The following is a 72,089-nucleotide window of genomic DNA, read 5'->3' as shown; positions in this document are numbered from 1 at the left end:
TTTGTTAAGTGGCAGATTGAGCATTATTATTTAAAGATAGTTTTTCAATACAAAAAAATAAGAGCATGATTTTCCATATATCAACCTCCTTTCAATATACATGAACTAAATTTAGAGATTCTTCTCTGAGTTGAAATGAGCAGTGAATTTTAGGGGATTGTAGAGTTGGGGTATGAGGAAAGCAAAGACTAAGAAATTTTATTTCACAATTTAAAAATAACTAAGTATTATTGTGCATGACTGACCACTGAGATGGATCTTGGAGAAAGAAAAAAACAAAATGCCTCAAAATCAATATTTTTGGAAGATTTTCTAAATAAGGTATCTGTGTCTGATATTGTTATTTACAGATACTGAAATGACAGCCTAGTTAATCTAATTCACAGCAATTTCAGGAAACAGAAATGTATAACTACAATGCACACAGTTATGTAATTTATGCTCATTGAGGTTATAATTTGCATATATTCACCTGCATCGGTTTAAAGTGTACAGTATGGTAACCTGTACTGTTTATGTACATCTGTGACACCATCTCCATAACTCAGAGAGTTCAGGTACAAAAATACCCATAGGTTACCTTGTGTCCCTTTGAGGTCTCTAACCCCACTTCCCAAGATTTTATCCCAACTATGTAACTATAGTTTAGTTTGATTCTTAAGAGATTTTTATGTATAGAATTGTAGAGGAAATACTCATTTTTCTGACTTTTGCACTCCACATAATCATTTTGTGATTATTTGTGCTGTTGCATGCATCATTCGTTCATTCCCTTAATTGATAAGAAGCATTCTGTTATGGAATATAACATATTTTTGGCTTTTTCTTCATTTGCTGGTGAATCTTTGATTTATTTTCTGTTTTTTTTGCTATCAAAAATCAAGCTTTCACAGACAGTCATTATATTGTACAAAATTTCAATTAAACATTTTGATCTTTATTTACACTTTTAGTTTTTCACACCAGAAAAACTGTTCAGTAATTACACGTGTGTCCTATTTATTTCACTTAAAAGTATGGCCTCGATGTGCATCCACTTAGTTATAAATGTCTCTAGTTTCTTTATCGCTGAGTAGTACCCCATTTTATAGAAAAACCACCTCTTCTTTATCCAATCTCCAGTTGATGGGTATTTGGGCTGTTTCCAAATTTTAGCTATTACAAATTGTGCTGCTATAAACATGGGTGAGCACATATCATTGCTTTTTATCTTGCTTTAGGAGTTGGAAAAATTCTTGGAAAAGTCAGACATAAAATGTTAGTCTGGTGTGTTCACTCCCTATGATGGATTTAGGACATACTCATGACCCTACACAATACCCAAGAACTGTAGCTGTTACCTTTATCAGTTCTGAGTCCAGGGAAATAATGATTTTCTCAGTTTTGGGAGATTCCTCAAATATGTGGTAATTAAAAATCTGCTGAATATTCCAGAGGAAGTTCATCAGAATCTATAGTCTTTTCTGTGTATTTCTGTTCCCGCCAGTGTTCTGTCTGCAAACTTGAGCTGCGTTAGCATTTCTTGAATTCAGTTTCATCTTCTCAGTCTTAGGAGTCTGCTGGTGTTTGCCTGGGTGTTCCCTGCAACCTATTGAGAAAATTCGCTGAAGACAGTATGCTGGGAACATCACGTGGCTTTTTTTCCCTGTTCATTTGATATCATTATCTTTTATAGATGTGTAGCATTTTGAAAAACATGGTTTCAGTCTCATATATTCCTTTTCTGGTTTATATATTTATTGTGACATGGATGAGATTAAATATAGTCTCTGTTACTTTATTTTGGCCATAAGGAGTTGTCTTCTACATTCTTTTCCTTATTTTTCCAAACCAGAAATTGCTATATTCAAATAGCAATTATTAACTCTCCACATTACAATCACTAAAATCACCATATATGTTGTCCTCTGCAATCAATATTCTTTGTGCACAAAATGACTTCATTGGTTATCTCATGTTGAATGTGATGAGTCCCAAAGCAGGTAGATTCTGAGAGACATCTTGATCAGTTATTTTAATAACAAACTCACTGAGATCGGAGCTTGCCCAGGAGATAGAGGCACGGGCAAAACACGTGATTGAGGATGGGCAAGTACCCTGGAGAGGAAAAAAGTTGGGGAGAGAAAGAACAGAAACAGAAGAAAGCACAGGCACAGAAATAAAAGAAATGGAGAGATAACGAGGAGGCAAAACACAATCTCAGTTGATGGGCATTATAGATACTTCTCATTCAAATTATGAAGCATCCTACTGATCATTTTGTAGTCCCGATATTTTAAGTTTGCGTGTTACTTTTCCATTTCAATTATTTCTTTAAAAATATATAGTAATAAAAGTAAATAAAAGAAACAAATTTAAAAGGGAAATTAGATGGATTTTATACAATACAAACTAAAAGGTTTATTTTAAATCATGTGTTTTGGTAGCATGTGTTTGGTAGCACTGGTTTAAATATATATATATATACATATATATATATAATATACATATATATGTATATATATACGTATATATATATATGTATATATATATATACACATATAATATATACTCTGTACTCTGTCCTGGCTCATATTGTTTTAAATGTAAATTTAATTTCTTCTCAGTTGATACTCAAGGACTAGCTCAAATCAAATGGTTACTTTTTCTTTTACAAACCAATTAGAAACATCATCGTAGAAGTCCTGGGAACATTCAAAGCCTAGAAAATTATAACGATGCATGCTTTCAATAGTTATTATCAATTAAAATGAAGTTAAAATATTTCAAACTTATTGAGCTCCCACATGACTCATTTTATGCAATAATCCTCCAGGAGAAAGCTTTAAAATCCTACTCATTTGACCTCAAAATTCAATTATTATAAGTTGAAGTAGCATTGTCAAAATAATTATAGTTTTGAAATGAGCTGAAATCTATTAAGAAATCATAGAACTTGATAGTTCCATTTCAAAATAGACAGTAGAAACATAAGATTGGAAAGACAATAGGATAAGGTAAAGGGGTCCTTCTATTGGCTTCTACAGTACCTGACTTAAGATAGGCTTTCTTCCTATTGAAGAAGTTTAAGGAATGGATTCTAGAGAGATAAGTATCTCTAATTCTGCAAAATTCCCACATCAAGGTCTCTCAGTTCTGCCTCTTGAGAAAATCAATTTCCATTCCAAGAGTGAAATTCATCATCAAATTGTATCACTAAATAAAGACATTACAGATCAAAAAATCATTGGTTGACTTAGTTATTTTTTTTTTTAACTTGGTGAGAAGTTCCCTTGTTAAAGACATTTAAGATATTGGTATACCAGTCATTCACCCTCAAGACACTAAGAATAACTGAAAAGTATTAAAAATCATAAACAATAAAATCATGTCATTGCCAGAAAATGGTTGGAACTACAGACCATTAAGTAAGTGAAATTAGCAGGACCCAGAAAGTTAAATGTCACATGATTTCGCTTATATGAAAAACCAAAACAAAAAGTTTTAAAAAATGAATTTTTTTTTAAAAGGAGAGAATACAAGAAACAAGGAGGTAGACTTCTGGAGATGGAGAAGGGGATAAGTAGAAGGTGGAAGGCAAGAGAGAGGTGGGTAATGGGATTGAAATTGAATAAATATGTTAAATACTTGTACCATCTTTTCAAAATATACTTCACTATCATGTAATACTAGCATGAACAAACAAAAAGTTTAAAAATACTGTCCCTAAAATGTTGTGACATGGGTTAAAAATTCCTAATATCTTGCAGAGACTGTGTTTGGAGCACTCTTCTTTGCTCATGGTGGAATTATATTAAGTACATACTCCATTTAACAGAAACTAGGAAAAAAACTCTTAAAACATGAGATCTTGGGGTAAAAACAAGAGCAACTGTCCAAAAGATTCAGAATACATGTTTTACAAAAAGCAGAAAATTTCAGGCCATCTAAATCAGTCAGGTGTGGTGGTACACTCATGTAATCCCAGCACTCGGAGAGCCTGAGGCAGAAAGATTGCTATGAGTTGGAGATCATCCTGGGCTACATAGTGAGTTCAAGACCAACTTGAACTATATAGCAAGATCCTGTCTCAAAAAACAACAGCAAAAGCCAACCTCTAATTTAATTAGCAACAAATACTCAGCTATTAGCAGAAAAGGACTATAATTTTGAATACTTCATATAAAAAGTGTTACTTAAAATAAGACTTAAAATAAGACAAAAGGAAAATAAAATGTTATTTTGTATCACACTGCTTTAATATTTTGCACAAAACTGATAAAATAAACATAAAACACAAATCTCTATTCAGGCTGCCTCCAGTCTCAGCCGCAATCCAATCCATCCTCCAGACCAGTAACAGTGTGGTTTGTGTGTATTTCTATAGAAAGACATTCACAGCTTTGTACTCCTGATACAGATACATAGTGAAGTCTTAGAACATTGCAGACATGCAGCAAAGTTTATCCTTATTTGTTGATTAGGATCATAAATTTTAGAAAACATTATCAAATCAAAGAATACCACAGAAAAAATGTCCAGAAAATTATCCCTTAAACTTAGGACTATCTATTGGGCCACAAATTAAAAATTAAAAGTGAATAAGTAGTCTTCCTGTCTAGTCAGATATATAAAAGTATAGACATGGATCGTTTTCAACATAATTTTAAATATGTAGTAATGCATGGAACCTATCATTCCTTTAAATTTATAAATAATAAAATTTTAAAAAATAATGTGTGTATTCAAAATTATACATCCTTCTGGGAAGAAATGAATATATTCTCCCCTGTGTAAGTCTGTAGGATAAAGAGAATCCAAAGGCAATTGCACCTCTAGGGCTTTAATTAAAATACAGCTGAATAGAACAATAAAGGTATCACTGATAACTGTAAATCCTCTGCTCCTCCCTTCCTAGTGAATTTCTGTGGAAAGTTGAATTTTATTATGGCTCCCATGTGTCACTAATTTACCTTATTTTACTAAACTGGCTTTTTTAATTCACAATTTCAGTTAAAACCCCCTCCCATTTAAAAAAATCCATCTTTTTAAAAAATAATTTTATAAACTTAAATAAAAAGCAGGTATTATACATTGGAAATAAGTAGATAATGAAGAAAGAAGGTCTAATCTTAAGATAGGAGGAAAAAGGGAGATGTAGGTTAGAGGATTCCAAATAACATATATGTAGGCTTGATAAGTGTAGATTTAATGTACAACATGAGAACTTTGGATAATAAAATTTTACTGTATTTAAGACTCATGTCAAATTAGTAAATTTAAGCTGTTTCTAGCCTAAAAACAAAGCAAAAATGTATAAATATATAACGTGATGAATATGTTAATTTATCCCAATATATAGCCTTTTTTTACTCTCTACATATATAACATAACATCATGTTGTATACCTTAAATAGGGAAAACTACACATTTAAAAAAAATATTTTCAAAGTGAATATAACTGTCATGGAGGGTATCTAATGAGACCATGACCAAACACAATGTTTAATTATTTCAGTAGGTGAAAATATTTCAAGAGATTAATTAACTGAATTTACTTAAAAATTCAAAATTTAAACACTCATTTATATTTCATTAAATGTCCAAATTATATATAAAAATTATGTTCATATATATGTGTGTGTGTGTGTGTGTGTATATATATATATATATATATATATATATATATATATATATATATGACACTTTGTCACTGTCTTTCAATTTTGAAACTGCTTGGTGAAACCAAAAGGATTACTACATTTTCTGTACAACATTCTAGCTTTCACATAGATATATAAGTCACTTTTTCATCTCATTGTAGTAAAGAGAATTGAGATTCAGGCTTTGTATCTTTGACTTGGAAATGCCATGGATGCTGCTCTGCCCTGCACTGAAGATAAGACATGCTGAATTGATTTTTCAGTCATCCGAATATTAAAAGCAAAAGATCAGTGTTTGATCCATTTTCATTGCCTACGAAGTTCACATTTATAGTTTCTCTGCTATCTACAACCTACATCAAGATTTAGACGTGTTTCAGTGAATAAAAGTTTTAAAAGATGACTAAGAATGGTTTATAATTTCTAGAGGTGAGCAATATTGTCCCAGAAGGAAAGTAGTTTAGAAGCAGACAAATGCACATCATGACTCTGAACATGGAAATATACAAATGAGATCTATGCATCCTAGAGGATTCGCTGGTTCACAATTCCCCAGGATGCGTTCGGAGGTAATCAGAGGAATCTTCTGTCTGTTGATACAAAGGCTGATTCTCATGGAGAAGTTCACAAAGATATGGCTACTGGTCAGATTTTACTTAGACACAAACTATATAGAGACATAAATATCCTCTGATGCATTTCTCTATTTCATCATGATGCACACAACCTGGCTTGATCATAGAATTTACATACGTGTAGTTTATTTTATCTTGCATTAAAGATAGTGTGAATTTGATCTTTGAATTGTAACTGAACCACTGTCATTCTGTATTGTTTTTAAAAATACTTTTCATGTTTAGGTTCTCATTACTGATATTCTCTGATCTTTAGTATGAATCCTTCACAGTTGGACAAGTTTTTATTTTTTCTATTTTGGTTTTAGCCATATTAAATGAATTTATGAACTTCAGGTTGAAATTAATCCAAATTGCCTTGGCTTTAAGCTTAGAACATCTCTTTTCTATTTCTGTATGAAGAGCATTAATATGCAGATTCTTCCAACATACTGCATCCAGTATCAAAAAGATAAGTTTATATTTTTTATTTCTTTTATTCCTTTGTGGCATATTCTACAGCAAAATAATCAAATAAGCCTGGCATTTTTTTTTTTTGCAAACTCTATTATTGTCACACACAGCCTCCTTCTAATATATAATCACTTTTAAACTTTGAATTTATTTTGACACAATAGAGATATCTTGGAGGGAAACCATGGCAAAAAGTTGAGGAAAGTTAATGTGACACACGTTCAGGTTCTGAATATAAGCGTGTCTTATACATTTGAATTAACTAAAAAATAATTTTGAATAAAAGGAAAAAAGGTACTTAAACAGTTTTATATATTCTATGGAAAATAGTTATAAATTGTAATCTTACCTTGTACATTCAATGAGAATAGATGCAATTATAAGTAATGTTTTCTGTATAATTGATATTACTTAAAATTTTTTCTAAAAATTTGAAAAACTTTTGGGAACCATTTATGCTTGTTTAAATAAGAATCATTCTGTGGTAATGATGGGCCAACAATGTTAATCTTGAAATTTTTTTTTCATGTTGAAGCAAAAAAAAATGGTGAAAAAAATATTACAAATTCAGGACTTTTCTTTTCCTTTTTTTTTTTTGGAAAGTACATGGAAATAACAAGATAGTTTTGCAGAGAAAAGCATGGAACTTCATCAAGTGGGAACCCAGGGAGAGTTCTCGACCATTGGAAGGAATTGGGAGGTCCAGTCAAGCACCCTGGCATTTTTACCTCAGACCAGGAGGCTCCTTTACAACCCCAACTGCTCTTTGATGGAGCAGATGGTATTAGTATCTGTGATTACTTAAGTGAGCTACTTCCCTTATTCATTAAAATCTCTACCTTGTCCACTTTAACACTCCAATATTACTCTTACTTTATAAAACATTTGGACAGCGAACAAAATTCCAAGGACAAACATTTTTTTTCCATGCCATTGTCCTAAAGTGTGTTTACAATAATGGGACAACTGGCAAAACATCTGTGAAATGACAATGCACTAATACAGGCACCAAACTTATTTACATATATAGCTGGATTCATGTTAAGAATATTTTTATTACACTTGATGATGTACAGAATAAATTTCAGAGACTGATTTTACATATCCAGCTCTGACTTATATTGTACGCAAAACATATCAGCAGGCAAAGTGTCTTCTCTAAGTACTGGTGCCCTTGTTCCCTGTGAACATTTTATTATTTGTCTACTCATTCTGTTCAGTAAAATAGTTAATATTTTATACAAACAACAACAATTTCCTGGGAGAAAATGAAAATTGTGTGTGTTCTTTCATACATGTGTGTATAGATATAAAATATTAAATTAAAAGCTGTGATATTAGAAGATCTTTGGTATATCTCATGAGTGATATCATCTGCCATCAGACACAATAGCCTTGGAGAAGTTTTGATGAACAAATCCATACATAATGACTTTTATAATACTTTAATGCTCCTTTGATCTTTTACATATGAAGACAAACAATTAAACTAAAATAAATTTTTGAAAAAAACAGAATGAATAGAATTAAATGGTGCAAAAATGATTCTTATGTTTTTGTTAAATAATACATCAAATACACATCTGACGTTGTATAATTTTTCAAAGCTTTAAAAAAATCTACTGATTTGATTACATATGCATCTACTTAATGTATTGCTAACATTGTTTATATAATTCTACTGTGTAGAATCTTCTTATTTTATAGTCAGGTATATTTTTAAATATATCCTAATACTGGGCTGGGGATTTAGCTCAGTGGTTCCACCACCTAATACTGAAATTCTAATAATTAACTAAGAGTTTTGTGTCCATATCAATAGGGAGATACTTACATTACTTCAGCATATATAATATACAGTATCTTTTTCTCTGTTATCAGTTACACAATCATATTGATAAATATGTATCTATTTTAACTATTTATGTACATTTATACCACATATACATATAATTCTATATACACACAAATATGAACATATGTAAATGTAGTTGTTCAAACATGTTATGCATGCAGGCACAAGCATATTTATATATCTCATTTTTTATATGCTAAGAAAATATTAAATACTTAGCTTGCTCAAATAATTAGCTCTTTCATGAAGATCTGAAAGTACTTTCATTGTAAAAATCAATTGGATATATTTTATATGAATGCTTGGTCATATTTGTTTGAATTAGTTGATTTCAATAATCTATTTTTATACTCAGTTGTTGAAAATAATTAATTTTGAAAATCAAGCTTAAGGTTTAGGTAGCTATTTTCTCACTGATATTTACAATTTTGCTAAATACAATTATTGATAGTATTTATTTATAATTACTAATTTCACTCATATTTTCTTTCATCTAATATTTAGAATTCCTTTCTTACATTCCAATACAAAAATCCAAATACAAAATATTTTATTTGGAATTTTGTATTTTAGATTTTGGAATAGGATGAATTAAAATATTTAAAATTGCAAATATTTTCCACCTGGAAGATGATCTTCAATCCAATCTTTGTCAGATAATTATCTTTCTCCCCACATATTTTATAAGTATATGTTTGTAATATATAGTGTTTACTTTCCTTGTTGGGAGTTAGTACTTTGCATAATTCATCTTAATCTCTTTTTTCATCTCCTTTCCCTTTCCCACCAACTCTATCCATCTCTTGATCCCTTTCTTTTGTTTTGGTACATATTTGCAGTAAAGAAGCCAGTAAATATTTCTGTCTTGCTTTCAATCATTTCTCTTTTGCCTAGGTACATAGTGTGTGTTGATACACATTTCCTGATTGAAGAAACAAAAGGAAATATAATATAGAGAAGATAGCAGTCATAGATATCAGACAGAAAATCACTTTCTACCTGAAAACTTAGTCAAAACAACAGGGCAGGTAATTGGCAGTATTTAGATACATCTGTCTCCTGATTGTCAACATAGTGCTCTATAAATTGCTACCTACATGTACAATACACAGTCATTTCCTTTCTGGATATTTCCTGAAAGAGTTAAAGATATACTAGGGTCATACATGTATGCCATGCTTATATCAGTAGCATAATGAATAAAAAATAAAAGGTGAAAGAGACGAATATGTCCATCAACAAATGAATGGAAAAAGAAAAAAAAAATATATATATATCACATATATATCACATATATGTGAGATATATATATATATATATGTGATTACTACTAAGCCATAAAGAAGGATACATTTGAATTATTTGTAGGAAAATAGATGTGACTTGTGATCAGTACAGGTCCCAGACCTATGTAATGTTTTCATTCCTGAATTTGTACAATGGATCTGAAACCCAACACATCAACACATTATTGTCACTCAAATTTTGTATGAAGTAAAATGGGCTCATGAGTTATTCATCACCACATTAGAAATGACAGAAAGTAAAAAGCAATTTTAGCAGCTTTTTTCAAAGTATTTCATCTTTCACAAAAAGATAAATTGAATCAATTGTCATAGTGACCAGATGTTTATCATAGCACCTAACAGTTTATAATATATGTAGTTTTAAACACTTTATCACTGCAACAAATGCACATTATTTTTAAAAAATGAAAATGTATTCTCTCTCTTGATTCTTCTTTTTCTCTTAATCTCCTGTCTATGGCAGGCTTATATTCATGTTTGTGATACCAAATATAAAGATTTGATCATCCTGGTTTTAAATTGCTATGTTCTTAAGTAATATTTGTATGTTGTTTAACATTAGACAATATAAATCACATACCTCTGTATTGAGTATTCAGCTGCACACATTCTCCCCTACCCAAATTTTAGTATTTTATTAAGTGCATAGTTATTTCTTCTTCCATTATCCATAGATTCTGTTGGCTCATATTTTGTTTGGTGACATTATTAATACCCACTAGTTGATAAGTTTATGAAAATAACTAGAAAAACCACAGATAAATCTAGAAGGAAATAACAATATATTACTGATGGAAACCAAAAGAACACTTTTAATTAAGGTGACTTTTTCTATTTTGCCATATCTAAATAACAAGAATTTCTGATATTTTTAAAACTTATATACAAAACAACTATGTGTCATTATTATTATTGTGGTGAAACATCTTCAACTACTACACTCTATCAGAAGAATAAGTAGAATTTAAATTAAGAGCTATTTCCAAAAACTCCTATTTTTGTCTCTATTTTCATTTTTCCAACCCCTCCTGCTGAACAGTTCTTTGTATATTAAAAACTAGGCTATCAAAATATAATAACAATTTAAGGTGCAACAATTATTTATATTAGTGTTACTGGAATGAAAAAATACGATGTAGTAAATTAATCTTTGTGCAGCAAAGTACTCCTTAAAATAGGTTTTCAGCTTGCATGGTAATGAACTATTGCTATCTCTACTGAACAGACATCTTGAAATAACTATGTCTGAAGTTCTTTAAAATCCTTCCAGAAAATTTCAGTTTCAGCAATGCAAGGGAGACTGATTTCTCACTTATAATACTGAACAACACAAGCCTGCTTCCCTCACATACTCCCACAAAATCCTTTGCCAATATAGGGAGCCCCTGAATCAGTTGTGACTTTTACATGTTTCCCTTTGACCTTCCCAGTGATAATCATGATGGTGCTTGCCTGTTGGGGATCAATCAGCTTTCATAAAGGCAGCAGCCTTTAGATTAATCTCATATTATTAATTTTACAAGTTAAAAAGACAAGCCAGATATGCATGACAGATTCCAGTGCTATTTGCTCCCATAAAAATATTTCCTGTGGACAATAAACAACAAATTTCCAATTTGGTGAAGTTATAAATGTGCAGGTTTCATAAAAATTAATTTGAATGGATGTGACTGTGAGTTTGGGATTGTGAAGATTAGAGGAGATGCCTGTCGTTATAATTGCCTGCTTGGTGGCTCTGTCACTCAAGACTGACACAGCTGCATTAGCAACTCTCATCAGAATCTAATTCTCAGATCAAATTCCCATCTTCAATATATCCTTTAATAAGGCTTCCATTCTCCATCTTTTAGCCTTAATTATTGCTCCCTGTCTCCCTTGACAACCAAATTAAAAGGTACATGCTACAACTCCATAATGATGATGATCATCATAATACTTTAAAAATCACAAACCGCTCTACAGCAAATCCAAGCTAACCTTGTCAAGGTTGGATGTCTTCTGATAACTAGATTTTCTATGGATAGCTTCAGCACTGGAAGATAAGAAATACAATTATATAATCTTTTATTGATTTTTTTTTCTTTTTCTTTTTTCTCCTTCATCGTGTGTACAATTACCTGGGCAGTTTTCAGATTGTTGAAGTTGGAAGTGGAAAATTCACACTCATCCAAAATAAATTATTTTAACTCTTTGTTATATGCAGGCAGTTTCCTTTGACAAAATAAAACCATATCACTTTGTTAGGTGAAAGGACTTTAGATTTTAGCAGTGGGGTGGTTGTGTGGGCTGATTATAGTTTGGTATTGTGACGTTGTGAAGGTCATATGATCCGTTGAGCCTAAGAATCTTTACCTGTGAATATAAACAGTTAAAATAAGTACCTTTGTGATTGTTTTCCACTCTACTGTTATTCCATAGTAAAAACAGGCTACTTATGTTTTTAGTGTGTCATTTCCTACATGGTCATACTATTTCCCATGATGCTGTTTTGATAGTATTTTTGTTTTCAAGAGATATACCTACAACCACATGTCTTCTCTAAAAGGTTCTTGAGCATTATCTTCACAGTTTGATCACCTTAACAGCAATGGAACTTATCTCTGGTTGTTAAAATTTGGAACTTCCCTCCATTGCCTGATTTCTCACCTTTTGGCTTTCTGTCTTCTGACTTCCTGTCTACCATCATCCAGTTTTCTGATTTCTGTCTTTACTGTCACATGATTTTCTCTTAAGCAGCACTACCTTCCATTAGTTGCTGCATTTTATGTTAATGGTAGTTAGTTGTGATGGCTGTTATTGTTGGTGGTGATATTTAGCAGCAGTGAGTGGTGATGGTTGATGGTGTGGGATGATTGTTGAAAATGCTGTTGCTGAGTCAAATTTGATGTCTTTGTTTGGTCGCATGATGGCCTAAAATCTTCCCTTTCACTGCTCTGGTTTCTCTTTCCAGTTATGTACATCATTTTCTCCTTAAAGTCTTCTCCCTACTTATCCTGCCTGTGGCTTTTACACCAGAACCTGTGCAAAGATTTCATGAAAAGAGCACCTGGGCTTCTGAAAAATGCAGTCAAATTTTATGCCATCTAACACAATTTATACAAATCTCCCAGCCTCAGTGAGTTGAGGTATCTGAGAAAATATGTCCCAAGTATTTTTCAGTTTCTTACACGGCTTCATAAATCAGAGGTCTTCTCATCTCAGTGCAACTATAGAGTTGTGGTTAGCCACCAGATGCAAAGTAAGATGGCTTTTTTTTTTTTAACACACTGGGATATACGTAATATCACATATTCATATATTTGTAGTTATGCTTCCACATAACTGAGATTTTTTGTTTTTTGTGTAGATTTTATGTCCAAGGTGGAGTTAAAGTAGAAGTTCTGAACCTGGAAAGGGTGTTTTCCAGACTCACTTTGTGAGAATGCTAAAAAACAATAATAATTCAATAAGAATGCATTTATTTATCCAGAAAAGATTTTAATGAGTTGAGGAGAATTTAGTACTAAGATAAGAAATACAAATCAAATGGCACTGTCCAATATTATCAGGATGGGTCACAGCAATGCTTGTAAGAGCAAAGATTATTTAAATAGTGCACTTGACAGAGCAGTCAATTTGAAATTAAAAAAAAAAAACAATGCCACAGAATTGTGGATTGCAGCAGGAGAAGTCAAGGACAGCTGCAGCAAAAGTAAAAGGCAGTGCTTTTGCAGATAAGGAGAGCCTGCAAGAAGGCCAAAACTCAACCTGGAAGCCTTTAATTACTCAGATACCAGTATTGATTAGGATAACAACTGTGCAGAAATGAAGGCCAGAGATCGGCTTGTAAGAGAAGGGCAGGATTGTTTTTTTAAGCAGTTTATTGAACTATCTACATGGTCTCAGGCGATGCTAGCTCTAATCCTAGGAAATAGGAGGAATCTTGGGGGAGTGAAAATGCAATGAGCCCTTGACTGATGAGTGCCTTCTCATAGATGGAGATGATTTATGAAGAGAAAACACAAACATAGGCAGGGTCAAAAAATGTCAAAAAAGATTAAAAGTTAAAGGAATCCTCACAAGTCACTGACTGGGAAACAATTGAAAAGTGATGGGGCATTTAAAAATAGCACTATAATGACTTGAGACACCACAACCATAATTCTGTGATGAGTGATGGCAATACTGGAAATGAATATTAAGGATGACTATTATACACTGTCATCTACCATAACACAGGTCCCTTTTTGAAAACATTTATGCGTTAGGTCATTTAATCTCCCTAACAATTTCTGAAATGTTTTCTATTTTCTACATGCTTAGAATTACAGTAACTGATGTTCAGAGAGAACAGGAAATTGCTCCAAAGCATAGTTAGTATTAAAGATGGACAAGACTTATGTTGATTTTTCAAAGTACAAACCAACACAATATTCAAAAAGCTGACTTCTTTTTTGTGCTTTTTCAATCCAGACATTTATTTTCCATGTAATAAAAAAGTTTATTTTACAATTTGAAATTCACTTTGTGTTTTTTAAATTAAAAGAATTGAGTTGAGCATGGATGGTTATATTATAAAATTATTTATTAGGTCTACCTATCATGACATATCTTCTATGATATTAGAGAATGAATGAAATATATAGTTTTTAACTTTAAATATTTAATTTTAATATTCTAAAAATTCTTATCTCTGACAATTCCCAATGAAATCCTCCAATGATTTAAGTGAAATAAAGGATAATAATTTTAAGAATATAATTTTAAGTGGAGAAATTACTTTGCCAACACCTGAAAATTTACCAGTGTCTCAACACCTGCTCTCAGACACATGTACATTTTCCCTATAAGTAAATTTCTTCATTACCTTTGAAAATAGAGAAGAAGTACAGCCAAAACTGTGCTCTTGGTTATTACATGGCTTAATTTTATTTGTATCAAAATGTTTGAATTAGTCTGGCTTTCTGACAGAGACTGCTTTTATTGTTCATTGATATTATGGTTAGAAATGGACTGTAAAACAACCCTGCCATCAAAGGTAGAGTGGCATAGATGAGAGAGAAAAGTGTTTCCTTATGATGTGGAAGTTTGGTGCAATGAAAGCAATACTTGGCTAGATGTGGTGGAGGATGATTGCAATCCTAAATACTCAGGAGGGTAAAGCAGGAGGATCCCATGTTTGGGCCCAGTCTAGGAAATTTAGTAATACTTTAACAAAAAGAAAAGAAAAGAAAAGAACGAATCAATATTTCCCCAAAGTCATCTCTTTCCAGTCATAGGACAAAGACTATTGTTACTTATGGAGGCCACAACTGGCACTGGATTTCACTCCTAGAACTGTAATGAAGCTGATGGTTTTCATATGCTTTTATCGTAACCATATCTGTGTGTCATGAATCTTTGAATGTGAGATTCTAATATACCTGAGGAGTTTGCTGAAGGATGCAATACCCTCAAAAGGAAAGGAAATAATCATGAGTAAAGAAAAGAGAGGTCTCTGGGCTCTTTTCTTTGGGAGCGGTCTCTGGGCTCTGAGTTACAATCACAATTTTTTCATGTGAGATTAATGTCTACTTATTTCTGACTCTGACTTCATCAAATCCACAACAAAACCATCTCCTTACTTTGAGAATGAGGTAAAACGAAGCAATATGGCAACTGCAAGTACTGGGGAAAGCTGTAAAAACTATATTGAAATATAAATGGAGGTAAGGATTTTTTCAATAAAAGCTACAAAAATGTTTGATAGTGATCATATAAATAGTGGTAAAATAGAAGATAGCTTGGCATAGATAGTAGTATTATGTAATTATAAAATTAAACATTTGTAAAAAATTTAAAAAGAAACAAAACATATTAGAAGTTAAAGTATTTTATTTCATCTCCCCCCACCCACCAGTTTGTAGGTGTTATTTTTCCACATTGTATTGACATGGAATGCTTCACTTTTCTTATCTCCAAGAGCAGCTTTGGACCCTGAAGCCAGTAAAATATTGATTAGCCATTGCCAAAGCCTCAGTATTACTAATCTAAATGTATTCCACATAAAGCTCCCTATTGTACACCATTGAGGACTGCTTTTTATGACTCTGACTAGGATCTAGAATATATTTATTTGCTTCTGCAAAAAATAATATGGAAAGTTGACCAGAAATGAAAATCAGACGCTACTATTTTATGTCTCCTAGCTATTATCAATTACTTTACTCACCATTAGCTCTTAAGTACTGACTGTGCACGAATTTATGGTAAAAGAACAAACATATATCCTTATATAACAGGAATAACACTACAAATAACACCAATAAAAACAAGAACTATTATTTATTATTCTTTGCACTGTATGAAGAACAATTATGAGCAGATTTTGTACATTAATCTATTCAAACTGTTTACCAACACCTTCTGCCTTTGGAACTATTTCCTTCCAATTATGAATAAAGAAAAGGAAGTACAGAGGTCTACCTTTCATGTTCACATATCTGAATATATGAAAGTAGGAAATAGCTTTCAGATACATTTTAAAAATAGAATTGTTGTTTTCTCTTAATCCTCCAAGAAATCTAATCTCATTCCAAAATTATAGGAAGAATCGAACTCTAATAGCATGTCAATGAATCAATTTTTCCAAGACCAACTTGCCCACTTTGTCCTTTGAGTAACTTATTCAACACTATCAAATTTTTATACCGGTATCAAATGTATTTTCACCAAAACTCTAATATTTATCATCAAATCACTGAGTACCCTGGATTTATATTTCTTTTAAAAAATGGTTAAGTATTTTTATTATGAGGCACAATTAAACATGAGGTGAGGGAATATGGAATCCATCTCAGGATATCCATATCCTATGCTATTCTTTTCCACTTTCTTCCTTTCTTCACTCTCTCTTTGACACTGCTCCCCAGTCCCACCCCCCTGATCTCGGAAGACATTGTCCTCTTCCTGTCCCCATCCCATCTAAGCTCGCCCAGGTTTCAGGGTCCTGTTCCTCCCTCTCACACTGTTTCTGTGGTTCCTTCTCCCTCAATGGCTTTTCTTAACACAGTTTGTTCTCCGAAACCTCTTTCCCCTGAACCTGAAAATCTATACTGTCAACACGCTACACCTTGGAGTCAGAGGCTTATGTATTGGACACAAATTTTAAAATCTGCTACTTTTTTCTCTAATATGTTTATGAAAAAATTTTAGAATCTTGATTTATTGTCTTATCTTTATTACATCTACAATGCTTCTTGTGCTTGGTATAATGTGAAATAAGAGGGTATTTTATTGGAGACATATCTATCTATATCCCAATAGACAGATGTAGATTTAATATAACTATACAAGCCAGTTTTTATTTAGCAAAAAGGTCATACTTTCTGCATTTATTATAGTATCAGTTATGTCAAGTCTAGAGTATTTATTTGTGTGGGTATGACTTGGGCTCCTTTATTCTAGTGCTATAGCATTTTTTACAATGCCATCATTCTTTCAAAGTTTGCATTTATTAAGTAGTAAAAAAATAACATTAAGAGGATAAAAATTAACGGTGGGTATTCTGGGGACTAGTATTATGGAGAAATTTTGTTCTTTTTTCAAGTTAACATATTATTTTTATTGGTACATGTTTGGAGTATATCATGATTACTTTCTTTGTGGGGAGTTGGTACATGTACATAACACATCATAATTCTTTTTTTATCCAATTCACCTATCCTGACTCCCCACTCCCTTCATCTCTTGCTCCCCTTCCCATTTATAAAAGGTCTGTCTCCCTGTTTCTGATTATCTATCTTTAATTTTCTCTTCAATTATGTATGTTTTGGGTTTCTCATGTAAGAGAAATCACACAATATAAAAACTTTGGTATCTGATTTAATTCACTTTACATTATGGTCTCAAAGTGCATCAATTTTCCTGCAAATGACTCAAATTTTTCCTTCTTTATGACAGAGTAGTATTCTATTGTGTATAAATGCCACATTTTCTTTATTCATTCCTATATTGATGGACAATAGATTACATTCAAGAGTTAACTATTATGAACTCTGTTGCACTACACATAGGTATGCATGTATCACTATAATATGTTTTTGGGAAGATACCTAGAAAGAGAAAGGTGGGTCAAATGGAATTCCTAGTTAGGTTTTTGTTGTTGTTGTTGTTGTTTTTGGTACTGGGGATCGAACTCAGGTCCTTGCACTTCCGAGGCAGGCAGTGGAACCACTGAGCTAAATCCCTGGTCCTCTAGTTAGTTTATAAAAGAATCTTTATACTGATTTCCATGGTGGTTTTAGTAATTTATATTCCCATCAACTATGTAGAAGGGTACCTTTTTTTCTGCAGCCTTGTCAGCATTTGTTATTATTTGATTTCTTGATGGTAGCCATTATTTCTGGAGAATCTCAGTTTTCTTTTAATTTGCATTTCTCTAATGGCCAGAGATGTTGAATATTTTTTCATATGTTTATTGGCCATTTGTTCTTCTTCTGAGAAGTGTCTATTCATTTCAATTGCCGATTTTTTTGATTGGGTCTTTTATTTTGGATGCTCTAATTTTTTTATTCTTTATATATTCCAAGTATTAGATCTTTATCTGAGAAAATGCTGGAAAAAAATTTCCCATTCAATAGATTGTCTCTTCACTCTGTTGATTTTTTTTTTTTTTAGTATACAGAAGCTTTTTAATTGAAGGTGATCTCATTTGTTGATTCTTGGTATTATTTCTTGTTCAACTGGAATTTTGCTCAGAAAAAAAAACTACACATATGTCTTCAAATGTGTCTAGCAGATTGTTTCTGTTTTAACATTTAGTTCTTTCATCCATTTTGATTTTACTTTAGTACATGGTGAGAGACAAATGTCTAGATTCAATCTTCTGCATATTGATAGCCAGTTTTTGCAGCACCATTTGTCAAAAAGGCAATCTTTTCTCCAGTTTATGTTTTTGGCTACTTTGTCAAAGATGAGATAGCTGAATGTTCCTGGAGTTTTTTCTGAATCCTTTGTTCTCTTTTATTGACACACATTGCTCTTTTTGTGCCCTTGCTTTCTTTTTAATCACTGGGGACAGGGATTTAGCTTAGTGGCACCATGCCTACCTTGCCAGCACAAGGTCCTGAGTTCGATCCCTGGTACTGGAAAAAAAATGTAGAATTCTTTTTAATCACTGTAACTTTTTAATATGCCCTGAAATCCAGGATTGTAATGCTTCATGCTTTGTTTCTGTGGCACAAAATATTTTTCCAATTCTGAGTTTCTTCTGGTTCCATATATATTTTAGAATAAGTTTTCCCTTGTTCCGTGAGGGATGCTGCTGGTATTTTGATTGTGATTACATTAAATCTGAATAACAGGTTTGGAAGTATTGCCATTTTGACAATATTGATTCTGCTCATCCAGAGACATTTCCAGTTCTTTTTTTTTTTTTTTTTTGGTACCAGGTATCGAACTCGATACCTTGCACTTGCGAGGCAGGAAGCAACACCATTGAGCTAGATCCCCCACCATTTCCAGTTCTGATGTCTTCTTCGAGTTCCTATTTTAGAGTATGGTAGGGTTTTTTGGGGGTTTTTTAGTAAAAGTCTTTTATTTCCTTGGTTATGTTAACACCTATGTGTTTAATTTTTCTTTATATTATTGTGATTAGTATTGTTTTCCTAATTTCTTTGCTGAGTTCATTATTGTTATACAGGAATTCTATTAATTCTTGTGTGTGTTGATTTTGTATCCCACTACATTACAAGGTTTGGTTACTAATGGTAGAATTTTTTGGGTCTTCTATGAGATAGACTATGTCATCTGAAAATGACACTTTGACTTCTTTCTTCTGTCATATCTGTATCTGTGTCTGTATCTATATCTATATCATTTCCCTTTTATTTTCTTCTTTTGGCTGACCAGACTGTTTTATTTCCAGTATTATATTGCACAAGAGAAGCAAAAAGCTTTTAACTTTTTCCTGTGCAATCTGTTGTTGGCAGAATGTTTGTCATGAATGGCTCTTGACAGATTGTGATAAGGTCCTTTTATAGTTCTTTTTTTTTCATGAATGGATGTTGGATTTTGTCAAAGGCTTTTTTGTGTGTCTGTTGAGACAATCATGTGATTTTTGTCATTTGTTTTGTTCGTGTGAAGTATAACATTCATTGATTTACATATGTTGAACCATCCCTGCATTGCTGAGATGAAGGCTACTTGGACATGTTGTGTGATCTTTTTTTTATTATTTGTTGCATTCTGTTTGCCTATGTCTTGTTAAATATTCTTGCATCTGTTCATTAAAGCAATTAAACTGTAGTTATCTTGTTAGGAACAATCCAAGTCCAAAGCTAGTACACAGAAAGAAATTATAAAGAACAGAGCAAAAAGTAATAAAATCGAGACTAAAAAACAATATAAAAATTTAATGGATCAAAGAGCTTGTTCTTTAAACAAATAAACAATGTTGGTAAACTTTTAACCAATTTTACCAGAAAAAGGAAAGAAAAGATCCTAATCAATGCCATTAGAAATGAAAAAGGTGAAATCACAAAGACCATTACCCAAATTCAGAAGATTATTAATAACTACTTTGAGAACTGGTACTCACTCCAATAAATTAGAAAATTCAGAAAATAAGGGATAAATTTCTAGGTACATACAAACTACCAAAACCGAAACTAGAAGATATAAAAACCCCAATAAATCCAACGACAGGCTATGAAATTGAAGCAATAGTAATAATAACAATAAAAGAAAACTACCAACTATGAAAAGCCCAGTACTCAATGGGTTCATCACTGAATTCTATGTAAACTTCAGGAGAGATCTAACATCAATATTCCTCAAATTCTTTAACAAATTTGGAAGGGCAGAAGTAACCCCAAAGTCATTCCTAGAAGCTAGTATTACCCTGATTCCATTACCATACTATCTAATTACCTTTATAAACATATTGGTAATTTCTAGAGCAAATTTTCCCACAATTTTTTCATTGTTCAAAATGTTGCATTTTTGACCTGTGTATATTCATGGAAATATTAGAATTTGTTTGTCAACGTGCCCAGGGTAATTGTTGAGCTTTTCATTAATGTTGCCAGTAATCTACTTTGGGGTAACAATCACCACTTTTATAATCCCATCTTATTTATCTGGTTTTCACATGTAGGTAAGCCTGGTCTCATACAATTGACAGTGTTCTTTTTTAGCAGTGAGAAGAGTTTTATAAATTTTGAATTATTTGATATTTAACATTTCATACACTATGCTGAAATATAGCTCTTGGTATTTCTTCATTGGAGTGTATTCAATTTACAGTTTAAATTTCACAGTTTTAAATCTTTCAGACTTTCCATTTTTTTCAGCCTTATGGATGTTACATTCTTCTAGATATTTGCACCTTTCAAACACACTTAATATAATTGACATAGCATCAATCAAGATATCTTCATATATTATTTTTGTCTAGTCTGACTTTATATTTGCAGCAAATTTTGAAAAAAAACATGTCAGCCTCCCAACAGTATTCTTTTTTTTTTAAGAATGTTTTTGTTATTCTAAGTCCCTTGAAATGCCTTATGAATTTTAGGACCATCCTGTCACTTTGTACAAAAATAGAAACTGGGATTTTGATAAGAATTTACCTGTATCTATAGATCAATTTGGAGAATATTATCATGGAAAATGTATGAAAATTATAATTAATGAACAAAAATACATTGCATTCATCTAGGTCTTTAATTTTTTATATAGTGCATTATAGCTTTCAGTGTACAAGTCCATTGTTATATATACTGATAAATATTTTATTTTTGATACTATTGTTAATGCAATTTCTTCCTTAACTTCAGTTTTAGATTTATTTCATTTTTCAACATTTTAAAATTTTATCATTTTTTTACATTTTTAACTTTATGAGTGTAGTCTTTTATTTTTGAAGATTTTATCTATTTGTTGTAACATTTTGTGTGTCATCTGCAAATAAGGTAAATTTTATTTCTCTGTAGTCTGGATGCTTTCTTTTCGCTTCATTGCCTGACTGTCCTTGCCAGAAATCAAGTACAATTTACAGAGAAGATATCCTTCTGTTATGCAAGACAAGGACACCCCTGTCTTATTCATCTCAAAGGAGAAGCTTTTCATTTTTTCCATTAAGACAGATATTAGATGTGTATAAAGAAGTTTCCTTCTCTTCTGAGTTGTTGAGTGTTTTCATCATGAATGAGTGTGGTGGATTTTAACAAATGAATTTTTATGTCTTTTGAGATGATCATGTCATTTACTTTTCCATTGATATGATGCATTACTTTAACGATTTTCCAACCTTGAATCCCTCAGAAGACATGATTTGGTCATAGTTCATAGTCCTTAAAAATACTGTACATTTCTGGTTCTGTTTGTCAGTGTTTTGTTGGGAGTATTTTTGTCCATCTTGAGAAGTTTCTTTTACTTTCCTTTTCCTTTTTCTGATTTGTACACAACCTACATATTCTTAAATTCTGTACTTATTGATACAGTTTTATGATTATTGCTTTTCCTGGTTATTTTAAGTTAAATGGGAGAACAGTTTTCATTGACAAAAATACTTTATATTTAATTCTGTACTTTATCAATGCCCTTTATTTTTTCATGTAGATTTGAGTTACTCTCTAGTTTCCTTTTATATCTACCTGAAGGATCATGTCCTCTATATCTTGCAAAGTAGATATATTGAATATGTTTTAGTTTTTTTAAATTGTGAAATGTATCTCTGTCCATATACACACAAAAATAAAATCTTACGTTTTGCAACAACCTGGATTGAAATGAAGATCATTATGTTAAATGAAATAAGTTACACAATAAAAGACAAATATGGCATGATCTCTTTAATTTTAAGGATAGTTCTGCTGTAAATAAATTTACTGATTTTCATTCTGTACTTAGAATGTATCATTTCACTGACTTATGGTCATAATTTCTGAAGAGAACTAAGATCTGTTCCAAATGAAGCGTACTTACATACAGTGAATTGCTTTTCTCTTGCTATTTTCCATATTTTTTTCTTCAACTTTTGACAAATTCATTGTAATGTGTCCAGGTGCTAAAATCTTTTCCATTCCACTCCATCTTTCATGCCAAATTTGAACTGAGCATCAGGTTCCACCAGAAGTGAGAGCATGCATCTTCCTTGGTTTTTCCCTGAGCGTTCGCACAGCATTGCACTTGTACAGATCCCCAAGAATGCACATGGTTTTACAGATTCCAAAAATAATCTCCCTTTGCACATCTTATTCCCTATATTTTACTTTGGCATATACCTAGCCTTGTTTTTCCAAGTCTCAGCCAGCTACATTATTAAATAATTAGCAGTGCTTTCTTGATTGTTTGTTTGTAGTTTTTTTTACTTATGTATTAATTGGTACATTTTAGGTATATAATACATTTACATTTATCATTGGGTGTTTGTACCTGAACATGATGTATCTTAGTTCTTATTTTTTTCCCCATTACCTGTGCGCCCTTCACCTCTACTACCCTTCCCTATTTACATAGACTTTGTTTCCATTTTTATTTCTTTCACATAATTTTTCCTTTCCTTTCTTCCCTTTCCCCTTCCCCTCCCATTACCCCTCCACCTTTGGACCTTTTCCTATTTCAAATTATGGTTTGTTTGTAGTTTTGATAAATGTTCTTTGAGAAAAGGCTATGCCACTCTGGTCAACATCTGACTGGGTGTAAGAAAGACAAGGCTCACAAATGGTATTTTCCAAGAATCTCCAAATAGGTCAAATGATGACTCTGCTCTGAAAACAGAACTTTGAAAGAGTTACATCCCCACTGGAACCATTCAAAGCCTCCTAAGATGCTATGTCTTTGTTTTTGAAGGTACCATGGAATGGGGAGGGAGAGTATTGAAACATAGTAAGTTAAAATGACACATAGCTTGCTGCTCTAGATGTTCAAGGCGCAGCTATTTTCTTCATCAAATGCTTCTAAATAATTGAAAGATTTTAGTTATTTTCTGTAATTCTTAAAAATTTTATTTAGATAATTGTTGGAAATATTCTCATTGTTTATTATAGAACAGAATATTATGGAGGACCTTATTCAACTATTCTTGTTGATCACTAGTCCTAACTTTAAATCAAAGACCAATATCTATGTCTCATAATAGTGTGTTTTTGTTTTGTTGAATACTGTAATTCCATTTAGTTTTTACAATTTTAAAACCTCTTTTGAGTTTCTCAATTTTGCCTTTTATCTTATTTAATATATAAGAAGAGTTGAAGAAAACATTTTACAACACATATCAAAACAGTTAAATCTAAAGCAGAAAACTACCAACATCCAACCATTTAAACATGATCAAAGACATAAAAAGTAAATGATATAATATTTGAGGATATAGCTTGTAATAAAGATTTTAAAAAGAACAAAGGATAAAAAGAACAAAAACCAGGAGAGTGCAGGTCTTTCTAGGTAAGGCCAGAGAATGAGATATGGAAGGTGTACGTGACTAATTTACAGGTATCACCAATATTTTACTAATTTACATGGTAAGCTCATGAGTATGTACTCAGTGCTTCATAACTTACGCAATTTGTATCACCACACATACATTAACACTGCACATTATACATTTATGAACTAAACCCCAATTTATCAATAATAAATATAACTATAAGTAATTGCATTATTTATCCTTCACCATCTGCTTGTAAAAATTAATTGGAGGGAAATCAGTTATCAAAAGTAGCATGTCTGAGAATTTTAATATGAGATGGAAAGTGGTAACAACAATATAGTCATTAAAACATAAAGTTTTGGTATATTAGTCTTCATGTTCATGATCTGAAAGGTCAAGATTCTAAGGAACACTCTCATTATAGAAAGAAAATCTTCAAAGTGAACTAATCAAGACTTCTCGAATTATGACAGGGATTGAAACCTTGACACAAATATGTTTTGACAGTAGTCAAGGGATTCAGAATAAGAGTCTGTAATTTAATCAGCTACATCCAAAAAAGGATATGCAACCAGAAATAGTTTTGCAGAAGAAGGCATGAATAAGGTGGCCAGCACAAATAGAATAAAACAAAGCAATGGGCACACTTAAGGACATCCAGATTTGATTCTGGTAAAGAAAATCATTGGAAATTAGTGATATGTTCCAATGACCCTCTAGAAGCAAAGTCTATATGTGCTTATGTAAGATTTTTAACCTTTTAATTTGCAAACAACTTTGGAAGCATAAGCACAGAAAATAATAGTAGGGTTTATCAATTCAAATTATTTAAAAGCACAAAATATAAAACGTTTACTAAAACACATGAGTAGGACACTCAAGCACTTTTCACACAAACTGTAAAACCACAATTTCACAGGCTTGCTATCTATTATTATACTCAAGGCACGAACATGTTTATTACACACCAGGATAACTTATAAATTTGCTTAGTCTTCTAATTAGTTAAATTTATTTTAACTGTTACATAAAAACATAAAAATTGTATCAACACATGATATTTCAATATGTGTAAACATGTAATATTTAAATAGTTACATATATCTACCTTCAAACATTTATTATTTATTTATGGTAAAAATTTTTGAAGTATTTTCTTGCTTTATGAAATATCCAGGATATTATAGCTATCTATAATCAGCCTACTGTGCAATAGCACCCTAGGATTTTTCATTTCTAAGGGTAACTTAGTACCTTTTGACAATCTTTCCCCTCCTTTCCTTTCCCACTACTCTTTTAGCCTTCAGCCTTCCAAGGAAATGATGGTAAGAATCATTAACAATTTACATAAATGAATTGTATCATGTATTACACATATGAGTTGTCACAGAGAAATATGAATTTTTAAATTTAAGAAAAAATTTTTACAGTAAAAGACATACTGCTGTTAACCCCCCTCAAAAATATTTCCTGTCTTTGCAATCACTTGCCCCATTGTTCTTGCCACTTTCTGAATCAGTTCTGAAAATCTTTTGTGAATGTCTTTAGTTGACATAGCTGCCTCAATGTCATGAGTCCATACAAAACATTTATATTTCATGGTCATTTTGACTTTGGGTAAGAGTCAGGAGTCACACAGTGCCAGATCCAGTAAATGAGGCAGATGAGGACACCCAGGAATGTTTGTATGAGCCTGCTTTTCCTTTGGATGGCACTCAACAACTAAATTCACTGTATTTTTTATCACATCTTTAAACTCACAAAAGATAACTTCCCAAACTGCTGCAAAAAGTGGAAAGAAAAAGAGAATAAGCATGTTCAAAGTGAAGGGGAGTATTTTAAGGGTATTAATGGTCATATGTTTCACTGTAATAATTTTTAAAAATGTAAATCTTCAACATACATTTTGACCAAACTTTTTATATCCTAATACATTAATATTTACATATAGATGAATATACATAGCTCATATGTATTTGGGTTAATGAATTTATGCACATATACACAAAATTGCATTAATCAGATATATATAAATATATAGATAGATAGAGCGCTCAGGATATTACAAGATCAGTTAATACTGAGAATAAGCAACTTACAAAGAAAGAACACTTCTGAGAAAAGAAACCCTTTTTCCAAATCCTTAGTACTAAAATTAAAAAAATATATATATATATAAACCTGCAAAGATGAGAACAGGGGAGCAGAAACCTAAAATAATATTATAATCTTGAAAGAACACAGGTGAGTAGAAATTCAAAATCAGGAAATAAAATCAATTTTTAATTGTGTAGTCATTAGGATTGGGGATTTATTTAGCTCAGTGGTTCTGCCACCTGTCTAACAAGCACAAGGTTCCGAGTTCGATCTCTGGTACCAAAAAAAAAAAAAAATGGTACCATTAAAGTTAGAGATTGTTTAAATTTAAAGAAATAAAATCTGGTGTTATTTAAAGGAATAGGAATTAGAATATCTTTAAATATTTCAATAAGGACATTAGAAGTTAGAAAACACTAATACATGATTTCATAAAGCTGAAGAAAGTTGATTTCTTCTTTAGGATTTTACAAAGAGACAAATTACTAATAAAAAGTAGGTCAGGTACCATTACTTATGATGATGATGATGATGTTGATGTCATATATTACATTTATTGACATATATGTTGAACCACCTTTGCATCTCTGGGATGAAACCAACTTGATTATGATAAATCATTTTTTGATAATGTGTGCATTTTATGTGCTAATATCTTGTTGAGGATTTTTGCATCTCTGTTCATCAAAGAGATTGGCCTATAGTTTTCTTTTTCTGTTGGGTCTTTTTCCTATTTGGAGATAAGGGTGATACTGGGTTCCATAAATGAATTTGGGAGCCCTCTATCTCTTTCAATTCTGTTGAATTGCTTGAGGAGTACAGATAATACAATATCCTTAAAAGTTTTGTAGAATTCAGCAGTGTCCTGGGAGTTTTTGTTGGTAGAGGGTTTATTACTGTGTCAATTTTATTGCTTGTTACTGGGTTGTTAAGCATATTTATGTCTTCTTGAGTTAATTTTGATTATGTGTCCAGAAATCTGTCCAATTTTTCAAAAATTGCTAATTTGTTGGAATATAATTTTTAGGTAGTTATCTTCTGGATTTTGAGAGTTCTGTTGTGATTTCATCTTTTTCCATTTTAATTCCATTGATGTACAGTTTTTCTTTCTTTTGGTGAGTCTTGCTAAGGGATTATCTATATTATTTATTTTTTCAAAGAACCAGTTCTTCTATTCATTGATTGTTTTACAGTTGTTTTAGTCTTGATTTCATTGATTTCTGCTCTCATCTATAGTGTCCCTCCTTGGGGCTGAGGATTTAGCTCAGTGGTTCCACCCCCTGCCTCAAGAGCGGAAGTCCCAAGTTCAATCCCCAGTACCAAAAAAACTCAAAAAACAAAAGAATGATATAATTTCCCTCCTTAATTTCAGTTAGGGACTGACTTCTTGTTGCTCCAGTATCTTAAGATTTCTCATAAAGTTATTCATTTGAGCTTGCTCTGTTCTCCTAACATGAGCACTGATTATAATGAATTTTCTTGTTAAAACTGCATTCATAATGTCCAGGCATTTTGTTGAGTTGTACAGTCACTGTCATGAACTTCCAGAAAATTTTTAATTTTTTCTGGGACTCATTGTTTGTTTAGAAGTATGTTATTAATTTTCCAGGAGCTTTTGTCTTTTCCAAAATTTCTTCTGTCATTGATTTCTATTTTCAATGGACAGTTCTGTCTGATTGTATACACAGGGCAATTTCAATTCTTTCATATCTACTTAAGCTAGTTTTGTGGAGTAGTATGTGATCTATTATGAAAAATCTACAATGTGCTGCTGAAAATAATGTATACTCTGCTGTAGAGGGGTGTAATACTCTCTATGTATCTATTAAGTCCATGTGTTCAAGGTTGTTCATCTCTGATATTACTTTATTGGGTGTTTTTGTTTAGTTGTTCTATCTCTTTGTGAAAACAGGATGTTAAAATCTCCAACAATATCTATTTTAGTGTTCATTTCACCTATTATTTTTGGTAGTTTTTGTTTTATTAAGATAGGTGCTCCAGGATTTGGTGCATATATATTTATTGATGCTATCTCTTCTCATTGGATTGTTCCCTTTACTAGTATGTAGTGATCTTCTTTGTCTCTCACAATCAGTTTTAGCTTGAAATTTGCCATGCATAATATTAAAATCGCTACCCCTGCATATTTTGGGGTCCTGGTGCATGAAATGGTTTTTATCATCATTTACTTTTTAATCTATGAATACCTTTAGGGATTAGATGAATTCCTTGAATGCAATAGACTATAGAATGCTGTTTCTTTTATCCAGTCTGCCAATCTGCATCTTTTAATTGGAAGGTTGAGGCTGGTGAGAGATATTACTGAGATGTGTTATTTACCATCATTGCTTTCTTTATCTGTTGGTGAATCCTGTTTTTCTTTTCTTGATTTTTTTTTTTTTTGGTTGCTGTTTATCCATTGACCTCACTAATTTCCTCTGAGTTTTTAGCTGTTTTGTGATTTCTGTTGAGAACACTCTTAAGTATTTTCTCAAGAGCTAGTTTATTACTCATATATCTCTTAAGCTAGTCTTTTTCATAAAAATACCTATTTCTCTGTCTCTTTTGAAGCATAGCTTTTCTGGATAAGTTAAACTGGGTTGGAAGTTATTTGTTTGTAAAGCTTGCAATACTTCACTCCAAACTCTCCTGGCCTTTAGGGTTTATGTTGAGAAAGTCTACTGTGATTTTAATGGCTTTCTCTGGCTGCATTTAAAATTCTGTTTTTTGGCTGTATATTTGACAATTTAATAAGAATATGCCTTGGTGAGCTTCTCTTCTCATCATAATTGTTTGTTGTTCTATAAGCATTTGCATTTTAACCTCTTTTCTTTTATTTGGAAAATTTTCTTCTCTGATTTCTGTAAACATGTTCTTAAATCCATCTGGGTAATTTTCTAGTTTTTCTCTAACTCCAATTAGCCTTAGATTAGTCTTTGTTTGTCTCTTTGTTGTTTTTTGTTTTTTGAGACAGACTCTTTCTATGTAGTTCTGGTTGGCTCATTATGTCGCCCAGGGTGGCCTCAAACTCACAGTGATCTAGCTTCTGTCTCCAAAGTGCTGAGATTACAGGGATGCTCCACCATACCTGGAAAGATTGGTCTTGTTATTGTCATTTAGTAGTTGCTGGAAAATCCTCTCTTGCTCTCTAAGCTTCTTTTTGGCTTCTTTGATCTTTACATCATAATTCACTATTTTATCCTCAATCAGACACTCTGTCTTCATATTGGCTGTTTCTGCAATTTATGTATTCTATACATTTTTTTAAATTTCAGGCATTTGTATATGATATTTTTTGAGGATTTCATATCCTTGTTGAATCTGTCATTCAAAGTCTGAACTGTTTTGGTTAGCTCATACAGTTTATTACCTGTTTCTCTAAAATTCACCATGACCATATTGAGTGAAATTGCTGTAAACTTTTGGTTCATTTCCTCTTTGAGCTCTATTTTCTTCATTCCTTCTGTGATCTTTTCATAGATTTCTGCTACCTTGCATTTGTTTTCTTTTTCTTTTAAGACCCCTTGCTCTGCCTTGGGAGAGTTAGATGACTTCAGTAATATTCTGTTGCCTTTCTTCCCCACCTATGCTCATATGTGCATATGTATGTATGCATGTATGTATGTATGTATGTATGTATGTATGTATCTACCTATCTATCTATCCTCTCTTTTTTCCTCTCCTTTTTTGGGGTGTTCTGCAGATTGAGGACTAGAAAAGTGAGTAAAGTTTGTTGTTTATATGGAGATTTTTAGTCGAATTTTGCCTCCCTGAGTATAATTTTCAGCTTTGTATGTCCAGTGCAAGTATTTATTCCTTCTGTTATAGACTTTAAGTAATGTGGACTGTTACTATATTTTGCTAAAAGAATTGAATTACTTCTAGTTAAAACAGCATCAACAGATTCAGTCATAAAACACTTTTATATGATAGTTCTTGCAGTTATACTTCTCCCACTTGTCTATCCTTTATGCACACTCTGACTGTTTATTACTTGTGATTGTTCTCCAACAAAGTAGGTGAAATAGAGGGAAGAGAATGAAAAGTGATTGGATGAAGAGTGTAAGACACTGAGGGAGAGACTTGTAAGGGGCATAGTGACAAATGAGAAGAAAAGTTTGACATGGAGTCTGATTCTATTGGAATACTTTTAGTTGAATTGAATGGTTAGTATTGAGTTTTCAGAGAATATTCATGGTCAAAATTTATTTTGTGATTGAGGGAAGATATGTGGTTGTCTGAACCTGCTGATTGAGAGGACAATATACTAAGTATGATATGGAAGAGCCAAAGGTATAGGATGGGGAGGATCCAGGTTTAATATAAAGAAGAAAAGAATGACTGTGGGGAGCTAATTATGGGGAAAAAACTGGGGAGGAGGAGTTTCTCTATTTGGAAAAAGAATAAACAAATATGGTAATAGTATTACTTTGGGGGTTTGAAGTGAAGAAAGTAGGTAGAGAGCTGAAACTAGGGAGAGAAACTACATACTTATTAAATCAGACCCAATAGAAGAAAAAGAATACACAGAAGTAAAAACTTAACATTAACACAAAAAACTATAAAAGAACATAACATAACCCCACACTACTAAATAAATCAAGAAACAAACAAAAACTTAAACTCATATGATATCTGATGGGAACACAGATCAAATATTTCAATGAGAGACAATATATATGTAATTTACTTGTAGCTTCTTTACCAGAGAATCTGAGTACTCCCATTACTCCTCCGAATCTTCCACTACAATACTGAAGCTAACTCATACTTATGGATCCTTTCCACCAGGTTGCAAGGATTCTTACAGAGTCTGATCCAGTCGGAGTTCTTAGGTTAAGAACCCTTGCTATCTCTCTTCCTGGATGTGATGGTGGAATCAGCAGACTAATTCACTAGCATGAAATTGTGCACAAGTCAGGAGTATTCCTATCCAATCAAATCAGCTGCAGTTGCAACAAGCTACTCAGTTACAGAGGCGTCTATCGGGGCAAGTTAAAAATGTACCATGAGACCAACTTTTGTATCTCTTTTTAGTCTAGAGAAGAAAACCACAGTTATAGTGTAAGCATCATAACAGCTGAAGCAATGAAACCACAGGTAATATACACTAAATGCAGTAACCATAAAAAGCATTCTAAAGTAATTTCATAGAATCAATTATCTAAAGCCCAGAGGGTGGGGGACAAGGTAATGCAGAGCAAGGGAAAGAAAAGAAAAAAAAAGTCTTTTTGGGGGGGTCTTTTTTTTCTTTCAAATCTTCTGCTAAGTGGTATGGGAAAGAGGAAATAGGAGGGGGACAAAGGATACTAATGGTGGTAGAGGTATGTTATGTATTTAGATGGGATAATAAAGAAAACGATAATAGGCAGTGAGAAATAGGGATGAGAAAGGACTTTATGGCTAATAGGGAGACAAATGAAGAGGGAGAGAAGAAAAAAATAAAAATAGAAATAAGAAACAGGAGAAAGAAGTCAGGAAGAAAATATGAAAAGAGCAGAAAGAATAACAAGAGACAAAGGAGAATCTCCTTACCCTCTATAAACTATTGGAAAAAGAGGGAAAGGGAATAGAACACACACTATTAAGAGAAAAAAATCAAATTATGGAATAAAAGTAAGGGGAAAATGAACAGAAAGAGAAAAACCAAAAAAAAAAAAAAGATATAAAAGGAAAATTTTCCTTTTTTTTGATACGTGACTTTTTCCCACAGCTTAGAAATAAGGAGCAGAGCTAAAACCAAGACATGATTCTTCTCATACTGGAAGTCTAAGGTGGCTGACTGCCCCCACAATGGTGCTGGATGCAGACACCCACATACAATGGGGACGGGGTGCCTATGTGACCTTCTAATCCTGTGTAACGCAGACTGAACCTGGCCTCCCACTGCACAAGCCAGTCCATGTTCACCAGCTCCAGCCCCTCAGCAGGACTCCTGCCACCCTGCTCTACAACCATCAGCTGTCTCCCGTGGCTGTCCTTCCCTCTTCTTGCCTGGAAACTTGACAGTACGGAGCATGGCTTGGACACAAAAGGCTTCTCTGGACCTTGGTTCAAACACTGAGCTCTTCCCTACAATTGTGTTCCCACCAGCTCTCGTTCCACAATTGTGGCAGCTGGACTGAGGTCACTCACCATTTACTATGGAAGGCCACTCAGGGAGCAGAATCCCATGTTTTCCTTGCAGGTTCTAACTGCTGCTGATTTTCTCAGTCCCCGTGTGATTCACTCTTCCTTGTGAAATATTCTATAGTTGTCTCTAAATAGTGTTATTTTGGTTGGACTCTTCAAAGCAATATTCAGACATGGTCACCACATTGTTTGGTTAATCCATCTCTTATGTCTCTTTTCTTTTATGATAGATTCTCTTCCTCTCTGTTTCTTCTTATGTCCTCTGAGTCTCTCCAACATGGCTCCTCTTCTCACCCATGCTGAATCTTCCAGATCATTCCTTCTCAGTAGATCTTTCCTCAACTCCTATGATGTGACCAGAGAGTTCAGTAAGCCAGTTGAATCCACTATTTCAGACATTTGCCTTGGAAGATGATCTTGTCCAAGATCAGGTCCATTATTGGCTGGTATTTCTGATGTCCCATGCAGAGGGGAAACAAGGAGAGCTAGCACCTAGTTGGCAGTGCCTGAGACAAGGCATGGAATCCACAGTTGTGGAGTTGGTTGGGGACTATTCTGCCTGGGTGGCAGGTCTGGGCATTCTGCTGGAGCTGGCTGTTTGGCTGTTTTGGGGTTTTTTTCTTATTTTTGTTTTTGAGACAGAATCTTGCTAAATTTCCCTGATGGGACTTGCAATCTTTTTGCCTCAGCCCACCCTCCCACCCCCGGGAACAAGGGATTATACCACAGTTCCCTGGTAAGAAAGATCTATGGACAAAGACAAATAATTATAGTGGATTTGAAGAGTACTACATTATACATATGCATAAAATGAGTCAGAGCAGGTATTTATGCTAAAAATAACAAAATGTTTTTGGTCTTCTGTCAAAATGTGTATATAAGCTACCATAAAATAAATTTCTAGAGATGATCTGAAGACATCTCTTGAAGTCATTCACATGCCATCCTTCAAATAAGCTGTATCAATTTCTGTATGTGTTATGTTTCAAAACAGGATCCTCTCATTCCAGCATTCTCATATGTAACTTCATCATGCATACACTGAAGAACATACAATTGATGCTCCTATGTTCAACAAAAGATAAGAAACAAAAATAAATCCCTTCTAAAATGTAAAAAGCACATAAAAGAGAAAGCAGAGAAAATAGAGGGATAATCTAATGAGAAAATAACATGGTGACTTAAAACTGTGGTCATTAATGACCCAGGAGAATCTAATCCAGCTACTTTTGATTAAGGATGGTGGAACCCACATTATGCTGATGACCTAGTTTGTTTTACTTTATTATATATTATTTTCCACATTTAGCTTATTTTATCACAAAGCCTGAACTCTGAATACCAACAAAATAAGCTAGCATTAAGAGGATTATTCTTACATGAAAATTCATTATTTTCAGCTCAATTGTTATCACCAACTCAGATTCATCTAGTCTTCAAAATATATGATTAACACTAAAGTGTAATAAACAAATATTTGTAAAAAGACCTTATTACCTTAAATAAGATTTTAGTAATATGTAACTTTCAAAATAAATTTAATTTGAACAAGTGAAATAATACCCTACACAAATTTATTTGGATGTGTGAGAGAGAAAAGATAAAGATTTTACTTAATTATTATGAATTTATGATGATTACATTATTTAGAAGTCTCTATATGTGTATATATGTCTATATACATATATATGATCAATTTTAAACACCATGCCCTTAGAGATGTACTATATTAGAGAACAATTCAGTGGGAGAGAAATCCTGCAGTATAACATTATTCAACACATGAATTTGATTATTTTACAATGATGATTACTAAATCTTCAATTGTGGGAGAACAATATTAGAAATGGTAAAAAAAAATGCAATATATAATAAGTGGAAAACTTATGCTCTGCTCCAGAAGAAAAGCTGCATTTAAATTATGCTCTCATTCCAAAATGCACATCTCTTCTTGTCACTGCCAATTAGTAAATAAGACCCTCCATGATTTAAAAAATATTGGCCATGCACTGAACCACACAGTGATGTTTGAATAGGATTGGATTCGATCACAGGAGATCAGCTCTCATCAGTAATATGCTTATTCTCCCTCAGTCTTCATCACAATACAGAGCAAGTAGAAATCTTGTTAGCATGTGTTTTTTCTGGCCTTTCCTGGAAGCTGTCAGATTTGTACTTATGTAGCAGCCAACAGCACATTATTGTTTCCAAGGAAAGTAGATGGCATATCTCTTTGACATTGCAAGATCTGACCCACTGCTTTAATTAGCATTTTTTACAGAAAGGAATCTAAAATGACAACCAATTTTCCCTACTTCTTTTCTACATCTTGCTTTTTGAGCAGGATTCAAAATCAGTTGTGGATCCAATCAAAATGAACTATGAAATATTACCTTAGATGCTCCAATATGACTTTTAAGGATCTCTATACATGAAAAATAATTCAGTTATTTGATATGATTTTAAGGCATAAAATTAAATTTCTCCAGAGGCTATATATGAGTTAAAAGACTCACATCTTTTATGTCATAAGGAGATGTAGCTAAAAACTATATGTTCATAATTTGCTGAAATTTAAGTAGCTTTTAAAATTGTCACTTCACATCATTAACTACACTGCATATAGAACTAGTACGGTTGAGATGGCGGGGTCCACTAAACGTACATTTTGACATTTGGTTGCAGTCCTATGTCTACAAAATCTGGCATTGACATTGTTATCCCGCTCTTCCGTAGAAGAAAATGTCAAATTGCTTTGACTTTGAGAGAGTTGATCATTTATATTCCTCCATCTGCTAAAATAGCAGTGATCTGGCATGGCAGAGAGATTTCTCCATTCCTTGTAGGCAAATTTTGAACAATCAGCTTTTCCTCCCTTTGCATCAATTGTAAATCCACAAAAGGCCTAAATTTAGGGAAATCTTTTTATTTATCTCATTATCAAGATTCTTTTAATTTGCAAAGAGTTTCTTATAGTAAACAAATACCTCTTACCCCCCATTTCAGAGGATGTGAGAACAGATGAAGGAAAAGTGTAATGGTTTTGATCTCCTTAGGACATCGACATTAGTAGGGGAGCAATTATAAAAGTAATTGACTCTACTTTCCCAGGCATCAGGAGGGGGTTATTCTGAAGGCCCATCGTGCTCTGAGGTCGGAGTTGTTATCATTCATCTTCTGCTGTGTGCCCATGTGTTAAGTTTTCATACCTCAGAGGCATTTTGAATTTCTCAGGGATTCAAAATGCAACATAAGAAATATCTTGGAGTGTTGGTTACTGTTGCCTACAATTTAGCATTTGGACTTCATTCCCTCAGGAAAGCCAAATACATGTTTCTCCCACCTTGACATTTTTGTTTTTCTGTATCTGGGAATCTCATATGACAAAGGAATTTTCCCCTCCTCTGGTAATCTGTAACTTAGTGAGCTCAGTGTGCCCATTAAAGTTTTTATTGTGTTATATAGACTAATTGATAAGACAGAGTCTGACTTAGTTTTGCTTAGCCTTTTTACTTGGTCTACTGTGAGTTCATTAGTGGAGATAATAAATACAGTGAATTTTAAAAAATTTTTTAAAAATTATTATCGTAAAAAACACATTGCTTCTAATCCCCCTAAAATACTCCCTCTCACTTGAAACACACTGATCCCATTGTTTTTACCACTTTGTAAAGCAGTTCTTAAAGTCCTCTTTCATGAGTGTCTTCATGGTTGCCTCAATCTTGTGGATCAATTCAGATGTTTACTGCAATTTCTTTCAAATAAAAACATTATGTTGTGTCCTTGTCCATCCCATTCACCTGGCCTGGTACCATGTGATTTCTCTTCTTCAAAGTCAAAATGATTTTGAAATGTAAAAGTTTTGAATTGATTCACAACATTGCAGCCCCACCACACAATTAAAGACACAAAAGAAGGCTTCTGGAATTACTTCAGAAAGTGGAAAGAAGGATAAAATAAGATTGTTCAAAGTGAAGTGAATTATTTTGAAGGGGATTAATGGCAATATATCTTTTACTGTAATTTTTTAACTTAAACATCTATTGTACATTTCAATCACACTTTGTATAAGACACATAGTTTTCAATAAACTTATTTTAAAAGTTTTAAAGTTACAAAAAATGAAAATATTAGAATTTCCATGTTCTCCATATCTAGTCTTTGTTATTGATAATGTATTATTATATTTGTCACAACTAGGAAACCAATATTGATCTACTATTCTTTCCAAAAGTCTATCTTTTATTTACATTTTTTCATTTTCCCTGATGTCTCTTTTCTATTCCAGGATCCTATGAAGCATACCACATTACATTTTGTTGGCATGTCTCTTTAGGCTGCTCTTGGTTGTGACAGTTTTTCTGACTTCTCATGTTTTTTTATGACCTTGACAGCTATAGGAAGACTGCTCAGGTACCTGGTAGACTGTCACTCAGATGGAGTTATTCTGATGCTTTTTCCATGATTAGACTAGGAGAAAGCCATTTAGGAGAAAGATCAGAGGTAAAGTGACCTTCTCATCACATCATATCAACAGTAGGAATTATCAACATGATTAGCACCTTGATGTTGACCTTGCTGTCCTCCCTGGGGTCATTTGTATCATGTTTCTCCAAGTAAAGTGATTTTAATTGTTTTTTCTTTTTTTATTTATATATTAATTGGTACATTTTAGGTATACAATACATTTACATTTATCATTGGGTGTTTGTACCTGTACATGATGCATCTTGGTTCTTATTTTTTCCCCATTACCTGTGTACCCTTCACCCACACCACCCTTCCCTATTTACATAGATTTTGTGTCCATTTTTTTTCTTTCTCATAATGTTTTCTTTCCTTGCTTGCCTTTCCCCTTCCCCTCCCGGCACCCCTCCGCCTTTGGACCTTTTACTATTTCAAATTATCAATTATTCTTTTTAATCATTTTCATTCTTATTTACACTTTCAGTTTCTCACACTAGAGATACTATTTGGTATTTACACATGTGTGTCCTATTTATTTCACTTAAGAGTATGGCCTCAATATGCATCCATTTAGCTATAAATGACTCTAGTTTCTCATTCTTTATGGCTGAGTAGTACTCTATTTTATAAAAAAAAAACCCACATCTTCTTTATCCAGTTTCCAGTTGATGGGCATTTGGGCTGTTTCCAAACCTTAGCTATTACAAACTGTGCCGCTATAAACATAGGTGCACATATATCTCTGTGGTATGATTCTTTTAATTCTTTGGGGAAGATACCTAGTAGGAGGATAGCTGGGTCAAATGGGACCTCCAGCCCTAGTTCTTTGAGGTATCTCCATACTGATTTCCACAGTGGTTTCACCAGTTTGCACTCCCACCAACAGTGGAGAAGGGTTCCTTTCTCCCCACACCCCTGCCAGCATTTGTTATTGGTTGATTTCTTGATAGCAGCCATTCTCTTTTTTTCTTTTCTCTACTCTACTTTTTAAAAGGAAGTCAATGTAACCAGTCTAGTTATGGGGTGGACAGTTATCCTCCATGTCCTTGGGGGAGGAGTATTTACACAAGTTACTTAGAATTCTTCCTCTTGGGAGATATATTTTTCCCATTTATTTGTATATTTAACTTTTATCTGTATACTCTCATGAATATTTATGTTATTCTTTGTGTTGCACTCTAATATTACTTTATCCTTATTTTACGGTCTAAATTATTCTAGGTTTGTCTGCTGAGAATTTTCATAGCTGACTTCTGTCCCTGTGAAATATTCTCATTGTTGTTTTGTGTTATTTTGTGTTTTTTTCACTGCTTTCTTTCTTTTTGGTACTACAAGATGTTCCAGACTCATTTTGTTTATCCCCTCCCCCAGTTCTAGGATCAGCGATAATTCTTAGGATCCCTAATTCCTTTATTAGCAAATAGTATAAAAATCCATAACCTGGGCATTGAAGTCTTACTCTTCAAGTAAAGTGAAAAAATATATATGTGGATTCTAATCCTCATAAATACAAATATCTATCAATATATTATTAGTTTCCATTTATATCTATATTATGGAAATCTGCTGTTGTCTCCAGTTCTAATCCATTACCGCATGGATCATCAAGTGCTCTTCCTTTGTTGGTCTGAAATTTCCCATTCTGGAGCACAGCAACTGCTGCTCATTCATTAATTGTCTTTTAATTTTCCTGCTCCTATATAAATGCTCAGTATCAGAACTGTTAACTGGGGTCCCTGGTGGGTACAACTTTATCAACCAGAGTATGATGTTAGTTATGTGCAACTTCTTTAGCCTGTAGCATTACAAATTCCACTCATTTCCAAAGTACTGAAGTACTCACCTTTTTAAATGTTTTAGTGAAGTTCTTGCTCAAGGTGTTTTTAGAAAGTAGCATTTCTCCCACCTCCTATCTTATTGTTAATAATTTTCAAACATTAAGGGACAATCTTTGCACTATAAATTCTTCAGGCTTTGACAAAGGCATACTTATGCATCCACTACCTCAGTAACATTAAGCATCACAGGCCAAAATCTAAAAACACTATTTCTTATGCCTATGTTGCAAGTTTAATTTGTTTGGAGAGGGACCTTTGGCATAAAGTATGAAGCAAACAGCAATTCTGAAAATCTCTAATAATCGCTGAAATTCAGAAAGTTTCATTTAAAAAAAAACTATTTTACTCTGAGATTCTTGGTAAAGGAAGTTAAACAAATGTAATAAATTCTGGGAATCTACTCAAAGGTCTGATGGGATCAAATGACAATGAAATGGTCCCTATATCATCTCCTTGATCAGACTCAAAGTGACTTCATAAGTTCTAGTTCTAGCAGGAACACCTTTAAATGTAAGGGAGAGATTTGTCAAAGTGGAGAAGTAAGAAGCTACATTTGCCCAGTACATTTTCTACCATTTGGACTAGATTTTAATATTAGCTAACATAAAGGAATCTGCCTTTGTGTAGTATCACTCAAAATAACATAATATGGTTAATAATTGGAAATTTCATGTAGATTATAATGTCTGAACAAAGTATTTCTTAATAGATAGTGAACTGACCTCTACCTATATAAACAATTCTAGATTATTTAATAGTAAAGCATATCATGTGATGATGATGGGAAGGCAATTTATAAAATCTACCCAACATACAAAACCACGGTAGGAGGATTTACAAGCAATACTTTTCATAGACTAAGCTATTGACTGTAGGAACCCAACAGTTGTTAATAAAGCCTCTTAGGATAAAAAGGAAAGATGGTAACACTGACTTCTGCAAGTATAAGCACAGAAATGATTTGATCCCCATGCCTATCACTTATAAACAGAGAGCCAAGAAGTGGGCAAAGTTAGGTCACCCACATTTGGTGAAATCTTGGAGCATTTTGATACTGTGGTTATAATGTTGTCCTGAAATTGGCTCCTTGATTGGAAGTATGTTTCCCTCAAGCACTAACTTTGGGGCTGTAGATCATACAGTGCAGGCAACTTTCAAGCATCTTCCATCTGAGATCTGAGGCTGTGCTTGATTCAAGAACCTAGAGAAGTCCACTTAGATAATTGGATATGTTTGTACCTAAAAGAGTAACTTTTACATTCTCTGTATGGACTAAGATTTGGTGCTAGAACACCCAGGATTTTTAGTCTGATATATAGACTGCATTGCCTAAAGCAGAAGTTTATCTATTTTTTATTACCAGATGTTTATGTTTTATATTTAGCAGTCATATATGATTTATTTTCAACAGTCTGATATTTTATTTGATAGTACCATGTTTCTTTCCAATACTTTTCATTCCTCTACATTTTGTTTTCCATTTTAAATATGATTTTTAAAAAATATATCCCAATAATTCATTTATTTAACTTTTCTAGGGATGTATTTATTGCTGCTAATTTTGTTTTGAAACATTGTGCTTGTTTCTGAGAGTAGGAAGGCTCAATGGCCTGACATAAAGCTTCATTTTCTTCAGGAGAGTATGAACTGACTTCTGCAATACACTCCTATGGGTATCCTGGACCCAGCTTCAATCAACTTGAGGTTTTCTGAACCAGAAACATTAGTTAAAATCTGAACCCAAAACCTCTATAAGCAAATTTCTTTTTTATGGTGGTTGTTTATAAATTCTTGAGAGAAAACTGTTTTTATACATACAAAGCCCAGAGATATTTATTTTCTTTCTAGTTAGAATAGATCCTACTCGCCTTTTTCCTGGGGTGATTTTCTTTTGTGATCCCAGTGATAGCAAGGGTCTCACTTTCATGTTCAACTTACTCTGTCTCAGTGTCTTTTCCGGTGTGCTCTTTCCAGGGTTTAAAAGGCAGACCTCTAAGTCACCAAGGACATCGGAAGCCTGCAAGAGAACTGCAGCTTTAGGGAAAATCAGATTCCGTCTTTGTTTCCTGTTAAATTTTGCCTTTGGGGAATTTCCCTGTTTATTCTAAGTTGAGTTTTGTATTTGAAAGACTTCTGTTATATTTCATCTGACATTTCTAGGTGTTTTGTAGTAGGAGCACTTTCAGAATATTTTCTCTGCTACATTTCTTTTGGACACAATTGATTTTATTTTTAAACTAATAATATAAATTATTGCCCAACAATTCTTTGACAGACGAGAAAGGAAGAGACACAAGTGAAGTAGACTGCTCTTGTTTCTGAATTAATTAGTTTCCAATCTAAAACAAGTGTCTTGACTGCAGTTACAAGTTTTGTTTCCACTAGATAAATTATATGTGGTCAATACGCCTTCATCCACCAAGACTACGCACCCACACAATGTCAGGGCGGTGCTCTGCTTGCTCAGGGAGGAGACAGAGTCAGAGGGATCACGTTGATGCAGAGCCTTTGCACTTTCGAAGGAGATGCCTCAAAATGATGTACTAATCTCCTACATTATTAGCACACTAAGGTTAGAGTGGAGAGAACTGGCAGACAGCCGCCAGACCAGACGATCAAATTTAATATCGCTAGCGAGGGGAGGTCCCAGCGTCAAGTGTTTTCTGACGAAGAAAACACACCCTATGTGAATTCTAAGAATTCACACCCTACAGAAGCATTCCAGCAAGCAAATAAATAAATACATTTTTAGAATCTATCAGTCACTGCTGGACAAACACAAATGAAAGGACAGTTTATAGACAACCTTTGCCAGGCGGCGGCCCTACCCCTGCTTCCTTTCACACTGTCGCTGCCCCATAAGTGGTTGTGGCCACCGTGCCCAGATGGAGGTGGCGGCAGCCAGTAATGCCTGGGAAACTCCTCTGGGGGGACATGATGGAGCTGGAAGCGCCCTTGGAAGAGTCAGAGAGCCAGAGGAAGGAGCAGCAAAAGGCACGCTGAGAGCTTTATAGATATTGGAATTTCAGATAAGGGATTATGGACCTGTACTTCCCTTATAGGGTTGCTATGAAGATATAAACAAGATAAACCAAAAACACATTACATAATGCTGGAGTGATAGAAGGAAGTCAAGGCACCGTCATGCTCAGATGAGAAAACAGAAACAAGAGAGAATGGTGTTACAGATGACCTGGATGCTCCCAAGCCCAAAAAATCTAAAATAAAAGAGAAGCTAAATGGAGACACTGTAGAAGGATTCAACAGACATTCAGATAAATTTTCCACATCTCATAAGTCAAGAAGAAAAGATCTACCAAATGGAGATATTGATGAATGTGAAAAAAAATCAAGACGAGTGTCATCCTTAGAAAGTTCTACTCATAAATCAAGTGATGATAAACTAGAGGAGACTCTAACATGTGAACAGAGAGGGAGCCTTCTCCAATTTCTCTATTTCTGAAGAGACCATAAAGCTTCTGAAAGATCAAGGGGTACCATACCTCTTTCCTATCCAAGTTAAGGCCTTTGGTCCTGTATGTGAAGGAAAAGATTTAATTGCTCAAGCATGGGCAGGAACAGGGAAAACATTCTCTTTTGCTATACCCTTGACTGAAATGGTCCAAAGAAATCAAGAAGCAATTTTAAAAAGTCGCTCACCAAAGGTACTTGTTTTGGCTCCAACAAGGGAGCTGGCAAACCAAGCAGCCAAAGACTTCAAAGATATAATTAGGAAACTCAGCGTAGCATGTTTTTATGGTGGAATATCATATCAAAGCCAGATAAATCATATTTGAAATGGTATCGACATCTTGGTTGGGACCCCTGGCCGTATCAAAGACCACCTGCAGAGCAGCGGCCTGAATCTTTCTAAACTGCTCCATGTTGTGCTTGATGAAGTGGATCAGATGTTAGATTTAGGTTTTGCTGAACAAGTCGAAGATATTATCCATGAATCCTACAAAACTGATTCTGAAGACAATCCTCAGGCTTTACTTTTTTCTGCAACTTGCCCACAGTGGGTGTACAAAGTTGCAAAATACATGAAATCCAGATATGAACAGGTTGAATATGTTGGAAAAATGACTCAAAAGGCTGCAACTACTGTGGAACATTTGGCTATCCAGTGCCACTGGTCTCAGAGACATTAGCAGTTATCAGAGACATCCTGCAAGTCTATAGTGGGTCTGAAGGGAGGGCCATCATCTTCTGTGAGACCAAGAAGAATGTAACTGAAATGGCCATGAATCCACACATAAAACAGGATGTTGAGTCCTATATTCATCACTCTGGATGCACAGGGAGATCTGGCTGAACAGGGATTTGCATGTTTTTAATCAACCTAGAGAAAGAGGTCAACTAAGATATGTAGAACAAAAAGCAGGAATAACTTTTAAACGTGTAGATGTTCCTTCTACAATGGATGTAGTTAAATCTAAAAGCATGGATGCCATCAGGTGTCTGGCTTCTGTTTCTTATGCTGGTGTTGATTTTTTCTGACCATCAGCTCAGAGACTAATAGAAGAGAAAGGGGTAGTGGATGCCTTAGCTGCAGCGATAGCCCACATTTCTGGTACATCAAGCTTTGAACCATGTTCTTTGATCACCTGTGATAAGGGGTTTGTGACCATGACTCTGGAGATCCCAGAAGAAATACAGGATGTCAGCTGTGCTTGGAAAGAACTTAACAGAAAGCTGAGTAGTAATGTGGTGTCCCAAATTACCAGAATGTGCCTCCTAAAAGGAAATATGGGTGTTTGCTTTGATGTTCCCACAACTGAGTCAGAAAGGTTACAGGCAGAGTGGCATGATTCAGACTGGATACTTTCAGTGCCAGCCAAATTACCTGAAATTGAAGAATATTATGATGGGAACACATCTTCTAATTCCAGACAGAGGAGTGGCTGGTCAAGCAGCAGGTCTGGCCAGTCAGGCCACTCAGGTGGCTGATCTGGTGGCCGGTCAGGTAGATAGAGTTGATAGGGGAGTTGCTTGGGAAATCGACAAGATGGTAGAAGATGAAGTGGGAACAGAAATCGATCAAGAAGCGGAAGCCACAAACGGAGTTTTGACTGAGCAATTGATAGTTAATCTGCCAGTGTGAGCTTGCCTATTTCTGCCTAATCATGTACATTATCCACCAAAAATTAGGGACATCATAGTTGAGGGATGTGTCTGCTGTTTGCAAAGAAGTTGGTCATATTTTTTTAAACAATGTATTTCACAAGAATGATTATAAACAAATCTACTTATCCAGTTATACCTTTGAATAAAAAAAATAGCCTCCTTTAAAAAAAAAGAAAGGAGAGCTTATAAATTCCTAAATTTTTTTTGCTTTTCTGGTACTGGGGATCAAACTAGGACCTTGTGCTTGTCAGGCAGGCAGGGCACCACTGAGCTACCTCCCAGGCCCATAGCTTAGAAATTAATAGACAGCTTCCAATGTGTCATAGTCCAGATGCAGAAAGAAAGAATGAAAGGGGATTATCATAAGGAAGTGAAGTACTGAGCTTTGATTTACCCTGAAGAAAATTTTTTTTCTATGTAGTGTGATATTGGGACAATGAGTGATGCTTGACTAAGAATTGTGAACGATATGCTAGAATTAAATTAATACTAACATTTTATTTTGACAACATTTTAGTTATGTAATAACATCTTTGATTTTACTCTTAGTGGCAAAGAGGAAAAAAGTCCTTAACTTAACTATCAAAAATTTAGGTACAGGGGCCAGGGATTTAGCTCAGTGGTTCGGCTGCAAACAAAAAAGTTTAGACAAAATTCATATACATGTATACAAATACATATAATCATGAGTATCAATCATAAGTATCAATATTTATTTGTAATTAGAGAGAAGCATATCTGAGGGGGAGAGAGAGAGAGTTTGGATAATGTCACCTATGTGCTCATAGGTGGGGCTTTTGGAAGGTGATTGGATTACGGTGGCTTATATATAGCTGATTTGCTTTTAGGAGGTGGTGTTTGATTGGAAGAGGCCGCTCGTGGGGAGCATGACCCGGAATGGTATATCTCTGTCTCTCTCTGCTTTCTGACCACCACAACCTGAGCAATTTTCCTCTGCCATCCTCCTCTGTCATGCTGTTTCTTTTTTGGAGCTTGATGAACATGGGCTGACACTTGAGGCAAAAAAGCCTGTCTTATAAATTGTGGGTTTTGGCTATTCTGTCTCAGCAATGGGAAAAGGACTAAGACAGCAAGTGAAAAAGATATTTAAAAATTAATGAAATTAAGTACAATGTATGGTCTCATTCATTTTATTATAATTACACTTTTACTCTAAGCTAGAAATTAAAAAAATAAAGTTACAAACAAATTTTAAAAAATACGAAAACCAATTGAACAAATAACCAATATGTCAACATCTGGTCTTTGGTCTGCTCAAGATGTTCTTTATTTCTAATTTACACAAAAGCTTTCCAAGGCTAGGGATTGCTCCAGGTTCTGCTCTCAGGCTTGTGGAATTAATCTGTTCATTAAATAAATGATCATGAGCTCCTGTAACATGCCAGGCCTTTTTCTAAGCTGTGGGCTTAGGACAGTGAACAAAATTGACAGTGTTTCTGCTAATATTGGAATTTACATTTCAGCAGAGGGTGACAGAAATCAATCAAGTACAAAAAATTTATAGAGTTTCTGATAGTGACAATTTCTAGGAAGAAAAATATGCAATGGCAAGGAGATAGAGCGTAAGTAGGATAAATGCAATTTATTTTTTATTTGATTTATTCATTTTTGGTGAATAAGGAAAGCCTTTTTTGATAAAATGGTGCTAAGAATAGAGATAGTGAGAAAACTGCGAGGAGTTATGGAATAAGAGTGTCCCAGGCAGGGCAAAGATGTGGAGATGAAGCATGTGTCTCACATGTTAAGGAAAAGAAAGAATATAAATAGAAGGGATAGAAACGAGAGGAGGGGAGGAGAGCAAGTGGAAGGGAGAATGAAGGGAACTGGTAGAATATCATTTATGCAGGGAAGCATAGGATGGATATCAGGTTATGTAAGACCATCACTTTTAGCCTTGGCTGTATATTTGAATCACCTAGGGGGCAATAAAAAATAATAATTTCCAGTCATCACCACTAATGATTCTGATTTTAATTCATCTGTGAGAAGCATCAGTATTTTTTTAGGCTCCTCCAGACTAATTCCAGTTTGCTACTGGACTAATTCCAGTTTGCTACACTGATTTCCATAGTGGTTGCACCAGTCTGCATTCCCACCGACAGTGGAGAAGGGTTCCTCTTTACCCACAGCCCCGCCAGCATTTGTTATTAGTTGATTTCTTGATAGCAGCCATTCTTTCTGGAGTTAGATGGAATCTCAGCATTGTTTTAAATTGCATCTCTCTGGTGACCAGAGATGTTGAACATTTTTTCATATGTTTATTCATTGTTTGTACTTCTTCATATGAGAAGTGTCTATTCATTTCAGATACTCACTTTTGGATCGGGTCTTTAAATTTGGAAGGTCTGATTTTTTTCAATTCTTTGTAAGTTCTAGATAGAGTCCTTTGTCTGAGGGACTACTGGGTAGAATTTTTTTCTGAATCTCTGGGTTGTCTCTTCACTTTGTTGGTGATTTCTTTTGCAGTTCAAAAGCTTTTAAATAGGGTGCAATCCCAGTTGTTGATTCTTTGTATTATTTCCTGTGCAGTCTAGGTTTTGTTCATGAAGTCTTTGCCTAACCCATGTCCTCAAGAGTTCTCCATATTCTCTCTTCCAGCAGATTTAGTGTTTTTGTTTTAATGTTTAGATCTTTGATCCATTTTTATTTTAGTTTAATGCATAGTGATAGACACGGTTCTAGTTTTAGTCTTCTGCAAGTAGAAAGTCAGTTTTTCCAGTACCACTTATTGAAGAGGCTATCCTTTTTCCAGCAGACATGTTTGGCCTCTTTGTTAAGGATTAGGTGACATACTTTGAAGAGGAAATCCCCCCAAAGATCTAAATGGAGCTACCAGGACTACAGTAGAAAACATAAAGGAGTAGCTCTATGCCTCCATATGCTCATTCACACTCTGGTGGGCTCTGCAGCAAGGGCATCATCTGTCTGGGCTAATCTTGATCAGTGTTCTTCATCTTCTCCACAATGACGGCTTTGAGATGAAGTAGGTGCATGAAGAGATTCATCACAGGATAGAACTATTGCTTTACACAAAACATCTAAAAATAAATACAATAAATCAGAGGAGTTTTTTTTCTTTCCATTAAATACAGATGTACTGTATGCATATAAAATTTTTGATTAAAATGTTTAATTAAGACAGGGTAAGAATCAATTTTATTTTAAGTAAGATAGGAATCTTTTGAGCTGAGGAATGACATAATCTGATTTTCTCTGACAAGTACCTTGGGAAAATAGACTGAGAAATTATGAGACAGGTTAGAATATTGTTGTAGTAATCCAAGGCAGATGTTGCTTTGGACTAAGCTGGTGTTGCAAAGGTAGTAAGAAGTGATTCTATGTGCTCTACACTTTGTCACAGATTCAGTCTACTACAGACTGAATGTTTGTGTCTCCTCGAATTTATGTGTTAAAACATCCCCAATGAGATGCAATTCAGCGGTGGGGCCTTGAGAGTAGGATGACTGTCCTGTCAAGAAGAGCCCCCAAACAGTTCCCTTATTCCTTTCAGGACATAACCAGAAGATACCTCTGCACACCAGAAAATATGCCCTTACCAGACACCAATCTACTGACACCTTGAGGTTGGACTTCCAGCCTCTAGAACCATAAGAAAAAAATTACTGTTTAAGCACTTCTGCCCAGGCTGAAATATTTCAATAGCTCCAAGGGTCGAAGACACACTCTACTTAGCAGATAAAGTTGGTAATAAGAGAAAAGACATAAACCCAAATATTTGAACAACTAACTACAAGTATGACTTTTTCACCTTCTGAAATACAGAAGAGCAAGGGAAAAGAAAGTTGGTAGGAGGAATCAATAATTTAGCTTTGAACATGTTAAACTTGAAACATTTAAGTTAAAAGTTGACTAGTCAGTCAGGAAAGAAGAAAACTGAGTCTATTAATGTAGAAAATTAATATTTACACATGATTTCTCTGAAGAAATAAGGATGCTCATACTGATCCTCACATCTTCTGAAATTGTACCCATAAAATAAAAGAAATGTATATAATAGACACATCATTAAATTTCTGATGTACTTTGTGATTCATGGATGCATCATAAATTTTCAGTTCTGTATGAAATGTGCATCTGTATTTTTTCTTTGAATAGTAACAAAAGAACAGAAGCAAGTCACTAACATAATTACTCAGGAACTGATGCATTGGAAAGGCTCTATCATGGGGAAGCAGAGAACTGACTCACAAGCTATTTTCTATGCATAGACCATTGAAACCTCAAGATTGTCTAAAGAGTTAGATGTGAGAGATTGTTGACCTCAGAGAAGACCTCCGCAATCTAGGTATCAAATCAAATTGTTATTTCATCTACTTCTGGTACTTGAAAAGCCTACAGTGGAATGGGTCTCTGACAGACCAGAGAGTCTGTTCTAGTCCTTGACCATCTGAAAGCCCAGGTACAGCAGAACTAGTTGATAGATAAGTTACACAGGCATCTGTGGTAGTTAACTGTGGTGAATAAGAAATACCTGCTGCTTGGTTTAGAGTAGTTTCAGGTATGTCCGAATAATAAACTTACGGAACTCACCTGGCAGGTGGCCCCAACCAATGGACTTGTGGCCTGGATGAAATAAAAAGGGAAAGAAGAAGGAAGTCTGGCTTCTGCTTCTTCAGAGAAGCTACAGTCTTCACAACTGCCTTTGGATATCAGTTTCTAGGCTTCCAGCACAGACTCCAGCCTCCCAGCGAAGATCCTTCACCTTCACCTATAGATTTGCACAGGAGTCTGCAGTGAGCTCCAGGCCTTAGACATTTGACAGGATCCTTTGAATCTCTAGTGCACAGAGGTACTTTTTGTATTTTTTCATGGCTACCTCTGCTGTCAATCATTGTAAACCTACCTTGTAAATCCTATATAGTAATATTTCCATTCAAGAACACTTCTGTTTATGAACTACTTGCTTGGAGAACAGAAGCTTTCCACAAAATTTTGCTTTCATTCACAAACTCCACATCAGGTGATGAATGGATTGTGCCCATTTCCCTGTACAAACATGAACTCGGCTATCTTCTCCAGAATCATGGAATAACTTAAATTCATGAACCGTGGTACTACTGTATATGTCAATATATCAATATGTGTATATATAGTGGTTCATGAATGCTTTGGTTTGCCAACAATTTGTTTTGTAAACAGAAGCATTTGGTAAGTTTTGTTTTTTTCTGTGAACTCTCCATTGGGCAACCAATATTACCATGGCCATCTTTTCCGCATGAACACAAATGTGGCCATCTTTTCCAAAATCATGAAAGGAATTAAGTTCGCGAAGCAAGATACCACTATATGTGTATATGTATATAATATATATAATATATATTCTGTTCCTCTAATGAATCCTTACTGATATAACACCTTGATATTATTTAAAGTCAATGTCCATCCAACTCCAACACAAGGTTCAACAAGTCTAAAAGCAAAGCCTTGATTAGATACAATCAACTCAATCAAAATCCTAAGTAAATCCAAATTTTAATGATTATTTTCCATAAGAATATCACAAATTAAAGTATTAAAATCAAGAATCAGGAAAACTACCAGTATGCTCTGAAAAAGGACATGTTTGACCCAATCTCTTCCTTCAGAAACAAACATCAGGGACTCAACAAATTTTCAGAAAGCCAAGTCACTCATATTCGCTAGAACTCATGACATTTTGTCAAACACTGACACGTTGACATGTTTAATGCCACCTCATGAACTAAGAAAAATTTAATTACTGGAGAATATGAATAAATAATGTTCATATGATTTCAAATTACACCCACAGGTTCATGCTATTCACCTAAATGTATTCATCTGTTCCTAAGATTTTCAGTTAATCCTAGTTTATCCCATCATCTGTTAATTTTCCCTAGCACTTTTTGGAAGTTAGCATATGTTAAAACTTTGGGTGAAAATGTAAAGTACAGACAAATCTTTTATTCATTAAACCATTTCTCCAAATTGATTTGAAGGTACAGGTTATATTGTGTTCATTGACAAACACTATAATACAGTTTATTGGACACAAACATCCTGTGTAGATAGAGAATAGAAATAGCTATTTCAGTGAAAGTAGTAAATGCTTGTCAAGAATATCCTGTAATAGGGAATTCATAGAAGTTTTCATTAGGAGGCATGAGCTTTACTGAGTATCTTAGCTCAGGTATAAGCAGGTGAGATGCCCATGGTCCAGACATCTGAGTATCAGTTCTGTGACTGGACAAAGTGTTTAACTTTGTTAAAAGCCTCAGTTACTATATCATTACCTGAAAAATAGAAGAGAAACATAGTATTGGACTTGTGAATTTTTGTCAGAACAAAATGAGAGAAATTAGAAGCTTTGCAAAAGTTTCAGTACAAGGTAAATGTCTATTCTATAACTTTATATAAATTATCGCATAAAAGAATATCAAATGATCAATATGCATGTTACCTTTATACATATGGAGTAGGAACTCAGAGAAGCTAAGTAAAATTTTCACAAAAGTCACAAATATAGAAAAATGAGAGCTGGAATTCAGACCCAGGTCTATGTACTGTCCACATCTGTTCCCCATAATATACCTCTGTATTTCTCAGAAACAGCCAAGGACATAACCCAGAAATGTTTGCAGTAGCCTAACAGTTCCAAAATTACAGGTGACAAATAGTTTGGTACATATTATCTTCATGAAAACAAAGAATATTTCTTTTCATTGTGATTTTTCTAGCTACAGAAAGTAACTGCTCCCTCCACATTTAAATTTAATATATGATATGAGGAAGAAAAATTTAACATAAATATCACCATCAATAATTTCATATGTGGTAAGTCCACATGCAGTAATATTTCAGAAACTCTTGAATATTAGAGTGATATTGGGCATTTATATATCATCTTGGTGTTGCTTTGTAAGCACTGGGAATTGTCCTTGTAGCAGCCTGGAGGGGGCAATTATCCCTTTTATGGAGCTACAAATAGCTAAAGAGTTGATGGATTGTACTCACACTCAGAGAGCCATGATCAGCTGTTCTCTTAAAAGTCTGTAGTTTCCATAATCTACACCACATCTGAAGCTCTCTGCCTTGCTAAGCTCCAACCACGAGCCCTGAAAATTTGGTATCTCCTATACCTAGAAGCAATTATCATAGCCTTTGATAAAAATAAGCTCTCTGGTCAAGGAACTTCATCGGTAACATTCACACTTGTTAAGGAATGCAGCAGCGTGCTTTCAAGATCGTGCAGCAAAATTCAAAGGTCATAGAACAAAATGCAGATAGCAACTTGACAGAAACCAAGAGCTGCAGTAGTGGCAGAAAAGTGCTGGAATAAAGCAAGCTATCTGTAACTTCTGTGCTCAATGAAGCCATGAAATAATCTTCAAAAATGATCTTTCCTGACTCCATTTTTAAATATTGTCTTTCAAAGAGTAAGACAGCAGCACTGAGAGGTCAGATCATTCCCCTTTTCATACCCAACTGTTTTCTATTGTGATATTTTCAAGTATAAGATAATATACCTGGATACTCAATATACTTCACAAACCCCACCCATCTCCTCAGTTTTACTTAGATTATATATGGCAGATATAAATTTCACATTGGGAATTTTGACTCATCTTCACTTTTAACTTTAAAGAGAAAATAACTTTGGCACTCTCTGAAAACCTCGTCACATTATTTGATGAGTAAGCAAGTTTCTGCAACAATTTTAAAATACTAAGAGAGATGTTCTAAAATGAATTTAAATCTTGTTTTCATTTTGGGCTTGTTGTTGCTTCAAAGACTAATAAAAAATGAAGATTTTGGAATTTATCAGTAAATAGTGGCCGATGAATAATTCCCAAATGATTGGAATTTTCTTTCTTTTTTTTTTTTCACCAATCAGCTATTGTGAACTCTGTTTTCACTGTTAACATGATTGCTTAAAAAGTAAGATGTAGAGAGTTTTCAACATTTATACTGAGCTCTAAATGGAGCCCAAATGGAATGGTTGTGTATTGCTACTTTAGCTGCTATTGACAGCTGCAATTGGAACAGTGTATAAATGGAAACTGCTTAAAACAATAGCCTGAAGCAATTATATGCCAGTAACTGCTCAGTGACTACCACACCTGCTTTCTATCCATCCTTGTTAACAAGCCTAATTCAAAATCACAAGTAATAGGAAGCAAACTAACCAATACCAGCTGTCAAAAAAGTGCCACTGAGGTGCAAGACCTATGTTTCCTATAACCTGTAAGTTTGTGTGTGTTGGAAATATAGAACTTTCCTTCATCAATTATGCTGGCAACAAAATGATTAGATTTCAACATACAATGCTTTACAATGATCCCTGAAGTGAAAGAAGGAAAATTTATGCAGTAAGTTGGACTATGTAAAACAAGGACTTTTTTATATTTTAGGAATCTTCTTGTATCCTTGATCTAGTCTCTAGAGATAAACAAATTTTAGTGTCTCATATTTGATAAGGTACAGGCCAATTTGGTATGCAAGAATAACAACAATGGCATCCATTGTCCTCCCAGCTGTGAGGATTGGCATTCATTATCCAAGCAAACCACGGCATGTGGGAATGTCAGGGTAGTATTAAAAGTACTGACAAATATATCTATCATTCACATTTCAATATTTTCTTAGTGGAGAATGGCCTTCAATAAGAGAGACGGGAAAACATGATATCAAAAAGTCTTCTTTTTCAGCTCATAGATTGAGTTTCTTGCTAGGGCAGAGCAGTTGCACATTTATTGAAATAAGCCCCGCTATTCAGTAGAATATGTGCAATATCATAGGTTCTTTATTGGAAGAAATACGAAGGGAGGAACCTTGGTGAAAAAGCTGCACAGAATCAAGTAAAGTCTATCACAGATATCTTCCTTATGATTTGAAGATGCAAAACAGAAATCTCTTCAATTCTTTTGACATATTATTCATTTTTTTGTTTTGTTTTGAGATAGGATTTCCCTTTGTAGCTGAGGCTGATCTTGAGCTCATTATGTAACACAGGCTGGCCTCAAACTCTCATGATCCTCCAGCCTCAGATTCACAAAAGCCAGGATTATAGATGTGCTCCACCCCACATGGCTTATTATTCACTTTTTAGATAGGAGAAGTACTTTCATTCCCATCCAAGATTTCTCAGAAATGAAGGATTGATGGTATTAGAATCTATAAAGGTAGGTGTACACACACAGGTTTAATAGATTTTAGTTAGTATAAACTAAGATACAAAATGCTGCAAAGTCCTTAAAAACCAGCAAGTATTTTTTGTTTTTTGTTTTTCCCCCTTCCCCTGCCCTCCCTTCAACCCCTCCATCCCCTCCCTATTTACAAAGGCATTGTTTCCATTTTTTCATTTTCTCATAGTAATTCCATTCCCTTCTTTCCTTTCCCCTACCTCTCCCTCTTCCCCTTCCCATTTGCCCCTTTTCTTCCTATTTCACATTATCTATTATACCTTTTAGTCCTTATTTACACTTTCAGTTTCTCACATTAGAGAAACTATTCAGTATTTACACGTGTGTCCTATTTAATTCACTTAAGAGTATCGCCTCCATGTGCATCCATTTAGCTATAAATGTCTCTAATTTCTCATTTTTTATGGCTGAGTAGTACTCTATTTTATTAAAAACACACACACACACACACACACACACACACACATCTTCTTTATCCAGTCTCCAGTTGATGGGCATTTGGGCTGCTTCCAAGTTTTAGCTATTACAAATTGTGTTGCTATAAACATGGGTGCACATATATCACTGTGGTATGATTCTTTTAATTCTTTGGAGAAGATACCCAGAAGGGGAATAGCTGAGTCAAATGGGACTTCCAGTCCTAGTTCTTTGAGGTATCTCCATACTGATTTCCACAGTGGTGGAAGTGCAACCGTCTATACTCCCACCAGCAGTGGAGCAGGGTAGTAAGTATTGATAATTGGGTTATGGTGATTTGTTTAACACCTAGCCTTAATTATTTTCTCCCTATAGTTTTGGGAAAAGAGAAAAACATTTGTGGAGAATTAAAAGAAAGGAAAAGAAAAAAGTTATTGACTGGAATATTTGTGGAGAAAGAATTTAAAAAGCCGAAGGTGTAAGCGCTAAGAGGAACAGAATTGCTTTATTGTCCTGCTATCGTAATTCTGAAGAAACATGTCTTCTGTGAACTTCCTCGAATTTCCACATTTACAGGCACACTTAGACCATGCTCCAAATGAAGATATAATAGTAGTTTAAAATAAGATTAAGAAAAACTCTGCAAGAAGAGAGAGACATTACCATGTTAGACTTACTTGCCTAGTACAGTTAAACAGGTAGTTAAAAGCATCAGGATTTGTGAGGGATTAACCACTAAGAGCTATTATCACTATGTAATGAAAAATAAATGTTAAAAATAGAAAACTTAATTCAAACTGTAGGTTCAAATTTACATTTGAACACTTTCTATAATATAAAGTAATCATATCATACATCTGACATGCATTACTCAGCCTAAATTATTTATATTTTGTTCACAAACTGTCCATATTCATAAATATCATGTTTGGATTGATTTATTTTTGCCTGTATGAACAGTCTGTTCTTCAAGCTCTCAGGCTTTTAATTAATCTGGATTTGGGATATAAATTCTTTGTGCCTTGATTAATACCAAATAGACTTTATTTAATTAAAAATAAACTGGTGAAAACATTTTAATCAAAAATTTTATATGCATACAGTACATCTGTATTTAATGGAAAGAAAAAAAACTCCTCTGATTTATTGTATTTATTTTTAGATGTTTTGTGTAAAGCAATAGTTCTATCCTGTGATGAATCTCTTCATGCACCTACTTCATCTCAAAGCCGTCATTGTGGAGAAGATGAAGAACACTGATCAAGATTAGCCCAGACAGATGATGCCCTTGCTGCAGAGCCCACCAGAGTGTGAATGAGCATATGGAGGCATAGAGCTACTCCTTTATGTTTTCTACTGTAGTCCTGGTAGCTCCATTTAGATCTTTGGGGGGATTTCCTCTTCAAAGTATGTCACCTAATCCTTAACAAAGAGGCCAAACATGTCTGCTGGAAAAAGGATAGCCTCTTCAATAAGTGGTACTGGAAAAACTGACTTTCTACTTGCAGAAGACTAAAACTAGAACCGTGTCTATCACTATGCATTAAACTAAAATAAAAATGGATCAAAGATCTAAACATTAAAACAAAAACACTAAATCTGCTGGAAGAGAGAATATGGAGAACTCTTGAGGACATGGGTTAGGCAAAGACTTCATGAACAAAACCTAGACTGCACAGGAAATAATACAAAGAATCAACAACTGGGATTGCACCCTATTTAAAAGCTTTTGAACTGCAAAAGAAATCACCAACAAAGTGAAGAGACAACCCAGAGATTCAGAAAAAAATTCTACCCAGTAGTCCCTCAGACAAAGGACTCTATCTAGAACTTACAAAGAATTGAAAAAAATCAGACCTTCCAAATTTAAAGACCCGATCCAAAAGTGAGTATCTGAAATGAATAGACACTTCTCATATGAAGAAGTACAAACAATGAATAAACATATGAAAAAATGTTCAACATCTCTGGTCACCAGAGAGATGCAATTTAAAACAATGCTGAGATTCCATCTAACTCCAGAAAGAATGGCTGCTATCAAGAAATCAACTAATAACAAATGCTGGCGGGGCTGTGGGTAAAGAGGAACCCTTCTCCACTGTCGGTGGGAATGCAGACTGGTGCAACCACTATGGAAATCAGTGTAGAGATTACTCAAAAAACTAGGATTAGAGGTTTCATTTGACCCAGTTATTCCTCTTCAGGGTATGTTCCCAAAAGAATTAAAAAGCATCATAGCACAGTAATGCATTTCCATTATTTATAGTGACACAGTTTTAGTGCTAAATCTTGTAAACAACACAAATGCTATTCACCCAATGAATGGATAAAGAAGATGTGGTTTTTCGATGCAATGGAGCACTACTCAACCATAAAGAAGGATAATTTTGAGATATTTATAGCTAAATGGATGCACCTTGAAGCTATATTCTTAAGTGAAATTAACCAGACACATATGTGCAAATATCACATTGTCTCTCTGGTGTAAGAAACTGAAACTGTAAATAGGGACCAAAATGTATAATAGACTTTGTGATATAAAAAAGAAATATTGTTTAATAGGAAAAGAGAATCTGAGAGGGGGGAGTAGAAAGGGGAGAGTAAGGAAGAAAAAGAAAAAATGAGAAAAGAAGGAAAAAAATGGAAATGGGACTTTTGTAAATGAGGAACAGGAAGAGAGTTTGAAGGGAGGGAAGGAAAATGGTGAAAAAAGAAATCGAGATGCATCATATAAAGGTACAAATTCCTTATGATATATGTGATCACTAGGTTAATCTAAATTGTACCAATAAAATTAAAAATGATAAAAAATAAAGTAATCAGTAAGAAAGTAGAACTTAACAACTCAGCAATACTGCTTACTAATTGGTGATTTATACTATTGACCATGGGTAACCTAAAATCAGGATTTCATTCATAGAAAGTTTGTTGAGAAGGCATTTCTGCAGTTTCATTGAGACTCAGCAGTTGCTTTAGAGCATCTTTTACACATTTCATTCATCAAGGTCCCTTGCAAAAATACCAGAGTTATTGGATGCTAGTCAGAAGTGTTGATTCTCTGAGGATGGTGCTGGGACCAGAAGCATTAGAAGTTGGAAATTCATAATTGCATCCTAGACTTGGAGAATCAGAAATGGAGGAAGGTGGAAAGCCCAGCAGTTTGAGTTCTGAGATGACTTCAGATGATAGCGATGCAAACTGACCTAAGGTCTTCTAAAAAAAAAAGTAAATCCAAATAAGTTATGCCTTGAAAATGAAACTTCAACCATAGCCAAATAGGGGAAACAAGGCGAATTTTTGATAAATAGAAGATGAGGGTGATTGTTTTCACAAGGACAAGCATGGAGCTGTTTCTGAGGAGATAACGACAGCAGGAGTTTCTCAGGGTGGGAGCATAAGCCTGTGAGATATCTCACCAGTTCTACTTTCCCCTGGAGAAGCTGTAGGCTGCCATCAGGTTTCATTTTTGAGGAACAGGTAAAGCACTTCAGCTTATCCCCACCTATTCATCCTAGGATTCATAAAGATCTAGTAATTTTGGACATAATACTCAGAAGGACAAAAAGGTTTTCATGGTGTATATATACACAAAGCATTAAAAATGCCATAGATGACATTGCACACTTTTGATCTCATGGAAATATAAAATCTACTGCTAATGGTGGCATATGGTGGTAGCAGGCAGCAGAGAGAGATCAAAGGTACAGGTTGTAAGTAGTCAGGAGAGACTTTCGGCCATAACCTGGAAGTCACAATCTTTACATCAAAGCAGTGAGTACAGACCAGCAGTAATGTTCACAGCAATTTTATGGAAAGAATGCTGGTCATTTTAGCTTGTTTATTTGTAGTAGCCTTTATAAGAGGAAACAGTTTGGGAATTACAATGTTTCTCAATGTGGCTGCATTACTTCATGTTACTTCAACGCCAATGGAGATTAAAATCTAAGACAAAGGAAGCACATTGGAAGGAGATTACTTCAAGAAATACCCTAGCTCATTTTAGAGACTGGTATGTGTTATTTTTAAAATAAATTTACTTAAACAGCTATAGTAGCTGTGATGAAACTGAGAAAACTTATAAAAAATATTTAAGAAATGAGAGTTTCAATTTATAGATAGAAGCACCATTGAGGACTGCAAAAGCATGTTGTATTATGTAAAATAGAACTGAAAACTCTTTGTAAAGTATCAAAGAAGTACTACTTTGCCACTCTAGATCCAAGGTAAAAAATGACAATGTTGATGTTAAACTATAAGTAATTTGCACAGGTATATATATTTAATGGTTTAAACCATAAAATTTTTACCATTCCATAAGATAAAAGTAGATTTCTTTTTCCTGTACTATTTTAAGGGAATCTTTACAACTGTTTTAGGCAAATTATTCACATCTGGTAGGTATAATAGGCACTAAGCAGTCTAATATTTTAAAAAAATGTGGTTTAAGAAAATAAAATGGCTCATAGCCCTCTGTTACACTCTATAAACTTGTTCATTTTGTATGTATATTTATATTTTGTTTAGTACATTTTCACTTCACATAATTTTGCATGATTTTGAATATTTACCTCTGTTGTAAAATTAATTCATCCATCATGAAGATGAAATTATTTCCAAAATGAAAATTGTGAGAGACTGTTAACATTCAAGGGAAAACAGACCTCTGTGTCTATGACTCAAATATTTAAAAAGCATTGAAGTGAGAGAGCAGTTATCTTTATCTTTATATATTCATGTACTCAAAGAACATAGGGATTTGATCCACAATAGCATAGGTATTAAAAGAGAAGAAAACACAATTTGTTTGCCATTTAGATGGATTTTAAATATGAAAATCTGAAATAATAGGACTTTAAATGTTAATTAAATCTTATTTTTCTGCACAAAAGTTGAAAGAAAGCATACTTTCATCTCATTCTTAAAAATCATCAAAATTGATTAATTTCTAATCTGACATTTTAGCACTCTGCTTTTACTATTCCCATACAATAATAATTTGGTTAATAAATTAAAAGATTCACTTTCTTTTCCAAAAGTTTATGTTATATTTTGGTTGGCATAATTTAGCTATTTTTTTTTTTGTTTATAGAAATGAGAGCGATGTGATTATGTTTAACAATCACAGGAAGGAAATGAGTAAGGGAAAAACAGATATGTATATATATCTATATATAGATATATAGATATATCTATATATATATATAGAGAGAGAGAGAGAAATTGTTTGGGCTAGATGTAACAAAAAAATTTAATAAACAATGGATTAAGAAATGATACATAGAATTTTCACAGAATAACAATTTTGGAACTCATGACTTCTGATACTGCTTCAGTACACTATGACATACTGAAGAAGATCTCCTTCCATGTCATACAAATACTCTCCATGCTATTTGGGCAGAAAATTCCAGGGCACCAGATCACCTGGAACCCCTTTTGCCTCATGTAGAGAGTGTAGATGTGGAAGGGTTAGAGTGAAGCCTTAAAAGTCAGAATCTGGGATCAACCCTGTTTGGGCCGCCAATGATTTGGAGGATGACAGGTAAAGAAACATACAGAGTATGCAATATGTCTGGGACTTTGTAAGGGAAAAGCCTAAGACTGACATACTCACATCTATCTCCATTTAAATTCCATTAACCAAAATCTAGCTATGTACTTTAATCCATGTGTAGAAACAACTGGTAAGTCTCATCTATGTATATGTCCAGAATGAAAAATATACAGGCTTGCTACCCACACAACATTGTCTCTGCCACGTGTACCATTCTGATTCTTTGTTGAGAATCAAGTATCACATAGGCCAGCCTTTAGGGTGCCAAATTGGAGGGATGGTACTTTAGGGAATAAATAGAAGTCTTAAAAGTACAATCTACACAGTGAAATATATGAAGTAGTATTTAGCTCAGTGACACACATCTTGACACAAGAGGATGGTACAAGTCTGTGCCAATCTCATTAGAATGGAATTTTGTATGTTCTGCTCCTCACAACTATCTGCAGTATTTCTGATACTTTACTACTATTATTGTCAGTTTCCTTTTTATTTTCTTCTTACTGTATGAACTTAAGTCACATTTTTCTAAATTTGCCAAAGTTTTACTATTTACCACTTAGTCTTCACAATATACAACTTAGGAAAATGTACAAGGTGTCCAGGTCTCTACGTGTATAAATGTACACATATGCAATATACGTACGCACATGTTTTTATCAATTCAGTTATTAGAGATAGGCAGCTAGATTTTAAAATACTTGTCCATTTGAAGGTCCATTTGTAATGCTGTATGAATTAATTTTATCTGACCTTGGCATAGTTTGTATCATTCTCACAATCATTTCTATGACCCTTGGGCCAAATACAACTAACTGACTATTTAGAGTACCAGCATAAAAATACAGAGTTGGAGAACCTGTAGCCAGTGTCAAAAGCCAGATGCAGATGACTGCTTCTTGGCTCTGAACCCAGGATCAGTGGGCTCCTGTGAAGCATTAGGAGAGGTATGTGTAGCTTTCACTGTGAAAACAAAGCTGACACACACATAACCCTGAAAGGAATGGAAAAGAGATTCAAGTATACAGCTACAGGCAAGAGCTGCACTGCTATTAAAAATTTCCAGGGGTTCAGTGCTCTAGCCTAAACAGACTTGTTGTTTAACTGAAAGGATCAAGTCTGTTGTTAGCTCAAACAGTGACTAGAGATACAATGGTCTGGAAATTGTTGTCCAAATAGCTTAAAGGCACAGGCAGATACAAGTGGTTTCCTACACAAAATCTGATCAGGAAGAACATGCTACAGGGAACAATAGTAGGAGTTCACAACTTGTGTGGAGTTTTTCCTGTTCTCATACTATCAGTGTACAATGTCCTAAGGTCATGGATTGCTGCTTCGGAAGTTGCATTCCCAGTGGGCTATAGACAATTCAAGATAAGCACAGGCATATAACTTTTTCAATATTGTCTGCCGTATTCATAAATCACCCCTAAATACTCTAAATCTCTGCCATAAATTCCAAGTAGACTTTTTTCCTGCAAATCACTTCATGAAAATGTTTTGTCCATTGTGCTTACTGCCACTGAAACCTCAGTGCTCCGATTGGTGGTGATTATGCATGACTTCACTTTTTTAATTTAAACATTTCACAAATCTCTTGAAAATCAAATCTATCCCATAAAGTACATAAGATATAAAAAGTGTACACACTAAAAATTACCTGAACTCAAGAGAAAGGTAAGGAGTTATGTGACTTTCAACTTAAGTAGAACAGAATTTCATGACATCTTTCACAGCTGGATCTAGCCTTACATATGTAACAATTGATAGAACTTTGCTGAGACTGTGTATGTGTGTTTTGTGTGTGTGTGTGTCTGAGTTTTCCAACAAAATCTCACATATTCATGAACAGGTAAAACTTAACGGAAGACATCTTCCTGCTGCCTGAGGATCATTATTTGGTTTTGTCTTTCTGTTTTCTGTTGTGGAATATTCCAAGAGAGTAAAATCAATTCATAACATTTTTGTATGAGACAAACTCATCGTTGCTAGACTTCCTTGGACACATGTAACAGATAAATGGATTGCTGACCACAGAGGGTTCGTTTAAGACATTAAATCAAATCCCTTCTCTTATTAAACAAATACACATGGAGAGTCTACCCTGTTCTCCATAGGAGCAGTTCTATGCAGTAGAGTCACAGCAGAAATAAATGCATAAGGAAGTAAACCAAAACACAACGATAAATCCTGCCATTGGGCTCCTTATACATCAGCAATTCTAGTGTGGAACACACTAAACACACACAGACAGATACAAATACACACACTGACATACAGGCACACAAATGCACACAGTCCCCTACACAGATGCATATGCATAGACAGACAAACACAGACATTCAGATACAAACACCTGGATGCACACAGCAGCATCGACACATAGACACAGTTATAAACTCAGAGAGAACAAAATCTATTAAACCTTTTCAATAATTTCAACATATTTTTCAAAGAAAAAATTTCCTTTACTGTCAAATTTAATCAGTTTGCATAACATTTAAAATATATAGCTATGAATGAAGTCTTGTGTTACATTCCCAAAAATATAACAGAACTCATGTTCCCAGAGCATTTCCTTGATCTTTCATTTTAACTATCTCAAAGTGCACTTTCATCACAGGGAAAAAAGACACCACTCTGTTTTAAGTACTCTGTACCATTTCTATCTGATATATTTACACTTTCTCCTCCCACAGAGCAAACAATATCTTGCCTATGAAAGACAGACAAACTATATTTCATAAACTGAATTTCTGACAAATTGTAGTGAACTGAAATAATAAGATACTATCTCTAGAGTTTAGCTAAGAGAAGTAAGTTGTGTGCCTGTGGGTGCATGCTTCATGAACTATTGTCCTAATGTGTCTTCAAACATGCCTGTAGAGATGTCAGCCTAGAGAGTGATCCCATGGCTTAGCATTCAAAGTATGATACTGTAAAAATTTAGAAAAAACAGTTAGCAAAATTACATTTTATTATTATTATTATATTTTAAAGATGTATATTGACCAATAAATTATTTTTAGATGGGTAGATACATAAAAAGCTATTTTACAAAAAAAATTCCTTACAAAATATATACCTATATATTTATAATGTATTTATTTTAATTAAATAACTCAAAACAAAACTCAAAATGTTCATGGTAAATATCAATATGTCTTAATTCATGCTTAATCATACCTATTTTTAATAGTGTCATGAGAATAAAGAATTTATTTTTCTAATAAAACTTATTTTTTTGTTTTCATAACATTGCCTGTAATCATTCTCAAAATGTCATTGAAGTTGTTTATATATTTAATTTAGTTTTTTTGTATACTATAACTTTAACTGAGAAAATACTCTCAAAATGTAAAGGTGCTTGGAAAATCCAAAGAACTGTTAGAAGAGGAATAAGTAACAATTTTAAATTATTTTTATAAAAAAGTTTTAATATACAAACACAGATTTTTCAAAAATATTCTTTTCACTTTTCATTTAATACCTGTCTTTAGAAAGATATTTTACTATGGAAAGACTATTTAAGTGGGGTGTTCTGTTTATGTATTTTGTGAATGTGCACACAATTCAGATGTTGAAAACTCACCAACCTTCTAAATATTATTCTATTCTAGTTCAGAATATATCAAAATATAAATTTATTTAGCTAAAAATAGAAGTTCAAAATAATCGCTAGGGGATCAAAACAGAAAATAAAATTTTAAAATTACGTATTATACACATTTTAACTTGCATTATTTATTTGGTTCATACTTTTGTTTGTAAAAACTATAGTATTTGGGGAACCTTAAATTTAGCAATTATTGCAATTGGATAAAAATATCAAACAACATAGCTTTTGGGAGGCAATTCGTTGACTCTCTTGATAAAATAATTCTTATTATTTTGAACAAAATGCAATGAAATAAAACGAGAAAGGATGAGAAAAAGGGATGTTAGTGATTATATAAATATCAGCACAATAGAATTTAAAACTGAAGTTAAGCAGAGTTTTGTTGCACACTTGTGGCTCAGGAGGAGGAGTCCAAATTTAAGGCCAGTCTGGGCAATTCAAAGTTTAAGTGAAATTCTGTCTCCAAAATTTAAAAAACATGAATAGGTCTGGGGATGTAGCTCAGTGTGAAGGTCCTTGTTTCAATCCCAAGTGTAAAAATTAAACAAAACAAAACAAAAACAATTACTACAAATAAAAATAGCTATTTTGTAACAGGAGAGCCAATTCGTCATAAATAGAAACATGTATAGCTAACTCAAGTCAGAAAATGGATGCTAATTAGAAAGTCTAGGACCTCACTTTCAATATTGGATGAGATGATTATGCATATCAACCAAAAAAATAGGCAATTTAAATAACCTATAAGCCAGGTGGACCTCATAGAAATCTATACACAAAACTTCAACAATATCAGTGGTGCACATAGTACATACATTCCCCAGGATAAACTGCACTTTATACCACTCAGCAAACTTCAGTGATTTACAATGTACTAAACTCATGAAAAATACATTCCTGAAAAAATAGAATTAAAAAGCACAAATAACAGAAAAAAATTGCCAGATTCAAATATGCTATTATATAACAAAAATCAATGGTTCAAAGAAGATATCATAAATAAAAGCATAAAATTCTTTGAGATGAATGAAAGAGAAATATGGCAAAACATATAGTTTGCAGCAAAATCAGTGCTCAGAAAAAATTGAAATTTGTAAGAACAAAATAAAACAACAGCAATAAGTAGTTGCTTAATCAATGTAACTTTTCATGCTGAAAAAATTAAAAAACAAACAAACTGAAAATAATGAAATAGACAATAGGGAGAACAATGAGAAAGTCAAAAGGACCCAAAGGTGATTCTTTAAATACATTTACCTAGGCAGAAGACAAAACTAGAAGTGCCCGTTCCATTACAGAAACAAGCAAAGGTGAGGGTAGCAGATCTCCATAGCACATCTCCTTTCAATTCTCAACTAGAATGGACCACATGACCAGTCTTAAAATCAAGCAAGTAGAACTGAGGAATAACACTTTCATCCAAAACAAGAAAATCTTGAAGGGGACACACATGTACTAAGGAAATAGAGGAATCTTGAGCTGTGATGGGTCATAGCCAGGAAGAAGAGAGCAAGTGTGTGGGGTAGGCAGTCACCTGTCTGCTGAAATAGTGTGTTCAAACCAATTTTTCTGACACTGCAGAATGTTGCCTCCTGTGAATTCTATTCTTTTGGATAGGAACAGAACAGCTGAAATATAAATCAGGAAACAATTTCTTGGTTCACTCAAATGCCTATTTTAAGTTACTAAATAAATTCAGTTTTCTTCTAAAAAGTAAGCCATCAGATTTCTCTCCAATTATGCAAAGAAGTAACTAACCTAATTAATCACTAGTGTTAGCTACTTAATTTTTTCTTGTGATTAAACTGATAAAAGTCAACATGTGTCAGGGGAGTGTTTGTATGTCAATTATAGTAAAAAATTTACTAGCCCCTAATTGAGTTGTTTGTTTTGTATGAGCTGTGTTTGGTCTCTAGGCTTTTCTAATAAATAAGTTGCACACTTGAATTATGGAAAATACAATTGTAATTGTAACATTCAAAGTTTACACTCTGTCATTACTGTAAATATTGTAATACAGTATTAAAATTAGTATGTAGTGTTTATTTAGTGTATTTTGTCCATTGAAAACTCAGAACTCATTAGTAACTTAACTAATATAACTTTTATAAATTTGCATTCAGGATGTTATGATAATATTATAATTAATATATAATTGTTATTAACTAGGAAAACTGCATATTCTTTATTTTCAGAGTTATGAATTACTTTGGTGTCTTGAAATATTGGTATTATGGTTATCTTTCCTCAGAAATCTTTATCTAGGAAACTGTTATAATTAAACACTTGATGCCCAATAATAGAAGTCCCATTTGGGTCATCCTTAATGATATGAATTGTCAGTAGTTTTATAAAATCCTTTCCAGTAAACAGAAAATTAATGGAATGTAGAAAGACAAAATAAATAACTCTACAACCAAAACTAATCAAAGATAGTACAAATCACTGGAGAATAATGTCACTCGTTATATACAAATATAAACATATGAACCCAAGCCAAATATTAGCAAATAAAACCCAACGAAGTATAAAAAGGATCACACCTTGATAGAAAGTGGTTTTAATTCTAGAAATTTAAGGTTATATCCATATTATGGTATCAATTAAAGTAATGCACTATATTAATGGCCTAAATCACAGTAGATACAGAAAAGGCATCTAACTAGAGTAGCATTTACTCATGATAAAATTCTCAGCAAATTAGGATTGGAAGGGAACCTCTTTAGTGTACTAAATGGAACCCATCTAAAATATAATACTAGCATTCATTATAATTAACAATGAGGACTGAATGATCACGCGTAAAACTGAATTCTTGACAATGCTATCCTCTCATCACTAGCATTCAATATTGTATCCCAAGGTAGAAGTCTCTTTGAACAAAGCTATGATTATCTACTAATAATTTCCAAAAAATCTTAAAAAATACCTCTTCTAGAAATAGTAGAAAATTTTCCCAATATTGAAGAATACAGGGTCATAAAAAGTCTTTATAAAAAGGGATCATATTTACTTTTTGCTAGAAATGAATAATTGTAAAAAATCTTACCATAGCACTCCCAAAATAAAGTGCTTAGTACACATCTAACACAGTATGTGGAGAATTTAGGTGCTAAATCATATAAAATAGTGATTAAAGAAATCAAAGAAGACCTCAAAAGACCTGTTGGTTGTTTTTTTTCTTTGCAGAAGTTTCTAATTTGGTATGGACTCATATGTTGATTCTCTGTACTATCTCCTGTGTAACCAAGCCTCTGTTCAGAAAGTTCTTGCCTACATCTATGACTTGAAGAGTTTTACTTATTTTATCTCCCAGCAGGTTAATTGTTTCAGCTTTAAAGTTTAGTTCTTTGATCCATTTTGGTTTTAGTTTAATGCATAGTGAGAGATAAGGATTTAGGTACAATCCTCTACATGAGGATAGCCAGTTTTCCCAATACCATTTATTAAAAAAAATCTATGTTTCCTCCAGTGTGTATTTTTCACCCCTTTGTCAAAGATCAAATAGCTGAATGTTCTTGGGGTTGTGTCTGCATCCTCTATTCTATTCCATTGAGCCTTGTGTATGTTTTTGTGCCAATGTTTTAACATGTGGCTTTCTTATATAATGTCAAGTCCAGGATTGTGATGCTTCCCACTTTGCTCTGGGGCTCTTCTGGCTCAGTATGAATTTTCGTGTCATTTTCTCTGCTTCTGTGAAGATTGTTGTTGATAATTTGATTGAGATTTCATTAAATCAGCATATGAATTTTGAAAGTATGTCCATTTTGACTACATTTGTCCTGCCTATCCAAGAACAGGGGATATCTTCTCATTTTCTGGTCTTCTTTGGTTTCCTTTTTCAAAGTACTGTACTTTCATTGTCAAGGTCTTTCACTATGTTAGTTACATTAATTTCTAAGTATTTATGCTTTCTTGTTACTATGGTAAGCGAAAATTTCCCTAATTTCTTTCTCAATTGGTCCATTTGGAACACTATTGGTTTTTGTGGGTTGATTTTATATTCTGCTACATTACTGAATTTGGTTATTAAGTCTAAGAGTACTTTGGTGTGTTAGGGACTTCTATGTAGAGGACCATATAACCTACAAACAATAATGATATGACTTCTTCATTTTCTCTATATATCCTTTTTATTTTTAAAATTTTATTTATGTTTTTGTTTCTTAACTGATCTGGTTAAAGTTTCAAGTATTATGTTGAATAAAAGTGGCGATAGTGGACATCCTTGTCTTGTTCCCAATTTTAAAGAGAAAGCTTTCAGTTTGTCTCCATTTAATAGGATGTTGGCAGGTTTGTCTTAAATCACTTTTATCAGATTGAGATAAAATCCTCTTCTACTTATATTCTTCAGTGTCTTTTATCGTGGAAGGGCATAGGATCATGTCAAAGCCTTTTGAACTACCCTTACATTCCTGGGAGGAAGTCTTCTTGGTTATGATTTATGATCTTCTTGGTGATTTATTACATTCTATTTGCCAGTATCTGGTTGAGGGTTTTTGCATCCATAGTAATGAAAGACATTGGTTTATATTTTTCTTTTGTGGTTGGATCTTTGCCTGGTTTTGTATTCTGAGTAATCCTAGTTTCCAAAAATAACACTGTGTATCTTCCTTCTCTTTCAATTGCTTTAAAGAGCTTGAAGAGTATTGGTGTTAGGTCTTCCCTGAAGTTTTTGTAGAATTCAGCTGTGAAAATATCTTGACCTGGACTTTTCTCAGTTGGTAGATCTTCTATTCCTGCTTCAATTTCTTTGCCTGTTATTGGATTATTCAAGGTTTGTAAATATTCTTGGTTCAGTCTTAGTAATTCATATGTTTGTAGAAATCTATCCATTTACTTAGAATTCTCCAACTTATTACTGTATAAGATTGTAAAGTAGTAGTTGTTAATAAACTTTTAAATTTCTGCATTGTCCAGTGTGATTTCACTTTTTTATTTTTAGTTGCATTGATTTGAGTCTTTTCTTTCCTTTTTGTGGTTAGATTGGCTAAGGGTTTATCTATTTTGTTTATTCTTTTAAAGAACTACCTCTCAAGTCATTGATTCTTTGTGTTGGTTGTTTTCTCTGGTTTTTTTGCGGGGGGGATTAGTTTCAGTCCTTTCTACTAAAATCTTTATAATTTTCATCCTTGTACTAGCTTTGTATTTTGCTTATTCTTGTTTTTCTAGGACCTTGAGGTTCATCGTTAAGCTATTTATTTGGGCTCTGTTTTTGTAATGCGAGCATTCACAGCTTTAAACTTCTCTCTTATGACTGCTTTCACCGTGTCCCACATGTTTTAGTCTATTGTACTGACATTAGCATTTAATTCTAGAAACTGTCTTATTTATTCCTTGATTTCCTCTGTAAACTATTGTTTAGTAAGAGTGAATTGTTTAGTTTTCATGCATTTGCATAATTTCTGGGTTTTCCTTTGTTATTGATTTCCAGTTTCTTTTTATTACGATTTGATAATATGCATAGTATAATTTCAATTCTTTTACATTTACTTAAGCTCGTTTTCTTGGCTACTATGTGGTCTACTTTGAAGAAAGCACTTTGTGCTACAGAGAAGAATATATATTCTGTGGTTGTTGGGTGGAACACTCTGTAGACAAACATTAACTCCATTAATTTGAAGGTTTTGTTCAACTCTGATATTTCTTTATTGATTTTTGTCTAGTTTTTATGCTTATTTGTGATAATGAGGTATTGAAATTGCCCACTGTAAGTGCATTTACGTTTATCTGGACTTTTATGTCCTGTAGAATTTGTTTTATGAAGTTGGCTGCTGTTGTTCAGTGCATATATAATAATAATTATCTCCTGTTAGATTGCTCTCTTAAACAACATGTGGTGACTGTCTTTGCCTCTTTAGATCAGTTTTGGCTTTAAGTCCATTTTGTTTGAATATAGAATAGCTACAGCTGCTTTTTTTTTTTGAGGGGCATTCCTGTATCATGGAATGTGTTTTTCCATCCTTTAATTTTTAGTCCATGAATTTCTTTTGGGGTTATATGTGTTTCTTTTATATACAGCATACTGTTGGATTTTGTTTTTTGATCCATTCTGCTAATTTGTTACTTGTGATTCAGGAATTGTGTTCATTCACATTGAGACTTATTCTGACAGGTATTGTCTTATTATTGTCATTGCATTATTTCCATATTGCTGATTCACTATCTCTCGCTTCTACTTAACTGCTTACTCTACCTTGTGTATTCATTCTATTAGATATTTTGTCATTGTTATCTTCATTGTCTCTTTCTATGGTATCCTTGAGAAATTTTTTAAAATGTTAGGCTGTTGGTCTTTGTTTACTTTAGGTATTCTTTATCATGAACATAATTTATTTACCCATCAATTTTGAGATAGCTTTCCAAAGTATATTAGCCTGGATAGAAATATTCAACATGTATTGCAAGTTTTAGGCAGAGCTGTGAAACAATAGAAGGCATCCACTTAGAAAAGGAAAGGTCAAATAATCCCTGTTGGCTATGAAAATTATTACATATACAAAAAACAACTGAAAAATTCAGTTAAATTTCAATTTACAAAAACAACATCCAAAAATTATTAGCTTTTTTATATACTACCAGTGAAACTGCTGAGAAGGAAACTAAGAAACAATTCCATTCACAATAATTACAAAAATAAAATAAAATAGCTAGGAATGAATTTAAGTGATGAAGCTAATGAATTACATGATGAAAATTACTAAACTGTAATAAAATACATTGAAAACACAAAAATGGAAAGAAATTTCCATTTTCAAAGATTGGTGTAATTAATATCATTAAAATATTTTTGATACTACCCAAAACATTCTCCAGGTTCCATCCCATTTCAATCAAAATGCCAATTACATTTTTCAGAGAAAAAAAATCCTAAAGCTTTTATGGAAACATAAAATACCCATAAAAGGAAACAATTTGGCACCATTACAATTCTTGACTTTAAAACATGTTACTGAACAACAACAAAAATGACAAATACAGCAAAGTAGAGACAAAAGGAAAAACACCAAAAATATACAAGTGGACAAATAGAACACAATAGAGAGCCCAGAAATAAATCCTTATATTTAAAGCCAATTGACCTTTGACAATGGCAGCAAGAACATCCATTGGAAGATGGAAAGTCTCTTCAATAAATGGTCATGGGAGAACTGGATATCCATATCTAAAAGAAAGAAACTGGACTCCTATTTCTTATGATGTGTAGAAAATCAATTCAAAATAGACCAAAGACAAATTTGGTACCTGTCACTGTGAAACTACTGAAAGAAAATATAACTGAAGAGCTTCAGGAGATTGGTTACAAGGATTTTTGGATATGACCCCCATATGTACAAGCAAAGTGAACAGAAATTGACAAAAAGAATGACATGGAACTAAAAGCTTCTAAACACAAAAGTAAGCAATAAACAAAAAAAGGAAAACTTACCAAATGGAAGAAAATATTTACAAACCTTTCATCCACTGAGGAATTATTGAATATTTTAGGAACTCAAATAACACAATTGCCAAAAAAACTGCATTTTATGGACTGGCGTTTCTTTTTTTTGGTACCGGGGATCGAACTTAGGTCCTTGTGCTTGTGCAGCAGGCGGCGAAACCACCGAGCTAAATCCCCAGCCCCGGATTGGTGTTTCTAAAAGGAGTATACAAATGACAAATATATGAAACAACCTTATGAAACATCACTAATCAGAAGTAAAAAGTTTACCAAACCACAGAAAGATGTCATCGCACCTTAGTTAGAATGGCTAGTCTTAGAAAGACAACTATAACAAATGTTGGCAAAGACATACAGAAAAAGGAATTTTTATGGCGGGAAGGGAAGGCGAAAAGGAAGAAAGGAGAGGAAAAATTATGAGAAAGAAAAAAAAAAGGAAACAAAGTCTATGTAAATAGGGAAGGGTGGTGGGGGTGAAGGGCGCATAGGTAATGGGAGAAAAAATAAGAACTAAGATACATCATATTCAGGTACAAACACCCAATGATAAATATAAATGTATTGTATACCTAAAATGTACCAATTAATATATAAATTTAAAAAGGATTTTTTATACACTGTTGATAAGAACATAAATTAATAAAGTTAATATGGAAAAAGTAAATAAATTCTCCAAAAACTAGAAATTGAACTATAAGATGATCCTGTGATCCTATTACTGGGCATATATCTAACTAAATTGAAATATGTATGCCAAAGAGACATCTGCCCTCCCGTATTTATTAAAGTTCTGTTCTCAATAGCCAACATATGGAATTAATCTGTGTGTCTATAAATGGATGAATGGATTAAAAAATGTGATATATATGTATATATATGTATAATAAAATACTATTCAGAAAGAAAGAAATGCTGTCATTTACAGATACATGGATATAAATGGAATAAATTACAAATGTATTTAGTAAAATAAGCATGGAGCAGAGAAACAAATACTGTATGTCCTCACTTATACATGAAAGCTGAAAAATTTATCTCAAAGAATTAGAGAATAGGATAATGGTTCCTAAAGCCTGAGAATTATAAGGGACTTAAAGGGATAGAGAATGGATTGCTAATAGTAACAGGATTGTGCTTGGATAAGAAGAATGTGTTTTAATGTTCTATAGGCCAGTAGAATATTGATGACTAACAAAAAGTAATTGAATATTTCAAAGGAGCTTGTAGAGAGAATTTTGAATGTTTCCAATACAAGTGATACAAGTCTATGGTGATAAACATGCCAATTACCCTGGACCAATCATGGCACATTATATAAATGTATTAAATGTCACACTATATTACACAAATATGTACAGTTACTTGATCAATTACAAACAGAAATTTATTGTAAAAGTTCCTGCAGTCTTTGAGTAATACATTGGCAAGTTTAATCTAAAGTCTAAATGAAAAGATAGAGGAATTAGAAGAAACAAAACAATATGGAAAAGGGTATTATATTAAAAACACTTGATAACAAAACAAAGATTGGATAATGGAATAGAAAAAGGTTATTAATGGAAACATGGATGAATTCTAAATAAAGAATGAAGATTAGTCAATAAGTTTATGTAAATTGTTCGTAGAAACTGAGTGAAGTATAGATGTGCATTCTCTGAGCAATTTCTGTACAAATTGTACTCTTCTTTATGTCTAAAAGACGACTAGGATATAGTGCCTTTCTTTTAAGATATTTTTTCATAAGTGATTGATGAAGTGAAGTTCAAGGGTATTAATATGAGCTGGAATCATTCTGAGTGGCTAGATGGTGAAGGGAGAGATTGAAAAGTGTTTCACCTAAATATTTTAGGAAGATAAAAAGGCTAAATGTGAAAAGTGAGGGTGCCAACTGAAATACAAATAGAGAT

At 33.6% G+C, this 72,089-nt stretch overlaps 1 pseudogene; it reads left to right on the top strand.

Annotated features, from left to right (window-relative positions):
• Positions 1-41,728: 41,728 nt before the first annotated feature.
• LOC101710601 (ATP-dependent RNA helicase DDX50-like) lies at positions 41,729-43,897 on the top strand (annotated as a pseudogene).
• The last annotated feature ends 28,192 nt before the right edge of the window (positions 43,898-72,089 follow it).

Source organism: Heterocephalus glaber, unplaced genomic scaffold (genome assembly GCF_053883595.1).
Source record: "Heterocephalus glaber isolate CG9 unplaced genomic scaffold, H.glaber_assembly_v1.0 deba00001472, whole genome shotgun sequence".
Classification (NCBI taxonomy): Eukaryota; Metazoa; Chordata; class Mammalia; order Rodentia; family Bathyergidae; genus Heterocephalus; species Heterocephalus glaber.
The sequence above is the reverse complement of the archived record's forward strand: the minus strand, read 5'-3'. Positions and strand labels throughout refer to the sequence as shown.